Source organism: Candoia aspera, chromosome 2, assembly GCF_035149785.1.
Source record: "Candoia aspera isolate rCanAsp1 chromosome 2, rCanAsp1.hap2, whole genome shotgun sequence".
NCBI lineage: Eukaryota > Metazoa > Chordata > Lepidosauria > Squamata > Boidae > Candoia > Candoia aspera.
The window spans coordinates 144,903,642-144,975,016 of record NC_086154.1 but is presented as its reverse complement, the minus strand read 5'-3'; the positions used below and the strand labels follow the sequence as shown (position 1 = coordinate 144,975,016).

The following is a 71,375-nucleotide window of genomic DNA, read 5'->3' as shown; positions in this document are numbered from 1 at the left end:
GGGGTGGCTGGACTTAATGTTCCTTTAAGGCTGCAGCATGGCCCAGCCTCCTGGCGAACTCTTACCTGTCGATCGCAAATGCTGTTTATGATCTTCTGGATGCAATTTGCCATCTGGAGGACAAATGGGTCAATTCTGAGTGTTTTCCTTAATCTGGAAAAACTCTCTTGGACTGCAGGAGAAACCAACCTGAGCCCCCAAAAAACTGCCACGATGCCAGTTCCATGGAGCTTGTGGGCACAGCTGTTCAGCCTGCCATGTCCCCACCGGAAGTCTACCCCAGCCTTTTTCAGACTTTTGACCCTGGAGGAACCCTTGAAATATTTGTCAGGACTTAGGGAACCTCTGCACATTCAGGCTCAAATATAGGCCAGAAGGTACAAAATTATTATATTTGTTTCATGGGTAGGCTGTTATATATGCATTAACAGTGTTCCTAAACTAAAAATAAAGAATGAAACTTACCTCTTTAATATGAAGTTGCCCAAATTTGAAATAATTTTTAAAATAAATTGTGATCTCCCAGGGAACCCTGAGTGATCTCTCACAGAACCCCAGGGTTCTGTGGAACCCTGGTTGAGAAACCCTGCTCTATCCTGTCAAATTATTTATCCTTCTTAATTTGTCTGATTAATCAGTTCCTTTCTTTCACATCTACATTCATGGTTAACCACAAGACTCTGTTCCAGTAATTTCCTTTACCATGGTTTACACACCAGAGTATAAGATTACTAACCCCTTCCTCATATATGGTGTTTGCATAACTCCTCTTGTTAGAGGGAAGAATAAGAAGGAAATGAAAGCTGTAGAGTAAGGCTGGGCTGAATATTTTTCCTATTTCAGTTTGGGGGCTAACCAATATATGCAAGGGCGGGGGTACAAACATACTTCTTGAAAAATTGCTAAATATTTTAGGGCTATTATTTTACTCAGTCTCATGATGCTGCATCAGCGTCCGGCTAAAGTTTTCTGCTTTGTATTTTTCTCCTTTTTCTCGGATTAACTACTTATACGCAGTCCCCAATAATCATAGATGATGTGGTTTTGCTACATAGCCAGTCGCTTTTGGCTGGGTGATTCTCTGTCTAGAAATGATGAAAGATGTTGCCTGATTTCTGACAAAGAACCGCTTTCTTGACTGAACAGGACACTAGATTTATTGCTCCTATTTTATTGCTATGTTCTATAGGGCAGACACAAATACTTCATTCGGTTTAAAAAGGCAACTTTCCTCTTGCAGGCAAAAGCATTCAGGGAAAAAATTAAAATAAAAAAAGTATTTACCTTTCAATCACTTCACAGCATTGATCCAAAGGCAACTTTCAGAAAAAGAGAAAACCTGATTAGCTAACATTTAGGCCTACATTTCTGGGTAGGAATCTTCCTTTCCTGTGAACATCCCAATATAAATGATCATGCTGGCTAGGCCATTAGGGAAGGGAGATCAGCAATCTGATGCAGGTCTTGAACTGGGAGACTCCTGTGGCCAAATTGCTAGGGGCCTTGGCCTCCAGCTTCCATGGTAAATGCCAGGTCTGTACAAAATAATATGGTGCCCATTTATAATATGCTTATGGACAAGCGTGCAGACCTGGTGTGTATTACTGAGACATTGTAGGGAAGTGACAGGGCTATAGCCCTGTGGGAGTTTCCTCTCTGGTGTTTCAAGTCCTGCCTCAGCTGTGATGTCATAATCACGGAGGTGGCATAGCCATGGTGATTCCTTAGACTCCAGCAATTGCAAGGGATGCTGACCCAGAGGTGGTTGGTTGAAAATGCCATTGGGTGGGACAGGTTGGGGCTCCTGCTGGTGTACCATCTACCTATCTAGGTACTCTTCCATGAATGGCTCCTGTGAGCCTGGAGTGAACCTGGCATTGGCTCTAATTAAAGTATTCTTCTTCAGATGAATGTGATGGTGGAGACTAGGATAACAGGAACGGAGTTAAGCTGCATTCTCCATACGTGATTGTCCTGATTCTCACCCCTATACCACCTTCTTTTTTATATGGAAAACTAAAACTAGCCCTTTGTATCAATGTCACAGGGACCTTGTATGCTGGGAAAAAATGATTTTCCCTGTAATTCTTAAATGAAAATGCCTCACCCATCACCCCCAGCAGCATTGTGATTTGCAGTGATTTGGTAGGACTCTAATTTCTTTATCTGGGGTAAAACTTGGGAACTAGAAATTAAAGGGTAAGGATGAGAATTTGAACTGATGTTGGAATGTGGTGCTCTGAACCTTGGCATGCTGGGTCTCTCCTGAGGGAAGGATGGTTCAACTAGCAATGGTTAAAAGAAAAAGTATTTTACCACAAATTTATGGGGTTTTTTTGTGAACCAATTTCTAGAACAATTTTTAGACATGTCTTGGAATAGGCAGAAGAGCTGCCCAAAGCCCTTGGATTGGTGGTACAAGGAGCTGCAAGGCCATCTGAAAGTATCCTGAAATATCTGTTAAATAATATATAAACAAGAAAGATTTGACATGAAGTGCTCCTGTTTATTGTTCAAGGTAGACATGCCTTCATCCAGTCATCCCATTTCCTTGTGATTCAGCTTTCTTGATTTCTATTTCTTCTCCCAAGCCATATACAGGCTCAAGGTTTTGTGGCTACTGAACCTACTCAATTTTCATAGTATATCAACAAAAGCATCCACATTTAGACACATTTAAGATAAATCTGTTTTTTAGAGGAGAGGAAAAGCAAAATGTATTATTATACAGCTCAAATCTTAAAAGTTTATATTAGAACTTATTTTAGTTGCATAACAGCTTTCCCCATCAAGAAAGTCCAAGATATACAAATTATACAGTAATGTCTGAACTGAGGATTCTCAAACACTGCATTTTATTTAGGCTACAAAATATTGTCTGAGTCTTAACACCCTTTTTACAATTTGATTGTTGGTATAAAGGTAAAGGTAAAGGTTTCCCTTGACGTAAAGTCCAGTCGTGTCCGACTCTAGGGGGCAGTGCTCATCTCCGTTTCTAAGCCTTGGAGCCGGCGTTGTCCATAGGACACTTCCGGGTCATGTGGCCAGCATGACTCACGGAACGCCGTTACCTTCCCGCCGAAGTGGTACCTATTGATCTACTCACATTTGCATGTTTTCGAACTGCTTGGTGTGCAGAAGCTGGGACGAGCAACGGGAGCTCACCCCGCCGCGCGGTTTCGAACCGCCGACCTTCCGATCGACAGCTCAGCGGTTTAACCCGCAGTGCCACCGCGTCCCGATTGTTGGTATAAAGACCCATTAATACCATTCCTATGATATTGCTCTACCTGCTTTCTTTTTACATAGGAGATTCCTTCATGAGAGAGGACATTGACTGTGAGATTTGGAAGGTGAACATTTTTCTCCAAATATTGGAGAGGGAAGAGGAATAGACTGATTAATCCTCACTTCCCCAACTGATTACCTTTGAATTATGTCAAACTAGAACTCTCATCATTCCTAGCCTTTGTGTCTGAAGATGATTCTCTGGACTGGAGAATGGTGAACTAGAGACTGAAAATGGGGCAGACAGAAAAGAGAAAATGCAGTAACCAGGAGCTTCAGACAGAAAGAACCATGCATGACTTTGGCCAAGGAGAGCTCACAAAATAAACAGGATGGCATTAGTGTGTTCCATAATTCCAATTCCATTTTTCTTTGTTTGCTCTAATACCTTAAAACCATGAGATAATTTACAGGGATTGTTCCCCAATTATGTATAATTCAAACCAAAATGTTGCAACAGTAGTACAAGCCTACTAGCAGATGAAAAACAGAATGTGGTCAAAGGATTAGGTTCCCTGCTTCATCACTGCTCTTTGGCCTGAATTTTTGCCCACCCTTCTCATTTCTCTGAAATTGTGTGATGAATTCCAAATATGCAGGGCCACACATTGGTAGATATTGAAGGCTTTAAAATAAAAGCTCACATAAATCAGCTGCTCTAAAGTTGGAATGTTTTCATAATGCATTAGAAATAAAACTTGGAGAGGAACTCTGAAGACATTTCTGCTGGTGCAGTTTTAGGCAAAAATATCACTAACATGCCAGAATGTATGCTTATCTAATTGGCTGGCCTACAAATAATGACATCCTGGAACAGGAAGGTGGAAATAAATTGAATTAAAAGAACAGACCATTGCAATTTTACTATAATCTACCTGTTTTTCACAAAACCATCATCACCAAATTTGGTGAACTCTGTTTTAAAACCCTTTTTAAGGTTGCCCCCCAAGCTGACCAGCTGTAGTACACTGAGACTGCAATCCTGTGTTTCCAGCATCAGAAGATTCTCTTTTCCTCTTTGAGGGTGAAGACCACACACCTTAAAGTCACCCAGGTTGAGAAACACTGCTTTAGAGGGAAAGCGAAAGAGGAGACAAGATGGATGGTAAGCATCATCCTCAGGTGCCTGTTGCCTCTCTGTATCTCTGAACAGGTCAAAGAACTACAGTAAGCTTGTTTTCTTCCAACTAAGTATATTTAAATACTAACACACACAGCAAAACTGCAGGTGTGCAAGAAACTTTGATGGTGGGCTCTGAAAGTAAGAGGTGAGATGTACTTTTAGTTTTAATTCAGCAAAGAAGTACTGGAGTAACACTGCTCCAAACACTGCTATTTGGGAAAGGGACATGACTTGTGTGTTTATCGTGGAATATAGGGGAAAGGGTTTTTAACTCTGCTGTCCTGAGAATTTTGGATACTGTCAGGGCACACTTGGACATGTTATCCAGCATAAACCTGATGTTATTCCCTAAATTCCCTTACATTTTTTTATACATTACCATTTCAGGTAACTGAGAAACATGGAACGTGAGTGTGTGTGTAGCAAAAAAAAAAGGTTTATCTTCCAGGAAAAAAATCCCGAATGAGTTAAAAAAAAACCCTCTTCTTTATTCCCATATATCAGTGGTTCTTAACTGGCAGTAATTCCCCCCAAGGGGGTTATTTGGGCATATCCTGGAGGTAATGGAGCAATTTGTAATTGCTTGTTTGTGAGTCAAGGTTCCATTCTGGGACTGCCGCTACCGAGACGCTTGTATAAAACAACACATTCTTGTTGTTTGTGTGTGAGTAATGAAATTATACAAGACTGGGAAAAGGGGGAACTGAGTCAGATGATTTAAGAACCGCTGCCATACTGAGGGTGGATACTAAATATGAATTCTTACTGTGAGGCATATCAGTTACAACTTTTGATCTCATTAAATAAAGAAAAACGTAAGTCTCTCAGGACTCAACGTTTTCCATAGGAAAATAGTTGAATGAGCCCAGTAGAATTTCTGGCCTTCCGCATATAAAGGCTTTAACCCTCTAGTAAAAATCCAAACAAGATTTTTGAGATCCATCTTTGGTGTACCCAAGGCAGTCCTCCATTTAGAGCCTGGCTGTGTCTCCCTGGAGGTGAGCATCTGACTAATCAAAATCAAATACTGGCTAAAACTATTTTTGCCTTGGAGGGTCGGCTCCCCTTACACTTGCCAACAATTTTCAAGCTGGGTAAAAATGCTAAAAAGAGAGTTTGACACTAGTCAAACAAAAGAGAGTATATTCAATAAACTGAGATCCCAAAATAAAAAATTAAAATTAAAAATAGACCCCCTCCCTCAATTATGAATATCAAAAAAGAAATAAACATTTCCAAAAGTTAAAACAACAACACTTAAAATAAGCTACAACTACATGGACTCCCTGAAGGGACAATACAAAAGCTTCCCTGCAGGCTGAGTTCATTTGCGATAAAAATGATTATGTTTCTATGAGTAGACTGTTATTCTTTTCCTGATGCTTTTTCTGAAAACATATTGGCAACGTCTTCCAGATCAGGTAAGTTTTTCAGCCCCGAATCTGATATGCCTCAGAAAAAAGACCCTAGGAAAATGCTAGGCATGCCCACTCCCAACTTAGTATCTGAATTCCATCGTCATCATAATCATAACCCCTACTCAACTGCAGACGGGGTGCAGTGGGAACAGGACACTTCATCTTAGTCTGAAGATAAGCAAGCAGAAATAACCAATCAGCCCAGCAACCGTGCAGCTGAACCTAAGAACTACTGGGAAAACAGATTAATTCCTGAGATTGCTTCAAATCTTCAGTTAGAGTTTAGGTCACCTGACTCTTGGGAATTCTGCTGGCACCATGTCAAAAATGAATGACCGCAAGGTGGAGGAGTGGCTGCTTGCAACAAAACCCCCCTGACTGAAGCCAAGGCTTTGCTGAGCCTGAATCAATAAATCAGGCTGTCCAGCTTCAGCTGTGCCTGGGTGGGAAGTTAAAGAATCTCAGGTATTTATGACCCTCTCAGAGTAAGTTTCAGTGCTGGAATGACTTTGTATCCTTTCGTATCTTTATGTTGTGCAGAATACATACCTACTTCTTGTATTTGTAACCCTAGGGCCAGATATTTGCAACCATCTTGCTTCTTCAATCTGATCCCTTTATTCTGATTGCTCGCTACGATTTTGACTCTTAGCTCAATTCTGTTGAGCTAAGAGTCAAAATCTGTTGACTTTTCTGTTGTCCCTGTTACTACTTGGCCCTTGAAACTCGGATGAATGAATGGGATTCAGTTTACAGCTTGACAAATGATTATAACCATGAATGACTCTGTGATTTACGAGGTAGCCTGTTTACATTCTGCTGAAGCTGAGTTAGACTGTAAGAGATGCTAACGTTGTATCCCCTTGCTTTGGGTCTGTTTACAGAACTCCCTCTGGCAGATTTATTTATTTAATGATTTACTGAAGTATGCATTTAATCATCCATTGAATGATTGATATGCCTGCCCAACTTCTAATTGTAACTCTGGGTGGCTAACATCAGGTTAAAAACAAGCAGAATAAAAATAACTGAAACAGTTACACACACACACACACACACACACACTTTCTGCCTTTCATAGGTGAGCATGGAATGGGATGTTGTTGGAAATGAGAGTGACATCAGAGGCAGGCAGCCAGGGTGATTCAGAGTTGTAAGTTTTTGCCTGAATCTGGCTACCAGTTTTCCTTTTGTTTTTCTCCCTTTTCTCTCCCATATCCACTGCTGCCTTCCTCACAAGGTTGTTATTGGGATAAAATGAGCAGAGGTCCTCCTATGACTCTCCCTGAGCTCCTAGAGGAAAGGCAGGATAGCAATCTGACAAACCAACAAGCAGATAAACTGCAGGCAGCCACTTTGCTGTTGTGCCCTTTTCAGTCCAAAGTGATTGCGTCCATCCCCAGTTTATATTATTCCTGCTGGTGATGTGAATCCTGGAGGTTGAAGCATTCTGGGTGAGTGTGCTGGGCAGCAGGACTCTCACCTATGCCATGATTGGTGAAGCAGGTCTCATAAAAGGAAGGAGATTTATTTAGATTTATTTACAGGAAATACATTACAGGTTGGCAAAGCCTATCGGCAGGCTACCAGGAGAAGAATCTGAAAGCAGGTGCCCTCAACAAGTAGGTCTAGGAAGAAAGGCAGGAGATGCCCACAAATTAGCAATCCCTTAGACAAAAGGCAGCTCGGTGATGGACAAAGAGGGGAGACAGAGTAAATCCTTAATTCTCTACACTCAACCACCCCTCTTGTGGTCAGTAGGTCACAAAGTGCTGAAGGGTCAATGCCCATTGGATATGGACCACTATTGTAAACAGAGTTGGAGGGTTTCAGCGTTCAGTACAGAAGTAAGCAGACGTCTAAACAACAGGCAGAGTTAATGGCACGTAGTCACTCTCCTTTCGCTCCAGCTTGTCCAAATCACTCCTCCTTTGTGGTCTGTCCAGTTCTGGCCCTTACATATGTTCCTCAAACACTTTAATGAAGGAACTGGCAGCTAGAGAATGGGAGCTGTATTGAATAGTGCTTTCAGGGGAGTAAGTGTGGAAATATTTCTTGAAAAATGATTATTTTGCTTTTTATCATTTTGCAATGCCATTGTTTCCCCTACTTCTTGCTGCTGCATCACCATTTTTCTCCTTCTTTCTGTTTATTTCTTTTTTTTTTCCTGGATTGGTTGCCTAGGCAGGCCCAAACAATCAGGAATGAAGGGGTGAATTTCTTTTTCTTTTTTACTCATCTGAAAAAACCAAGCTCTTTACTGCACCCCCACTTTAAGGAAAAGTTTTCAGAGGAAAATTATTATAGGTCATACGTTTATAAATTTGTAACTTTATTGCCAGGGTGATATTCTCAAAACAGAAGAAGGATTAAAACCAGCTTCCTCCCTTCCTCCATTGTCTTGACTCTTATCACACATAGTCCTTCCTCCCTAATTGGAGAAGAAGAATTAGACATGGCAGCAAAGCTCAAGAGAAGGCCAGCCACTTTGCCAACCATGACTGGCATGCTCACCATCAGGATAACCCTATTTGGCATGTTGAGGAAGCCAAGTCAAAATCACAGAACTACTAAGCAGTGGGACTTTGTTTTTTTGCTGTTCAATCATGTCTGATTCTCAGTGAATGCCTGGACTAACCCCTGCAGTCTTCTTGGCAAGATTTCAGAAGTTGTTTGCCATTGCCTCCTTCCTAGGGCTGAGAGAGAGTGACTGGCTCAAGGTCACCCAGCTGGCTTCATGCCCAAGGTGGGACTAGAGCCAACGGTCTCCCGGTTTCTAGCCTGATGCCTTAACCACTACACCAAGCTGGCTCTCTTACTAAGCAGTTAATGTGAAAGGTGAAAGGTGAAAGGTCCCCTGTGCAAGCACCGAGTCATGTCTGATCCTTTGGGGGGACGCTGCTTTTGTGACATTTTCTTGGCAGACTATAGTGGGGTGGTTTGTGTTAATGGTTTTCCTACTAACAGATTAAGGTGCTATTGTATCTAATCATTTGGGCCGGGTGCAGAGGTTGAATTCAACTGCCCCCTTTTCGAATGTTAATTATTGCACCTGGGGGGAGGAACCTGCCCGGACTTGTTTCAGTTCCTTTTTCTTTTCTGTGCTGGCATGTAGCAAGCCAGGTAGCTCTCAATGAGAGCTAAGTCCTTTAAATATGTTTTGCTTTTGTTTTGCTTTCTGTAAATAAATTATTTTTATAGATATGCCTGGTGTGTGTGACTTTTCTGATCTCTCCTGGGCTAAAGGCTTTCCCAGCAATCTGCCAACAGTTTGCCATTGCCTTCCCCAGTCGTCACCTTCCCCAGCAAACTGGGTGCTCATTTTACCAACCTCGGAAGGATGGAAGGCTGAGTTGACCTTAGCCGGCTACCCAAGAATCCAGCTTCCACTGGGATCGAACTCGGGTCGTGGGAAGAGTTTCGGTTGCAATACTGCCGCCTACCACTCTGCGCCACACGAGACTCACTAAGCAGTTAGGAGGGTCTAATTTGCAGAGAAGCAATTGGTAGGAGAGAAATGTGACTAGGGTTACTGTATCTGGGTTTCAAAAATGGACATCCATTGGATGGCAGCAAAGGCTAAGTCATCTGATGGTTGCTCAGATTTTTGCAGTCCAGGTACACTAGCCCCAGTAAGCATCTTCTCCATTTCCACTTACATTCTCTAGCTGCTTTTTCTAGTGAATGTGGCAATGATAGCTTTGGGATTCCTTCAGGAAAAAGCATCTGAATGAGGCAAGGCTACCTGCCATTTCTCAGTTGAAAATTCTGTAAGTTCTTGCTTGGTTGCATGGTATGGCTGTTCCATTTGTGTATTGCTGAACGGAGGATTTACAGATGAAACGGGTGAATTTTGAACACTTGGTTTAGAAGGTCAGCTTCTAGAGATACTCCTAATGAGAACTTTGATGCTATGATGTTCAATAACTTGCTTTTTATAAGAAGGAATAGATCTGTCCAATATCAAAGACATGTGACATCCTTATTCCCTACATTGGGAAGACTACACCTGGAACACCATATATGATTCTGGGCACCACATTTCCACAAAGACATTGATGGGTTTGAGCAGGTTCAGAAGACAACAAAGATGACACTGGGACTTAAGGACATGCCATATGAGGGCAAGCTGAAAGAGGCTTGTGTGTTCAGTCTGGAGAAAGGAAAACTGAGGGGAGACAGGATACAGAATCAGTGTTCAGGCACATATAAGGGTGCCATAGGGAAGATGGTCAGGAACTATTTTCCATTACCACAGAACTGAGGACCAGAAGTAATGAGTATTAGACTGCATCTAACTAGATTACACACACACACACACACGCACACGCACACACACTTACTTCCTGACAGTAAAACCTGTTCAACAGTGCAACTGTCTACCTACAGAGGATGGAGGTTTTTAAGGAAAGGTTGGACAGCCATGATTTGAAGGTTGTGTAATTGTTTTTTTCCTGCACATTGAAGAGTTGAACTAAATGATCTTTGTAATCCTTTCCCACTTCGCAATTCCAACAATATGAAGGATATGGTTTTCCTTTTTTTAACAGCCCCAGTTATTGGTGATACTGGATATATATTAGCTAAGTTAGAAAATTAGTTTTCATTTTTATTCATTTAATATTATCAGCTTTCTCCACAAGGGATGGAGGAAAATTCATTTGGTCTGGGTTTTTGTATGAACTTATCCTCTTCACATCCCCTGCCCTTTTATGTAATGTGAAGCATACACTGACATCTTTGCTGTCCAGAATGTGATTTGCCATTAAAAGAATAACTATAAATGCATCTCTGAGCTTACACATATAAAGGAAATGTGTGCATCACCATTAGCTTATTTGAGGAAAGCACAGGTACACTCACATGAAGAAAAGGTGTCTAAATGTGTCAGCCCTCTCAGATAAACCAGGCAGGAAATGACTAGATGAGCTAATTCTATTTTATTATTAGGCTACATTAACAGAAACTTGCAAGCCTGAAAGTACAATTCTCCCACCCTTCCTTTTTACCACCTGCCAAGTTAGGGCAGATCCTTTCTAAGTTCTTTCTCTGTCCATTACTCAGTTGCAGGCTCCTCCTCGTTTTATCTGACTGTTTCCAAGCAGCATCCCTTCCCACCATCTTCCAAGGTCATTCTTACATTCCATCACAAAATATAAGTTTATTAGGAGGCATGCGTACAGCTTTGCAAAGTGTCTTGGAAAAGACGGGTAAGAAAATGACAAAGATTGAAATGGACAGACTTTGCCTGTCCCTCACACTTGAACAAGCATGATCTGTTTAGTGCCAACTGAGACAACCATTTCTAAGGTGATGTGCTGATTTCAAATGAAGATTTAAATACAATGAAGATCTGTTGTCGCTTAGGCAAGGATGTTGCTGCACTCTTAGTATTATTTTTTAAATTAAACAAGATCACCATAACTAATATGTGCTAAAATATTTTGTTGGCTCACAGGACTTTATCTGCTTCTTGATTTATCCCTGCTGGCACCAGTTTTCACAGCCCAGGTTCAGCCTTGGAACAGGATAAACAAACATAGATTCAAAGGCTTCTGAGCAGGTTCAGGGTGTATTTCCCTCACAATTATTACAGAGAATTTTAGATATTCCAGTGGTTAGACCAGTGTTTCTCAACCTTGGCAACTTTAAGACGTGTGGACTTCAACTCCCAGAATTCCCCAGCCAGCCAAGATTGAGAAACATTGGATTAGACTGAGAAATGGTCTCAAGTCACAGGTAATATTTCTAGATTAATGTGAGCCTTTTTATGGTTTGTGTGGCTGTGTGTGATCATGTGTAAATTAAGCCCTGCCATCCATCTGTTCAGAGAACCCTGGGATGTGAACAGTTATTTAACCACCATTACAAAGGTGGCTCCATCAAGAGACAGTTTAGATTACAGGCATAGCTGAGCATAGTTCTGTTCTGTTCTCTGTTGTGCTTGCTTTTTTTAAAATGGTTGTTAATATATAGCTGCATTTCAGCTCTCCAGAATCCTTGTGATTCCAAAGTAGGTGATTTCTCCCCCCCTCAATTTTTTTTCTCACGATTCTTCAGGAAGGCAAAGGTTTCTTGCACACATAAAAGCTTTTCAGGTTACAGGGTACATCATTCCATTCACCAGCCTCGTGAATCTGGGCGCAATCTTCTCCACCGCCATGGTCATTGGGTTCACCTTTTTTCCAATTCCTAAATAAGGAAGAGAGTCAAATTAGTCTGAGAGAAATTCAGAAAGAGATGTCCTTACTCTTCACCCACATCATCTTCTGCCCACCAAGTATAACCAACCTCAGAAGGTCTGAACTTTTCCAGTGGTGGCCGTGGGTCAGTTATGACATGTATATCGCACTGTTTTCCAGTATGAAACTTGAGGAAGTATAGACAGGCCTCTGAGGCTCAACAGAGTATCTGCCAGGTTGGGATTGGTTTAACCTTAGCATGGTAGTTACGTTATATATCTTTAGGCCATGCCCTGCATCTTATATCGTTGCCTTCTCCTCTATAGAGAAGGCTGTACCTTCATCCTACTCTTAGTATCTATGGCAGAGTAGGGAATTAGTGCTCTTTTGGATTGACAAATGTCAGCAGCACTAGCCATCATAATCAATGGTGAGGGATACTAGGAATTATAATTCAGTGACATCTGGAGGCTATTGCCTAAAGTCTTTTTCACACATAATCCCAATCTTGACCAGCTGCTTCTTGGGGATTAAATGCAAGTTATCCCATTAAAAATTATTTTGGGTGGCCACTGTCTCCCACAGTTGCCACCTTTATCACTTTCTCCACAGTACGTCTCACCCATGAACAGGTATGTCCCTAATGGTTGACATTATTGACCTCTTGTCAATGGCCAAGGCTCAGTAGAAGTCCACTGCCAACTACCTGAGTCTCCATGTTCTTCTTGTTAACACTGCTTGTTCAATTATCCTTTTAGGCGAGCTAGCAGTGAAAGGGAAGGTGGTTGACAAAGCAATGAATGCGCAACAAGGACAGTAGTGATGAATGAGTGGGTGGGTTCCAGATTTCGTAGGACTTTTAGACATGCCTCCATGCTTATTGAGCTCCATCCTGAAACAGGCTCAGTAGTTCTTCCTCACTGTTACTTATGCATCTGCATTCTTTCTGATCCCAAACTGAACAACTGCTTGAAAGGAGAGAACAAGTCAAGCGGAAGAAACATCTTTCCAAGCCCAATGCATCTGGGCTGCTTTGGCTATTTTCAGACATTAGGCCACTATAAGCATGGGCATGTTTACATATTTGCAAGTCTCTAGAGCTCACAGAGGACTTCCATCCACTCAGTGCTTGCCGTTACTGATCACTTTCCATTGCCTTCTAAACTCCTACTGGTAGCATGCTGGCAATTCTATATTTGGGCTACTTTATGTTATTGTGCCAAGCACTGCCCTGATGTGATCTCAGGAGCTGAGAGAGAGGCCAAAGAGCACAGGCTGAAGTAGCTATGCTGCCTAAATGGCTCATAATTGCAAGGACTGAGTTATGAAGCCATGTGACCAACAGGCTCACCTTGCATGAGTACATGGATGATGCCTTCATTTGGAAGAACTCATTGAATTGTCACTTCAAGCAGATCAACTACAGTATATATTGTTTATAGATTAGAGGATGATTGTGTTTTTTTCCAGTAGCTCTATAATGCATTGTTGATTAAGACTATGGTTAAAAAATAATTACTATCTTTGTCCCTTGATTCTGCCTGTTATTTGTCAATATTGTATTTGGCAGTGACAACATTACCATAAGTAACAGGAGTCAGATACTCATCTGAATACTTCATGGAAAAGTTCTGTGCAGGTGAAGTTCTCTCCTGATGTGTGTGGGTGTTAAATGGAGGGTATGAGGAAGACAACAGGAACATGGATTGAAAAATGTCCAGTGCAGCATAGAATTGTGTAGTATACAGAATGGCTAGGCAATACGAACAGAGGCAATTCTCCTTTGTGCAAACAGAGTCTCAGCAGTTCTTCAAAGCAGATTCCTCCCTATTCTTCTAACTTTAGAATAGCTTCTCTGCTGTTCTATCTGCAGTTCCTTTCCTTCTGGCCAGTGCAATGCCAACATTTTGGGACAGCAGACTTTTGGACTGCCAGGGGATGCTGCACTTCAGTTTCTGGCACCCACCACTGTCATCTTTATGGTTGGGGTTGCTGGGAGTTGTAGTTTAGCAACATTATGGGGAACAGATTCTCTACTCCTGCATCATAGTATAACAAGTGAACAAAAAATATAGAGATGCTTGGCTAAGAAGAACAGGAATGCTTAAGATATCGGTGCAGCCCTATATTAATCTTTTCTCCCAAGGATTATGGAAATTTTTGGTTTGGTGGCAGAGTTCATGTCTGTGTATCTGTTAGTTAGGGTGCCAAATATATATTTTTTTATATGGAAGGAGCTACATTAAACTCCTGTTTCTGCCTTTTCAGGATGGAAAAATCAGGAAATTTGTCAAGACACCTGGCTAATGGTACGATATGAGAAATGCACTGCATAGGCTTGTCTTACTTGAAGCTGGTTCTGTAGTCTGTGTTATCAACCCATCTCCACTGCCCTTCAACATTGTCATCACTGAGTCCAATCCAGTAACGCTCGCCCCTGGTTCGAGACTGAAGAAAATTCTAGGTTGCCAAAAGGTGGGGAGGGAAGATGGAATCAAAGTTATAACAGCAGCAGCAGCAGCAACAGTGTGTCAGAATGCTTAGGATGAACTGATCTGTTATACTTTTGTCCCGTATTCATAATGACTAACTAAAGTAGTATATTACAGGACCATCCTAAAGTGTTTATTCAAAAATATGTCTGGGTTAATTCAATGGCTGAGACTTTGATATGTGTGTGTAAGAGACCATCCTGGTAAGGCTTTGATTATGAAACTGCTCTGCCTCGTTTGTAGCATTTAACAAGGTCACTTGACAAACACCATCTTCCATCTGCAGCTTTCCTGTCTTTTTCCACCGCTAGTTCTATGTATCTTTCCTACCAAAAAACAACATGGAAGATAAATACCTCCCCCTGCCTTTTTTGGTAGGGAGGAGCCATTTCTCTGGAAATGTTCTAGCATAGCAGCCTTAATTATAGATGGTGAGCTGGAATACATTAGTGTGCTTTGAGAAACAAATCAAAATGTAAGGGTCGATATCAACAAATAATCTTCTCCCAGAGACCTGGAGCTCTATCACATTTCTTTACATCACACATCATTTACAAATGGGTATTTGTGGGTGTCCAGATGTTGTGAACTATAATTCCCAGCATCCTTCACCATGGGCCACATTGGCTGGGTTGCTGAGAGTTGTAGTTCAGCCAGACCTGGAGGAATGTGTGTTCCCATTCTTGCCACTGAGGTAGCTGCCTATTGCACCTCTGCATGAATCACAGCTTGGGGTTAGTAGGCATGCTTGAGCCAGCAGGGCCATTAAATGGATATTTCTATACCACCACTCTTTTTACTCCCTAAGCCATCAAAAGTAGTTGGAAGGCAATCTACGATTGTCTTTACTTCCACCAAATGTTATGAGCAAGGAAATCTCTGCCCCTCCTGATAATCTCAGCCTCACACCACACAAACAGAGAGACAGAAAACAACCCACCCACCCAAAAATCTTGGGCAATTTTTTTGTTTGTTTTAATTGTACTGAATTATTATCTTTGCTGTATGCTGCCCAGTCCTTATGGCGCTGGGTGGCCTTATATAATTTTGAAATAAATAAAAATAAATAAACCGAGCTGCTTGGTAGTTCCCAAGCCAGTCTGATAGTATAGGGAAGTGGGAAACTGGCAAAATTGTTTCACCCCTGCTTGTTTCTCTAGCTAGTGGCAACTGAGGGAGAACTGCAAAACTCTCAGATTAGCCTTCCTTTTACAGGATTTAAAGGACAGGATCTGAAAGGAGGTAAAAAGGAAGAGTTCCCTTTAATAGGGAAGTGGAGCCACAGTGGTTTGAAAATACCAACACAAACCCTAGGTTCTCAGTGGGTTTCTTTACAGTGCAGCTGAGCCAGAAATAAATCAGTTCAGTTCTCCAAGACTGAGGTCTAGCGTGGTTTCAAAATGGCACAGAAACCATATATGCAAGTACCGACTATCTACTAAATTTTCTGTTTGGAAGAAACAGACAGAACTGAGTTCAATGAGAATTGAAACAGGATATGTTCCTCGATGCTTCCAATGCAATGTTTAGAAGGATTGACAAATAGCATCCATACATATGCTGAAAGCATTGCTCATCTCTGCAGAGCCTTATTAAAACTGCAACTTTGTATGAGCTTTGGATCTTATTAAGTGCCCTGGCTTCCCCTAAGAATCTTGGGAAATGTAATTTGTAGTGGAATAGAGGACTTTCTGTCCCTTATTTAGATCAAGGAAACAGGTCAAAATAGCTTTCTCTTGTGAAGACAGTTGCCCCAAGTGGACATACCCAATTTCCTTTTGGGACTGAAGGGCAATTCTAGATGGGGAAAAGGTGGTCCCCCTTCTATCTTGTCTGATATCCTTCTTTTTTGGTTAGGATTACCCGGCATTTTCATTTAGTCTCAAATTATCCCCATCTTGCCTGTTTTAGCTTCTGATGAATCTTAGTTCCATCAGACTTGCAACATCACTCTGCATCATTATGGTGGGCTCTGACTGTATCTCTCTGCATAGACAGGCAGTAGATACACATAAAAGTATGGTCTCTCTTGTCACAGAAATAAATCATGATGAGTTGATTTGCCATGTCCCATGCCTATACCCTTGACTGGAATCCACAGAGAAAAAAGAAAATCACGTTTTCCTGACATTTCTTGGTGGAGAATCCAGTTTTAGAGCATCTACCCAAAGATTCATATTGATGGTTATGGTTGTTCATCACAGAGGCCAGCAACCTTTTGGTTATTCTTCTTGGACTATTTATTTATCTATGGATAGACCAGTATCATGGAGGGCAAGGCAGAGGTTTCATGCTATCACTCAAGGGGCAGGTCTGGAATTTCCAAGAAGTGTGTATCTTTGGGGGGAAAGGCTGTGTTTGGGCAGCTTTTTATTTATTTTATTTGTCATATTTACTATATGTAGCCACCCATCTCACATAAAAGTGACTCTAGGTGGTGTACAACACTTAATTAAAAACAGTAAACACATAAAAAGTAATCACAATTAAAAAACAACTATAAAAAGTTAGCTTTTGGTAAGGAAGGGTTGATGAGCTTTAAAGCTGGAGTATACCCTTTTCATTTATTTGTTGTTTTGCTTTGTTTATCTGCTCTCCAAATGATGCAAGCCATGTTGCTTTTTTTTTTTTTTTGGTGACATGCTACTGAAATTCAGTAGTGCAATATCTAACTTCTGGAATCTGCTTTCCAAAAATTAAAAAAAAAAATGTCTGGCTTTAATTAGCATGCTGATGTATCAAAATAATGATGAGTACTTAATACAGATCATCTTGCTTTGTTTGTAGATGCATGAGAGGACATATTGAAGCATATTTTACCTGCTTTATGTCTTCAGTGGGAATCAACTCCTAACTGTTTTTTCACCCAAGGGCAAAACAGCTAGGTTGTCCTTGAAAAAATCAAGGAATAAAAAAAGGCAGTGTGGGAAAAGTCCCTCACGGAATAAATTTGACAAAGTCTTGAGAAGCAGCAAAAAGATTTTATTAACCTTCTTGCAAGGACGGGTGCCCAGCCAAAATAGGCACACCCCTTCACACAAAGCATGCAGTTTTACTCCCTACCCCCGGCCGGTGAAATCCCTCCTCCTGTTCCCCATTGGACAGGTACTTAGGAGTTCACAGCCTGAGACGCCTTAGATTTTGCAGGAAGTCCCGCCTTTGTTTATATCTCCCATTCCTCACTTTTTACCTCCCCCAGTCCCCTATTTATTCTTTTCCTGATAAAGCGCTAGCCCCCTTGGAGTAAGTAGGTCAGGGTCTTGTCTGACCACAAAGTTCGCTAGAACTGGTTTTGAGCATATTTTCAGCATTGGTTAGGCAGCTTATTTCCTTTATACCTGCCCTTATGGAGATACAGTCTCCTGTTTCCCCTAACCACATATCCCGCATCCTCAATATACTGACAAGCAAGCCTAGCTACTAGAAAGCAAGCTTCAGTTGGCAAGTTACTGAAAAAGCAAGTTCTGTTCTGTTGTAGGCCTTGCAAAAACAACATCGCTATCCCACCTTTCTCACAGCAGTAATTTGTAACAGAGAAGTAGTAGGCAGGGAAATGTCCCCTCCCAACATTGCTATGGGTAGTCAGGGGTTGGTAACAACTTTTCTATGGGATATTTAAACTTACACCTTCCCCCACAAAAACACCAGCATCCTTACCTGTTCATATTGATTGGTAATGACCACCAATTCTGAATGCTGCTCTTCACAATGACCCTTAGCTGTGTGCCAAATGAGTTGTTGGTAAGAGAAGAAGTAACATCCACCATCAAAATATTCCCATTCTCTGCTTCTGGCTCCACATGGGTACACTGGCAAAGAGGAAAAGACTCAGAGTGAACCACTCTGTTTGTCACTGCAAAGGCTGTTCTTCAGGTTCAGAGCATTTTTTTTCAGACTTGATGGCTTTGTTTGCCAGAGGTTTTGTTCCAGATGTTTGCTACACTGCAGTGGCATTTTGGAAGCATGTAGTTAGTCTTCAGTAGGAAAGCAGAAAGCTAACTTTGTTGTAAGGTATGATCAGCTGGGGACTGGAAGGGTACTGCAGCTAACACCAGAAGCATTGTGAGTGAATAGAAAATAAAAGAATGTTCCCCTCTGAAAAAACTCATAGGAATAAACTTACTCTCAGTGAATTCGTTAGTACATTGAAAAGAGGAAGAAGGCACGCTAGGAATTTAGAAGTGAGGGAAACGTCATTGCCTTAGAGATGTCTGAACCACAATTTTAGAGGAAATAAATTATTGCCCTGGGCAGGGAGTTGGACTAAAAGACCTCTTCCACACCTAAACAACAGCTCACTGTGAAAAGCAGATTTTATGGAGGAATTTGATTCTCAAGGCAGTGACTGTGTTTACTCAATGGACTCACGTACAGAGGCTTAGAATGCTTACTCAATTTGCCAAGTTTTCTGGGATCACATGGTATGCAAAGAAATTAATTTTATTGTTAACCACCCAGAGTCCCTCCTTGGGAGGGAGATGAGTGGTGAAAAAGTTTGATAGATAGATAGATAGATAGATAGATAGATAGATAGATAGATAGATAGATGATAGATAGGAAAATGCAGCCTTCCATGGACCAGAAGACTTTCCTAATCAGTCAGACAATGATTATGGATATTTATTCTCCTCTCATTGTAGGAGGCTCCATTGTGAACTCTGATGGGATCTAATTCAATGAATATCCCACACAAACAACAGTTAGGGCCTGGAGCCCCTGGACTTCTTGAAAATGACTTACTGTCTTTGCTTCCTTGGCCTTGTTGCTGCAATTTGCTCCTTCCTTAAGAATAGAAATGTACACAATAATATTACTAGTTGAGAAGCAATAAAAACACCATACAGTATTCAAAAGAGATCTTAAGCACTCTGAAATAATCCAGGCCTGGAGCTAGCTTTGTAAGAAGTTTACAGTTCTACATCATATGTCTCAAGCCTCAAAGAAAAGTATCCTGCACGGATTACAGTCTCTCTGTCTCTCTCCACTCCCCCCACTTAATATATTTGTGCTTTGAAAAGCACATGGCTTTCAGAGTCGAATCCACTTAAATTGGGTTCTTTCATCCTCCTTGCTCTACAGAGCTAAAAGAAACACCATCTGTGGGAGACATGGAGTCAGTTAAAACACATACAGATGAATTTTGGGGTTTGTTACTGTGGGCTGATTTGCAGGTGTTTTGATGGCATTTACCAAAACCATAACTCTCTTCTGGGCAGAATATACTTTAAATAGCGGGTGGGAAAGTGAACTTGTTTTACAACTCTGTGACAGAAGCTGTGGTTCAAGGGTGCTGCTCAGATGGCCGCCCATGATATCTCAATGCAATTAATCTACCTCTTAATCTACCTCTTAAAATCCTCCTTGTCCTCCTTGCTTGGCCTAATTTATGTGTAATTTTAATCAGGATTTGCCTTGCCTAATTTATTTTATTTATTTATTTAATTTTTATCCCGCCTTTTTATTTATTTATTTGTTTGTTTGTTTTATAACTCAAGGTGGAGAACATACCTAATACAATTGTGGTTTCTTTGAATGTCCAAACCCATCCTATATTGTAACAATCCACAGTTTATTTTTTTCAGCAAATCACAATTTAAAATAATATGATTTTCTTGTGGTAAGCCATAGTATAACATACATGCACACAGATATATTGATATTTTCCATATATATATTCAAACACACACACACATATACACATACATGCATGCATGCATACATACAATATACTTGCATCACTTGCCACTGTGAGAATCGTACTCACTGAATAAATTTGACAAAGTCTTGAGAAGCAGCAAAAAGATTTTATTAACGTTCTTGCAAGGACGGGTGCCCAGCCAAGAATTCCAGGATAGAGTCACCCATCTCAAATGGACTGACTCTTAGTCTTTTCTTAGGAGCAATCCAGAGACAGTATTGTCACTAAAAGGGCTTGTGCCCATGTTAATCCTGCCTTTGGTCCTAGCCTCTCCAAGTGTCTTTTCAGCCTATAAAGAAAGGCTTTCACCCATTCTAAGAAACAGTTCACCCTAGGGCAACCCCCCTTCGGAGGTTCCCCTGGAGTTGAACTTGGTTGGTCTTTGGGTTGTCCTTTTGGCATACCACACATCTCTCACACACACCTGTTTGGCTTTCAAAAAGATTCCAGGACAAATAAATATTCTAGACACACAATCCCCTAAAGCATTTGTCCCATGTGACTAGATTGGTAGGTGTAGTTTTGGATTTATCTCCTGCCCTAGCAAAATACCACCCTAAGTAAGCAGGCTGGCCATCTCTTTGCCACCTGACCCAATTGCTTAAACAACAAGTCTTTTTCAAAATCCCAAAAATTGGATCAAGACTTTTACAGCCAAACCTCTAATTTTAATATATATATATAATGACTTAAAGTCATTTTTTTCCAATAAAAACAATATTATATACTTCAATTGCCAATATTTAATTCCCCAATAACTTCCCTAAAATCAAAACTTGTAAAACTAGAAAAAAAAGAAAGCATTGACATAAGAGTTTATCTAGTGTTTGGACTGTTTCCATAACCAAAATTGCTAAAACAAAAACAAAAAAACAAAATTCAGATAGATCATACCAGTCCATGGAAGCTCTACTCAAACCATACATTGTCCAAAATTTTTCCTCTCTCTCTCTTCTGTTTTTATCATCATGTGCCATGTTGAGGAGTGATTAAAATTTAACAAATTTCATCCATATAATCCATATAGAATTTATAAAAACACACACACTTTTTCTAAAACTGGAATGCCAGGGCAGGGCAGAGTGGAGCTGTGAGAGCTAAGGGGTGCCCCCCTTTCTCTGAGTCATTGCTTCTCTGAAACTGCCCAGATTCCCCCCCCCCCCGTTTCACAAGAGGAGTAATCATTTCCTTCTACAGCAGCAGCTGCAGAAAGAGACATCTCTGAAACTTAAAAGATTGTCCCTGATGTGTGTAAAGGTATTGTAAAAGGAAGAATCCTAAAAAAGATGGGGGAGTAAAGGATCTTCTGTAAAAGCACTGCCCCTCCTCTCTGTCGCCCTTGTCTCCCTCATCTCGATCCTCAAGCCTGTAACAAGCAGGCAAGAGGCAGACTGAAGGGCGGAGTTTGGGTGAGACTGGGCAAATAATGAAACACACATACACCTCAACAATAAAAAAAAAACAAATGGGAAAGGATCAACAAAAGCCTTTCAACTTTCCCATAATATGCATTCAAATTACACAAATCACAACACACACACTCACAAGACCAGAATAAATGGTGGATGCAGGCATGGCCAGAACCTGCAGCCTCCTAAGGAATAGACTCACACAGTCTCTAAACTCTCTTTTCACAACTCAAAACAGTTTCTCAACCTTACATGTACACGCACATTCAGACAGACAAATGGTCTCAAAAGGAAAACACCAACGTCTCAACAGGCTGTTGCCACATACAATCCATCACAGCCCTGCAGGAACACAGAAGCTCTTCCTCCCTACCTCTCAGCTGGGAGAAAGGAATGCTTTATTAAAAGGGCGATAGCTCCCATCAAGATGAATCTAGCCACTCCCATGCCTATTGGAGACGATCCACACTCAACTCCCCTATTGTGATTCAACTCAACTCCCCTCCCCAGAGAGCCTGCGTCTCTCCAGGTCCTTTCCACGGTGACTTCTCTAATGTCTCTTTTTTTGATCAGGGTCCAGCCTGCACCTTGCCTGTTGCCGTTGTTTCCCTAGCCCTCCATTCCATGGAATACCTCCTCGATCCAATATTCCAAGAACTCCCCCTGCCTCCCCCTCTTTGGGGCCACAAACCTAGAGCTAAAAACAAGGCATTTCATCTTTCTTTCTTTTTTTTCTCTCTCTCTCCTTCCTCTCTTCCTCCTGGGGTTGCCCTGCAAACACCTGTCATGTCCCCCGTATACATACATCGCAACGGGGAACATGCCTTTCCGGTGAAGGGGAGGGGGGAGGAAAGAATCAGTGCTAATCCCATAAGCACTGAAAGACAATGCAGATAAAGGACAAAGGAGCCATACCTTTGCCCTGACCTGGGAAGCCATCACCCTATCTCCCTGACATCTCTGCATTACCACGGGGGACACACCTGCTCCGGACACAGGAAGAGGACAGAGGTAATCAGTGCTAATCCCCCTGATAAAATGAGACTCCGGAATCGCCCCCTGATCGCCCATCGAGACTCCGGGTTCACCGTCGGTCAGGACTTTGGGACAATGGGGGGTGGGGAAGGATCAGGTCCGCACCGCGGGTATTTACCGGCTACCTCGCACGCCATGTGCTCATTCCCGTCTTTCTCCGTGTCTGATTTCTACTTTCTATTCTTAATAAACCAGATATCCTTAGCCCTGGCTGGTGAGTCTGTGTTTTTTCTGAATAAGGCAACCATCACAACACCCTGTTCATTTATGGGCTCTGCCAGCACCCCCCCCAACTTTTGTAGTTTTCTTTCAATATCCTCCCAACGTTTCCCTTTTCTGTCCTATTTCAATAACCATCCTCTATTCCTCCAATGTCAGGAAGACTGATAACAAAGTCTGAATAACTTGCCACCTTGGATTGTGGATTTGCATCAATCCAATCCACAGACTCTCAACTAAATCACAATCTTTGACACTTCATCCAACCTTCGATCCACATACAGTTGCCAATCCTCAGCTCTCTCGCAAACAAGACATACACGGTTATAAAATTCAAACATACTTATAAACATGGCAATTGTTTTTGGTTGCTTTCCCATCAACAAAACAAACTTGGGGCCAATGTGCACCTATGGCAGCCCAAAATATCTTCCGAAAAGACAATAAAAATCAAAACACACACACAAACGAACGACATGTGCATGCACAAACACACTCAAAAATAAACAAAATAAAATAAAAACTACTACTTTTCAATTCTAATTACTAGGTCTCCCCACAGGTCTCACCCTTTTTTTTTTCCCACAACCCCCACATCCTTCCCTACCTCTCCCATGGCTTGGATTGTAGGGTGGTGGTGACACTTCAACTTCCTCTTCTCTCAATCCTCTAATTTTGTAATTTCTTCCTAAAGTTCCTAACATCCACTGCATGCAAGGGAACCCTCACCAGACCCACACCACCAGGAGCCAAGGGCACCTGTTTAAATGGTGCAATGATTTCTGGCTGCGTGAACCTTCGGCCGATAGGTGAAAAGGTCCCTTCTCTACAACAACTTTCCATTTTCTTTATTAACTCTTCATTTTCTCCTGTGAGATTTCTGGTTTCCTTTGGAATTCCATTATCCTTTTCAGACCAGGGTTCCATTGGAGGAGCTGTCGCCACTACATTGTAGGGCGGCAAGTCAACCAAGGGGTCCCATTTTGTCAATTTCATGATTGAGTTGGTTTGTTTTCCTAACCATGCTGCAGCATATCTAAACTCCTCACTTCTCACTTTAGTCTCATTTATAGTAATTAAATCTTCACAAATAGCCAAATCATCAGTTCCATATGGTGGCCAAACAAAACCCCTAATCAATTTATACGTAGGCCATACTTTTACAGAATAATTCACCATGGTTTTCTTTTGTAAATTTCACTTTCTGACTTCCTTTAGTTTCTTTGGCCCTGAGAGGCATCATTAGGCTGGCAGATTTTACCCAACACAAAGCATATTTTGATCCCTCCTCTGTCCAAGGCTCCTTATTGTTAACATAGATGTTTAGGGCTTGTTTCACCCAGTCCTCCCAAGATCCAAACTTGGGCCACCAAACAGCTGTCCCTTTTATAGGTTCTTTGGTCCACACAAAACAACAGTACTGTATCATTTTCTTCTTATCCTTATCCCTTGTGCAAGACACGTGTTTCCAATTTTTCAACGTTACTCCTAAAGGACTATCTGGAGGAATGTTTCCCGGACTACCTTTCCTGGAGTCCTTATTTCCTGGAGACCCCGTCTCCCCACTAGGCCTAGATTTCCTATTCCCCATTCTGTCTGTCCCGAGACTTTGACTTTCACCCGTTAACCAACGCTTTGTCCTTCTCTGTTTCCCTCGCAGGAGAGCAGAACTGCAGATCCAGACTCCACAATCACTTCGTACACCCTTCTACATCTTATCCATTCACTTTCAAAGTCTCATAGAGGGTCTCACCCTCACAGAATGTCCAACCAGGGAAGTACTTAAGTCCAATTTTCCTGCTCTGGTCCCAACCACCAAGGTAAGTACTTATAGTCCCACTTTTCCTTGCCTTTGGCTCATGCACAAGGTCTGACTGGTCGCTGCGGTTATAGGTCTGGTTATCTTTTTCTCAGTGTCCTTTTGCTACTTCTCAAATAGGTTGAGTTTCCCTGGGATCCTTTGTCATTCAGAGACTCCAGACCACTGCTCTGGGGCAGGACCACTCATGCCTTCCCAGCCGTCAGGGCAGTGCCCAGAAGTCCGAAGACTTTTGAATCCCGGATGAGCCCCCAGTTGTGAGAATCGTACTCACTGAATAAATTTGACAAAGTCTTGAGAAGCAGCAAAAAGATTTTATTAACCTTCTTGCAAGGACGGGTGCCCAGCCAAAATAGGCACACCCCTTCACACAAAGCATGCAGTTTTATTCTCTACCCTGGGCTGGTGGAATCCCTCCTCCTGTTCCCCATTGGACAGGTACTTAGGAGTTCACAGCCTGAGACACCTTAGATTTTGCAGGAAGTCCCGCCTTTGTTTATATCTCCCATTCCTCATTTTTTACCTCCCCCAGTCCCCTATTTATTCTTTTCCTTATAAGGCAGCTAGCCCCCTTGGAGTAAGTAGGTCAGGGTCTTGTCTGACCACAAAGTTCGCTAGAACTGGTTTTGAGCATATTTTCAGCATTGGTTAGGCAGCTTATTTCCTTAACACCTGTTAATATGGAGATATAATCTTCTGTTCCCCTGACCGCATATTCCGCATCCTTAATATACTGTCAAGCAAGTCTAGCTACTAGAAAGCAAGCTTCAGTTGCCAAGTTACTGAAAAAGCTAGTTCTTTTCTATTGTAGAAATAACTTTTTTTTGCAAAAACAACATTGCTATCCCCCTTTCTCACACCAGAATATAGAAAAAGCCAGAAGCAGTAGAAATAGAGGTCTTATATTGTAAGTTTAGTTTTCCCTTTTTGATTTTTAAAGCAAACCTCACTGTATTAAATGAACAATACAGGGGCAAGTGAACTCCTCAACTCATTATGAACTTTTCAACTTGCCTCTGGCAGTTAGCCAAAAGCAGCTGGAATATGTTTGACTCAGTTCCAAATAATCTGTGTGGGCCTTTGCACATGCATATGGAATGCTTAATGAAGCAGTTAGGGGGTGAATCACATACTTAATGGAGTAGCTAAGGGGCCGAATGGGAAATAGCATGGAAGAGCCGTTTCCTAATCCGTTTTGTAAAAGAGTGATTTCACCCTTGATCAAATAAATCCATCTGCAGACCAATTCTTTGCATTGTATTTTATTCTGGTCAGGAAATAAAATGTCCACAACAATTGATTTATAAGTTCTGTATCTGAACCCAGAATCTTGGCTTATCTCTGGTTTATTTTTATGTCCCATTTGAGTTCTGACAGAATAGATGAAGGCAAAACTGACTGAATGAGCCTGATTATTTTACTTACCTGCATGATATTCTCTGCTTGTTCAGCAAACCATGATTAAAACAATTTCTAACTTAACCTTAAAGACAGTGCTGAGTTGTAAAATACAGTGATTAACTATAAAGCAGATACTTATATTTTGTCTCCTGGTGCAGATGGCACTGTATTGTACCAGGTCAGCTGGAAATTAATGTAGGTTTTGTGGGTTCAGTAACTTGATTCTTATAGAATACTAAGAATTTGAGAGAGTGCTAAAGCCACTTTCTACAACAGTTTTCCTGAAGCCCACAAAGTATTTCAGAACTCATAATAACTGATTTACCCTGGGACGCCACAAGCCCAAACAATATGATGATCAGCAGGTAAGAGAGGGCCAGAAGCACATAAACCACAGAAGAGGATGTCCATTTCCACCGTGTGATGTACTTGTCTTTCAAAAGAGAGAGAGAGAGAGGGAGGGGGAATGGGGAAGAAAAAGGAGAAGTTAGAATCTTGCATGAAAATTCTCTCCAGTATTTGTGTTTTGAAAACTGGCTTACATAATAAAGCCATTGCATAGATAATGCTTTGAACAGTGTTCCAGTAGTATTTCTATAATGTTAGGAACATGTGCACACCTATGTAGTCTTGGTGTTTTTTCCATAGTAAGAAGAGCCAATAATGTAGTCTTGTATATAGTAGATTGCTATGAGATATAAATAACCCAGCAATAATGAGAGAAAATATCAGTATTTATTCAGAGCTCTTAAAAAAAAATCAGACATAGCTCTGTGCTGAGCAGTGATGTCACCAAAGTAATATTTTCTGGCTGACAAGCTTGACTCATGGGGAATCATGTTACTAGTCTCAAATACAAGGTGTTTGTTATGATCTTATAATTTTTCTCTGGCTCAGAAAGTTAATCCAAATCAGAGGCAGATTGATACTCCTTGCTACAAATTAATAAAAACAAAAAGGAAACATGTCAAAAATACCATGGATGCCATATTTTAACAGCCATTTGCTATGTGTAAAAAAGTATTGAAATCATAGGCATTGGATGCTTTAATATAGACAGAATAATTCTGGTTTCACTACTGTTTGTTAATCTTTTACATTTAAATTCATCGTTTGTTAAAATTTCCAGAGTTTCATCAAAAACCTCTCAGTGATCTGGAAGCCATTAAATAGTATATTTCTCTTCAACAGACCCAGTAGGAATGCAATTAATTCTGCCTCCCTAGGAATATATCGGGACAGATATTACACCAGCCAAAGAAATCTAAGGACAACTTGTTTATCTTGAGGTGGTATCATGTCCCTTATAGCTTTAATTTTAGCCTTTTCAGGTCTCACCTCCTCAGCAATCTCTACATGGCCCATATACTTAACGGAGTCCACCTTAAATTGGGTTTTATTTTTGATTAAACTTAACATTTTTAGCACATGCTATCTCCAAACCCTCAAAAAGAGCAGAATTAATAGCAGTTAATTGGTCCTGAGTTAAAGGTTCAGCTGTATTTCTCGTATCTGCCCTCTGAACCAGTTGTAAAAATTCTCAAGCTTCCTGCCACAGTATTGGAAATGAGGATATATTTTTTACATGCAACAGCAATTTTGCCATTTTCCTTATGGCTTGACATTCTAAAACAATGGTTCCTAAACACTGCATAGGAATTTCCTCATATGCTCCCAGAGATTCATTGCTTTTAACTAATATATTCTTGCCTGGAAATTCACAAAACATTGTTCTAATGGCATGACATTGACCTGTGTCCCAGTATCTAATTTAAACTTCATCTGCAGCTCTTTTATAATCGCACTAGCATACCATCCGGTCTCCTGTCCTCTAGTATAAAAAGGGGTTTGTCCCACCACTTCCCCGGGTAACGAACTGTCATGGCACATTTGTGACAAACCTTCCCAAATGCATGACCATGCCAAAGCTGATGTCCTGCTCTATAATAAGGGCACATTTTATTTTTAAACCTTAATTTCTCAATTTCAGGTACCTTTTCTGGAGCTTTATCACATCATTTTTGTTGTAGCATATACTCTACACAAGTCCTTAGTAGATGCTGACATAACTTCTGCAGTTTGCAACTGTGCTTTACCATAGTGTATCTCAATAGTCTTTTCCAAAGTAAGGTCAGGCTGTCTTAAAAGTCTGTCCTTTATTTGCTTAAATGGTTCACTAAATACAGTCTTATCTCTTACCACATCATTAGTCATAGAACCAAACTCATCGCTCCTGGATTTTAATTTAAGTTTTATAACAAAATTCTCCCTAAGTTTGGGAATAATCCCAAAAGGAATAATTTTCAAACACAACATTTTGACGGTGAGTGCAGTATGTCCTAAACTTCGAAAGAATTTCTTCAATATCTTCTGGGCTTGCAATGTCTGAGTAGCCAAAAGTATTATAGACAGCTAAGGTTTGTCTCCCCCTGCCCCCCAAAAGTCTTGCCAAATAGCAACTTGTCATTTCTTAGAAGTATCTTCTGCCCCAATTGCAGAAAATTCTGTTCCCACTGCTTCCAGTTCTGAGATAAATTCCCTTGTAACATCAGTAGAATGGGAGGCCTAAGAAAATCCATACTCCCAAAGCCAATATTAAATTTCCAGTAGATGAGCAGAAGGTCCAACTTGTGATATCAGGTCACGTCTATCTGGAGCAAGGCATGGCACAAACCAAATCTTGTGAAGAAGATGTTATTAAAGAGAGATATGAGGCCAAGCAGCAAGGGAAGATGGGATATGGGAACTCCAGCCCCAGCAATACTTAGCAAATCGGCTAAATCATGGTACACTGAGGTCCATTAAAGGAAGGGACAACATACCACACTCACTATTTTCTAGTGGAAAACAGTATTAAGTGTATAGGCTTTTGTTTAAGATTAACATCTGCCCCTCCTGGGAAAAATATTTTTCCTGGAAGTCCTGGTCCTCTCCTCTCAGTCTTTCAAAAGTTCTATCCACCTTTTTTTTTTTTTTTAAAGTGCTATATGAAACACTTTACCTGTTCTTTTACCTGTTCATTTCTTGGCTTGTCAATTTAAACTAATTTACTTGGAAGAAATATTAAAAATGCAAATCTGCTCTGTTCATTAGGGAAAAGGGAAAGGGTCTTGGCAACATCACTTTTTAAATTAATGTTATTATGGTCAACTAATTAACAGAAGAAAAAGTGCTAGATACATGTAAGAGCATTAATAATGTAACTCAATGTAACTTCAAAGTTAATGAACTTATAATAAAAAGAAATGTAAGAAAAGATTTTTTTTTCTGCAGAGCCTCTTACTCTGGGAGAGAAAGATATTTTGAGATTAAAAGACTATGCACCCAGATCCTGAGAGTAAAGACCCCTGTCAGCTGAAGGCAGGCAACCAGGAATGCCTTGATCCAAGCAGGAGAAGCTATCTTCTCAGAATGTCTTGCCATTCAGAAAAACCACTTGGAATTAAATTGAGGATGAAGCCATTGCAGAACTGGGGGAGGCTAGCAGTAACCTTTAGATCATCCCAGATGATCCTGGAGCTCTTTCAATTAAAGCAAGCCTTCTCTAACCCTAGCGCTGACTGAGTTTTATGGTAAACATGCCATGGTACCTCTCCGTAGCCCAGGCAAACACAGCTAATATGGAGCAAATCTGCTATTCTAAACAAATTATTCAGTCTTCCCCCTACCATTGAGCTGAATCTATAGCAAGTATTTACCAATTGTTCTTGCTGGTATGTGTGTTCCAGTTTCTGTTAAATATTCTTGATCTTTGAATTCCAGCTCACAGTCATTAGTGGGAATCATTGTGCAACTGAGCTCATATTCTTGATGGGTTTTTATAGCTTGACCTGCAAATTGGGGAACTTAAATATAATATGTAAACTCCTTTTATTGCTGCTTTTTAGAAATGACAAATGAAATTTCCTTAGAATTGGGCTCTGACTGGGAAGGTTCTGTCAAGGAGCCTGAAGCACATTCTTGAGGGTTTAGCTGGGATGAGTTTGTGCATTTAACTCACAAGGAAGTAGAGAAGGTCCTTTGGACTGCAAGCCAGATTATCTCTTTATTAGATCCATGCCTCTCCTGGCTTAGTAGGGCCACTTGGGAAATGACTTGGGGTTAGGCCCATGATTGGGGTTAGCTTTCTTGAGGGACAGGGTGGTCCTACTGGCCTTAAAGGAGGCAGTGGTGTGCCCCTCCTCGGGAGGGCATCAGGGGATCCAACAGTCCTGGACAACTTTCATCTAGGCTTCAACTTTCCCTCAGAGAATTATGTTAGTTTGAATGTATCTCTTGTGGACATATATTGCTCTTCCTTATTTTACTGTTCTTACTGGTTTTAATGCTTATGTCACCCAGAGCATTTGGGGAGTTGGGTAGCCTTCTAAATTTGACAAATAAATACATAAATAAATCTATCCACATCACTGCCTAAAGAGCTTCAGGATTTAAGTTTCATCAGAACAAACCTTTAATCCTTTTTGAGGCCCTGCCCCACTTGCATTTAATCATGACACAGTCATGCCCTACAAATACAATTTTTCTGCCTTATTCCCATGATATTGCCCTTACCTTGTCCCTAGGCCATGGCTGATTGATTATGTGCAATCAAGTCAGTGTCAACTCTTAGCTGAAAACAAACAATGGATCATCAAACAAATCAACCCAGAGTTCTCACGTGAGGCACAAATGACAAGGCTCAAATTATCCTACTTTGGACACATGATGTGAAGACCCAGCTCTCTGGAAAAGGCTCTAATGCTGGGAAAGGTGGAAGGAAAGAGAAGAAGAGGATGACCAGCAGCAAGGTGGATGGACTCGGTTACAGTGGTAGTGAGTCCACTGTTGGGAGACCTGAAAGAACAGATTTGGGACAGATAGTCATGTGACTGCTAGGAGCTGAAAATGACTTGATGGCACATAATCAATCAGGTCTCCCCAAAATCACAGCTAGTTACTTTCGTGATCCCCTTTTCTCATACACATTTCATATGACTTGTGAGGGGCACACAAAGCAACATAGAGAAGCCCAGGCAGAACAGCCCAATTTGGTCAGACCCCTCCCCATTTCTGCTGGAGAGCCATAATTGGTGGTCTCCCCACCTCCACCCCCTGGTGATGGTCTGAAGAGGGCAGGCAGCAAAACCAGAGAAGTAAACTAATTGCTTTGGCCTTCAAAAATGACCAACACAAAAAATAACTTCATTCAGCAATGAACTGGAAGAGCTGCAGTGGAAGCAGGATAGCCATTGGCAATGGAGGCAGCAAGTAGTATTTTTTGCAAACTCAAGGATAGCATTTTAATTCAGTAGGAAAGGTCCTTAGAATTGCACCTTACCAAGATGATCACTTTGAGATCTTTGTCTGGCAGCTAAAGGCAGAAAATTAACTCCTCTTTTCCATGGACCTACTCTGGAATCTCCCTTCCTCCTGAAAGAAAGATCAACTATGCACATCCCAAGTATTACAGAGATGTCATATCAAGTGTTTAAATTCCAAGCAATTTTAGATACTGTCCCAAAGACATCCAATGTTTATGCTTACTTTTATGCTTACTTCCTCCTTAAAATTGTTGTGCAACAAATTATTTAAAACTGAACCAGTATGTTTTCAACGCAAATGAATAAGAAATCATTACCCATCTGTGCTTCTAGGAAATGTGATGCTACTCCATCAGCAGTTTTTCTAACTTGGGGTCTTCCGGATGCTTGAGTCTGCAGTTATCATCATCCCAGCCAGCACGCTAGGATTTGAGGTCTAACTCAGATAGAAGATAGGAGGAAGCCTATATCAAGCCAGTAGTATTTCCATACATCTTACTAGATGATGGTCAGGGGACAAGAAACCAAAACAATGTCCTGGAAGTAAAAAAATTACCTAAGAAGATACTATTTATAAGGTTTGGCTTCCTAAACCATGACCTACAACACTATTACAATGGACCTTTTGACAAAGATGTGCTGCACCTCATTAGGAGGAGGAAACATGTTTTTGGAAAGGGAATTACTAAGCCTTTTAAGAGGGTTTTAAACTGAATGTGGGAGTTGAGAGAGACATAGACGATGGACTTTGATCAGGCTAAGTTAGTTAGTATGAAGACAACAGACTGTGGACATGGAATAGCAATTAGACCAACTCTGACTTCTAAGAGATGTATTTTGAGGATGCCACCTTTACAGTATCAGGACAATTAGATACTTAAATAAACTTTTAGTGCAAAAACTATAAGAGTCTTGTCATCCCACAAATGAGGGACCTTGAGCTTTACCTTTCCCCCTCATCAACACTGACAGAAACCATCTGCAAAGAAAAGAGGAGAACCACTGTCTTGTCCCAGGCCTGACACACACACACAGAAGAACAGTCAAGGCTTTGCTTTGAAAAAGGCATACAGCAGCAGCAGGCAGAGCATGTATGCAGACATGCACACTCAGTCCCAATAAAGAAGGTTCCAAGGAATGGGCAGAAGCATAGTCAGGGCACAGCCCAGAGGTCATAGAATTGTTGTAGGTAGGCAGCAGGGCTGGGTTCAAGGCACGGGGTTTTCCAAGACGAGAGTTCCAGGCTCAATGGGCAGAGAATCCAGCAAGTGGGGCAGTTGTTCCCAGCAAAGGTTTGCCTGCTAGTGGTGGCTCTGAAATAGAGCCCCACCAGATGTAAGCAATCACTGGCGGAAACGCCCTTGCCTTTCAAGGAGCAGACCTCTTCTGTACAGCCATTTGCTCACCCCTACGTGCCTTAGGGCTGGGAGGAGGTCCTGGATCTGACCCCTCATCCTTGCTGCTCCCAGCTGCTCCACAGGCTCTGCGGCCAAATCAGTCTCAGGTATCTCCCTGCTGCTCTCTAAGGCAGGCTGCTGTTCCACAGGGTCCTCCTCCTCAGAGCCAGAGCTGGCCATAACAACCACAGCAACATAGTGCTTTCCACTCTCAATCCCCATCGGTTGTGCAGAAGGATACCATATCTGATGATATTGAAAGCCATCAAGGAGAATTAGGGTGGCAACCCCTGCCCCATACCAGTGCATATGGTATGGACAACAAATAGAAGGAACAGAAATCCTAACATGGGAAAGCAAATATGCTCTGCCTCTGCTGTCTAATGGGAACTTTAAATTATTTTATCCATTGTATGAAAGCAGTGTTGACAAAACCAGTAAAACTGATGTTCTCCAGGCAGAACCACAAAGCTCAAGTTCCCTAGTCTTTGTCCTTGAGGAGTAGAATCAGCCAAGAGCTATGAAGAGAGAGTCCCAATCAAGTTACACCATGCACACCAGGAATTCTGGGAATTGTGTACTCTACCCATCATGCCTGGTGAGACTTTGGTTGGAGAAGTGAAGCAGTCCTGTCAAAGTTGTTCAGTTCATTTCTATTGCTGACCACAGAAGGCAACTCTGCACAGAACCAACATTCCTGGTTTCAACCTAGCAGCATTTGAAAACCCAGTCCTGCTTAGTGTGCAACAAGACCCTATCCATTTTGTTCTCCTTGTTCCCTCAAAAATGTAAGGCTCTTCAGTCAGCCAAAAGTTGCCCATCCCTAAACAAATGATTAGGAATCTAATAAGTGTAATGATTGCCTATCCCAACAGACTCAGTCTCACCAGCGGTTTCTGAATAAAACTGATTTATTGAAAGAATAGTATGCATATACGAAGAAAGCTGAGAATAGGCAAAAGCGCGCCAAATACAAACTAAAAACCCGTGCCTCTAACCCGATCCCGCCCCTCGCCCCAGCATCGCCACCACCCCCTCCCGGGCATTGGCAAGCGTCACACATCGGCCTGGGAAAGCAACCTTGAATACATGTCATAACCCAAACACACATTCCTTCGGGGCAGCACAGAGATAACAGCCTGGCAGGGCTGAAATTCCCCACCCCGCGGAGGATAGGCACGGATCAGAAACACGACATGCGAAACGTTACGATGTATGTAAACCATTGGAACGATGAACATGACATAAGTGTTGCAGAGAAAACCAGAGGAATTGGCTCAAAAGCTGGCAATTGTAACTGGAATTATTATAATGCTTTATATTAACACATTTTATTTAAGACTTAAATATAAGATTGCTTATGTGTTTCTCAGAAAACGGGATGTGTGACTCTTTGTGTATGTGTGTGTGCACGTGCCTTTGAGTCAGTGTTGACTCCTGACGACTGCCTGCACTAGTCTCTGCAGTTTTCTTGGCAAGACTTCAGAAGTGGTTTGCCCTTGCTGACTTCCTAGGACAGAGGGAGAGTGACTGGCTCAAGGTCACCCAGCTGGCTTCATGCCTAAGGCAGGACTAGAACTCACACTCTCCAATCTGGTGCCTCGACCACCACACCAGACTGGCTCTCTTAGAATTCTACTCTGAAAAGAATTCACATTCTAAGAGCAAGCCACTTGGAAATCAGGGTGAAAGCCAGACTTTCTGCAGTAGTGATCTTTTCACAGAAAAGCCTTGTGAACTGAAGAAGACTGCTTCACCTGTCTCTGAACAAGGTACGATTGCTTGCTTTTGGCTTGTGATTCAGCCCATTGCAGCATTGCTCAATTTTTCTCTTAAGGATGCACAATAAGAGGAAGTCAGTATTGCCGAACCAGCAGTTATGACTCAGCCGTTTTCTTCCTGATGCTGCTTACTTGGAATAACCTAAACAAAAAAAGGGGAAGTAAAAATCTGGGATGACCCTCTTGGCCAGATGGAGAGTTAAACTACACATTACTTTAAAACTAGGAATCCTTTTAAATTCTCCTGTTTCTGCATGACCTAGCTAGTTGCAATATCACTGCAGGGATTGTTTCCTTTCTCTTCGGGACTGTTTCTGCCTTACAGTCATTCCTTTCTTTCTTTTATATTATTTGAACTTGGGAGATCTCAAAATGGGCTGGCAGGCAGGTGGAGGTGGTGGAAGAGAGCAAAAAGCCAAGCTAGAAAAGATAAGCGGAGTCCCAAAATCAGATTCACCCCATTCCTGTTTCAGGGATCTGATTAAATTTTCCCTGCTGATATCACCCCTTAGAGGTAGTCCAGACAAGAAGCACCAAACATGAGTACTAACACTACCTTTACTGTAAGGTTACATTAACAGAATCTTGCAAGTATGACAGTACATCTCTCCCCTCTCGCCTTTACAGTCCAAGAAACTAGGGAGGGTCCCTTCTGAGACATTTGCCATGCCCCCATTGCTTCTGCGAGCTTGGCTGCCTCTTATCTGACCGTTGCCTAGTCTGTAGCTCTCCATTTGTCTCCCAAGGTCATAGCCACATACTGTTACAGCTGGTTAATGCCTGTCAGGATGGAGGCTGAGTCTGAGTCTGAGTCTGAGTCGGATCAGCCGATTGCAGAAAAAACGAGAGAGGGCCTTGAGCAGCAAGATCCAGAGCCACCAATTGAAGATAGACATGAGGCAGATTCAACGCCACCTATCGGTGTGTGAGAAAGGAGGCTGGAAAGGTTGGCTGAGCAGCGAGAGAAGCAGTTGGCTCCTGAGCGAAAAAGGCAGGAAAGCTGAAGATATAAAGAGCGCCAGAAGCCAGAGCCAGTTGTTGGAGACAGCTGTTCTCTTCTCCCTGCCTTGTTTTCAGAATGCGCCGCCTCAGCTGACCTCCTTACCTTGTCCGCTGACTCTGAGCCTCCTGCCTCTGCTGCCTGCCCTGCTTGCCTCAGAGCCCTGCCTTGCTACCGAGCTCCGCCCTGCCTCAGATCCTTGCCTTGCTACTCAGTGGTTCTAGCCTTCCAGTCCAGCCTGTTTTTGCCTTGCCTTGCTGCTCTCTGATTCTAGCCTTCCAGTTCAGCCTTGCTTGTCTTGTCCTGCTGCTATGTGATTTCCAGCTTCCCAGTCCAGCCCTGCTTCGCCTTGCCTTCCACCTTACTGACTTGGGAAATAGCCTATTCCCTATTGCCTTTGAGTTAATGTGTTTAACAAACTGCAAATAAAGAACTTTATTGCACCTCTTCCGCGTCTAGTCGAGTTAGCCAGGACGGTGCCTTGCTGAAGGAGGATGGCAGGAGAAAGCCAGCTACTTGGCCAAACATGACTGGCATGATCACCATCAGAACAACCCCGTTTGGCAGTGATTTGGAATAGACACAAAGGGGACAGGAACTTTTATGCCAACATTGGCACAAAAATGGGTGGATAACACTTAAACTCAGAAACGGGAAAAGGTCCAGAAATACAGCAGAAGTGCTTGCTTATTGTGTCCCTGCCTGAGTCACCGTGGACTTATTTTTTAAAAAAATGGTATTTATATTTAAATGCTGCTTTTCATATCTCTGCCTGAATCATTGGCTGGGGCTTGACTCTGGCAGCATGTAAAAATTAAGAGTGTGGTGGGTCATTTTTGTTCCTTATAGATTTTAAAAGTAAAGCTGTTTGGGTGTCTATTTTTAATTCAGAAAATAAGCAGATATTAGTGACTAGAAATCTGAAAAAATACTTCCAAAAACTGTGAGAACAAAACTACTTCTAACTAGAATGCAATTCAGAAACATCGCCCTGTGGTATAAAAGCCATAGTTGAAAACGTGTGGGTTGTGAGGGTATTTGTCAAACATTTCCTGGACATGTAGATTATATACAGTAGATTCCTTGGTGTTCTCTGAGCTTGATTGTTTGTTTGCAGACGTTTCATTACCCAACTAGGGAACATCATCAGTGCTAGTGAGTGTGGGGTTTGCTTCCTGTTTATATATAATGGCTTGCCCTGCCAGTGTTGGTGGGGGTGCTGTTCTCTCCCTGGTAATTCCTTGATTAGGGTATTGTTTTCTGCTTGTTTGTCTGGTGTTAATCCCTGCTTATCTGGGTGTTGGCTGCTGGAGAGGATCTGTTCTGGTCTTTTTGTTTCCTTCTTAGCTTTTTTATTGTCTCTTTTGAATGGTGTGTAAATGTGGTTTATCTCTAGGTATCTGTTGATGGCTGATTTATCTGAACGCCAAACTTCCAGTAATTCCCTAGCATTTTTGGATTTTGCTTGGTCTAAGATGCTCAGTTTCCTAGTTGAAACTGTGGTTGAGTCTGTCCATGTGTTGTGAGATTAAGGAGTTTTCATCATGTCTTCTGATGGCTAGTTGGTGTTCGTGCATGCACTCTGCTAGTCTTCTGCCTGTCTATCCTATATAGTGGCTGTTACGGTCCTTACACTGTATGTTGTAGATAACTCCTGTTTTTTCTTCTTGGGCTACTGGGTCTTTTGGGTTACTTAAGATGTTCTGCAGAGTTTTGGTTGGTTTATGTGCTACGGTGATTCCGTGTGGTTGTAACAGTCTATTGGTTGTTTCTAAGATATTTTTGATGTATGGCAGTGTTAATCTACCATGGTTTATCTCTATGTGTCTACCCTTTCCCCCTGCCATGGACTGATTTTATGACCAAGGCACATGGTTGTGCGCTTATGCTCTTAGTGAATGTCACACAATCACAAGGCTTTTCTGGGAAGCATTTTATACAAGCAGAGACCCCTGTACTACTATCACTACACAAAGACTTTTCAAAGGAAGGAAGGAAGGGAGCTGTTTTGCATATTTTCTTCAACTTTTTACATTAAAAAAGCAAACCAAGCAAAGAAAATACTGTTGGAATGCAAAGTAAGAGAGATGGGATTTTGCTCGATGACTACATTTCTGGATCAGTTACATTGTTTAAAACATGAAAAGGAAGTTTGAATCTACATGTCCCACGAGGCATCCAAGTATATAAAAAGCCAGACTATGAAATTCATTGATTCAGCTGCAGAATTACAGAATAACTAAATGTTGGCAATAAAAATCATTTGGGATTTAAAACAGTATAACAACAACAACAACAACAACAGAATTGTCTTTAAAAGTGAGATATAAGACGTCTCTTTGGTAAAATCTGCACTTTTTGGCAGTTAGGCCCTCAGTTCCCCTGTGCCGTGAGGCTGTTTAGAAGACTCTTGGCAAGGATTTTTCACAGATATAGTAACATAAGTATGTGCAGTAAACATCATTCCATTCTCCATTGCCCCAGAGATGCGCACAGTCCTCATTCGAGAGATCGTTATTAGGTTCTCCTCGCTTCCAGTACCTGAGAGTAAAATAAAAGAGTGTTTTAAACAATAGTCCACCAAGGCTTGAAGAGTAATTAATTTTTTAGTCTTTAATGTGCCAGAAGATTTTTTTTTTTTTTGCATTTTTGGAAAGAAATCTAGTATGATCAGACAACTCCTAACAACCGTCATGTGATTAAAAAGCAGCTAAACAGATGTGGAAATGGAGATCCAGACTAGGATTGTGATGGAAGAAGTGTGTGTTGAATATTTGATTTATTTATTTATTTATTTTTCAAATTTCTGTTACCGCCCATCTCTCCCAAAAGGGGTACTCTGGGCGGTTTACAATAAAATCAAAATTAAAAGCATATAAATGACAATAAAATAAATAAAGATAAACCAGAGATAAAATCCAAAGAGGTGAAGATCTTATTTGTTGGGGAGAGATCTATGGTACTAGCCACCCCCAAGAGGAACTGGTGCCCCTCCCACCCCAAGCGAGGCGGCAGAACCAGGTCTTCAAGTTCTTCTGGAAGGCTGGGAGCGAAGGAGCCTGCCTCACCTCTGGGGGCAGAATGTTCCAGAGGGTGGGCACCACTGCAGAGAAGGCCCATTTCCTGGACCCCGCCAGATGAAATTCTCTTACAGACGGGGTCCGCAACATGCCCTCTCTGGATGATTGGGTAGGGCAGGTCGATGTTATGGGGATGAGACGGTCCCTCAGGTAGCCTGGCCCCATGCCACGTAAGGCTTTAAAGGTAGTAACCAACACCTTGAATTGGACCCGGAAGCAAACTGGCACCCAGTGCAGCTCACGCAGCAATGGTGTTGTATGTGCCAACCTAGGGGCACCAATAACTGCTTGCGTGGCTGCATTCTGGACGAAATAGCTTTTTCCTCCATTGCCTCCCTTTCTTGTTGCAGAGGCAGAATCTTATTGTTTTGTCCCTATGTTTGATCAGGATAGCAGTGCAGGAAAAAAGAAATTCGCGTATGTCACGTGTTGTTTTTCTGCTGAAAATTTTGCCCCTGAAATTCTTCTCTTATGCATTATCAGCCCCTCTGCAGGAAATGTTCAGCCAGACAACTACAGAGAAAGAAGAGGTAACTTCTCACGTGGATCCTGTCTGGATCGGTGTACCAACTGCTGTTTTGATTTTTTTTAATGAAATGTTCCAGATATATATTTAAAATAATATAGAATTGGATCTTTTAGAACAGAGGAGCATAATCTGAAGCTCCAGAGCTGCATGTACCCTCTCCAGAAAGGTTTTGGTACAGTTCCAGAGACCTATCACTAAACTGTAATTGTTATTTGAAAGAAAGGAAGAATTACTAATCTTAGCAATGGCTGATTGTTTTCTTTTAACAAAATGAAATCAGATCAAATCTAGTTTTTTTCCCCCTGCCTTATCTGCTCTTCCTAGCAATATTTAGAACGGGAGAACAGCCAAGTAACAATTCTGAGTTCAGCTTAATAACATTTTCTGGATAAAGGTTGAAGTGAGTACACAAGAATTCCAGCAAGCAACTTTGCTTTGAAATGTGGAACCTACATATGGGCAGTTCAAAACGTTAGATTCCGCCTTGGTTCTTCCTGTGTTTTGGTGTAACAAGCAGATCTTCTCAAGACATTTGCACCTGGGGTTTGTTTCTGTAATAGTTACTAGCCACATTATGAGGGCGAGAAGCCTCTCTTACATGACCTGATCCACTCTTGGGGAGGGCAGCCCACTAACAGGCCGTTCAAAGCAATGTGTGGCTCTGGCATGGAAAAAGTACATTCTTGCTTTAGAAGGAGCTTTTGAGAGATTATATCTGGGGAAATATTCTGATTGCCACTTAGGATCTGGAGATAGGCAGAATGAAATTCAACACTGTTCAGTGCTTACCTGAAGCCATTTCTGTAACTGCTGCCATCCACCCATTTCCATTCTCCTTCTACATCTATGTCTGTAAGTCCTATCCAATGACGTTCATTCCTGGCTCGCGTCTGGAGGAAATTCTGCAAAAGAAAAGGACAGAGAAATACAGCAAAAGTTGTGAAGGTTGAGATCATGTGGAATCTGTGTCTTGGGCCACTGCTATTTTGTTATCAGGGGTGCACAAACATGGATCTGTTTGTAATCAAAATGGCACTGTCCATGGACATGAGTTAGGTGTCAGCAGTCTTTGGGAGGACCCCCATTTTGCACAAGTACACAAAATCTGAGAGGGGGAAAATGGGGATGGGGGGAATGGCCTGGAGAACAAGAATTTCCAAAGTAGCCTGATGAAGAGTAAATATCCTCGGAGGCTTAGGAATACAAACTGACTGGGGGAGGATGGGGAGGAGGAGAATGGAATGGTGAGTCCTGGGAGAGGATGTAGCACTTCATAGAACAAAATAGGGCTAGAGAAACTGTGGCTTGATTGGCATTGCTGAACTACAACTCCCAATAGTCCCAGGCAGGTTGTCAATAGTGAGGGATGGTGGGAATCATAGTTTGGCAACAGCTGGCTGTCCATAAGCTGCTGCTTTGAGGAGAACAGATAAAGCAAAGGGAGCCAGAGTAGGAATCTGCAGTTGAAAGGGTGGAGTATAGAGACAGGTTGTCCTCATTTAGTGACCACAATTGGGACCAGCAACTCAGTCATTAAGCAAAGCAGTTGCTAAGTGAAACTGAGACTGTGCTTATGATCTTATTTCAGCTTTCCTTTTCTTTATAGACCTGCAAAGGTCATAAATACGAGGATTGGTCGTAAAGTTACTTTTTCATCACCGTCATAACTGTGAATGGTTGCTAAATGAGGCAGTCACTAAAGGAGGACTACCTGTGAGTCTCTCTGGTTCCTAGCACTCAGGTGAGGTGATCACCTCCTGAGAGCACAGGCAACGCCAGTGATTGGTAACAGCAAACATTTGTGCTGGAATTACCTAGGGAATTTGTTGACATAGGAAGAGAGCCGTGTTATAGTCTATGGTGGCAAAAAATCAGGAATCTGGTAGCACCTTTTCTAACTAACACATTTTATTAAAAGACAGCAGTTCACTTCATGAGATGCATATGTGAGCCTAGTTTAGACCAACTTGGGTAGAATACAGAGCTTTGGATAGAAGATGCTAGGTTGTAATGGCTCATATTGTGCTGGATCAGTTTCCTAAAATGAATTCATCTGGAAGCTCAAAGGCGATCAGAGGCAGCTGCATCTGTGAAATGCTTTTAGGACTGTAGTTTCTAAGATCAATCTAGGAGATATCTATATAAAGGGAATCATGGCGAATGGTAAAGGACAGCCTTTCAAGAAAGTCCATCCATATTTTATAATTTATTTACTTACAGAGCTTATAATACACTCCAATCAGCTGATACTATGCAATGTATAACTTCCCAAATATGTACTTTGGGATTAATAACAAACATATCACCTTTCCTCATGGAGGATACTTTTATGCAGGGTTTTTGCACATTCCAGAATCAAATTTGGGGGCCCCCGTTTTCATACCATTGTTAGCTAAATTGATTTATTTCTGAGTCAGCTACAGTGAAACCAAAAACTGGGGGAAAAAAGTGATCTTCCTGTTTACAAGGATGAAGCTCTTATGGGCAGTATGTTTTTCTAGGCAGGATTTCTCAAGCTTGGCAACTTGAAGATGTGTGGACCTCAACTCCCAGAATTCCCCAGTCAGCATTGACTGGCTGAGGAATTCTGGGAGTTGGAGTCCACACATCTTCGAGTTGCTAAGCTTGAGAAGCACTGTTCTAGGGAAAGGAATTCTTGCTTTTCCCCACCCGCTTGAATCCTGTGCTTGATAAATGATTCTGTTCACACTACCTTAAAGAGAAAAAAAATAGCTGGCCAGTTTCACTTCCCAGCACATTCACTCTCTCTTTTTGCATAGAAACAAACACATACGCTGCTGACTCCACTGTAAACTGCAGCTGGAATTGATCTCTACCAACTGTTTGCCCAGCCTTGGCCTTGCTCTTAGGTGAAGCAAGCAGGGCTGAACTTGGCAAGAATTTTATTTCCTCCTGCAGGGGCAGGGGATGAGAACTGAAGGGGACAAGGTGGGAAGGAAAGAGCCACAGATCAGACCAGACAGGGTGCATTCCAGTACGCAAAAAGAGCAGCAAACAGACCAATCCCATGGAGGGTAGGAGAAAGCGAACCAGGATTTAAACCTTGTAGCTGACACACTCATTCGTATGTATGGGGAGGGGGAAGGGGGGCTGGATTCCTTATTCTGTAGTCACAGATCTCTGCTATGGATGTGATCAGAGGTGTCCACAGGATCCATCACTGTCATCCAATGACAAAAGCCGCGTGGTGCCATTGCAATGTAAGTCCTTCCCCTCTTGTACACAGTGCGCACATAAAAGGGGTGAAGTTTGCATCATGTCAGCCCAACACAGCTTTTGTTATTTGTCTCCCTCCCACCCCTCCTGGGGATGCTGCTACTTATAATTTCCCAGCTTGCAATAAACCACACCAAGTCCTTGAGGGTCCTGCTGTTACCTGGTTACTGAGATGTGTGTGGTGATGGTGGTAAGGTGCCTGAAGACTTAAGAGTCCAGCCATATCTGCATAGGAGATCTTGGTGTATAAAGTGCCAAGGTGCTTGTTGTCGCTTCAGTACTGTTTTTACTCTCTCTAGATCAGTGGCACCTTTAAGCTGTGTGGACTTCAACTCCCAGAATTCCCCAGCCAGCCATGAAGTCCACACAGCTTAAAGGTGCCGAGGTTGAGAAACACTGAACTAGATAAAGTATCCTTTTTCTTCTGCTTTCCTATAGGCATAACTTAGAATGCAATTCCCCCTTTCTCTAATGCTAATGTTGACCTTAATCCTAATCTCATCATGTAGGTAAAGGTAAAGGTAAAGATTTCCCTTGACATTAAGTCCAGTCGTGTCCAACTCTAGGGGGCGGTGCTCATCTCCGTTTCAAAGCCAAAGAGCCGGCGTTTGTCCGTAGACACTTCCGTGGTCATGTGGCCGGCATGACTACACGGAACGCCGTTGCCTGCCCACCAAAGTGGTACCTATTAATCTACTCACATTTGCATGTTTTTGAACTGCTAGGTTGGCAGGAGCTGGGACTAGCAACGGGAGCTCACCCCGTCATGTGGATTCGAACCGCCGACCTTTCAATCGGCAAGCTCAGCAGCTCAGCGGTTTAACCCGCAGCGCCACCGCGTCCCTTAATCTCATCATGTAGCCATGTTTAAAGCCACTCAAAAAAGTTCACAAATGCAGAACTGCCAGCATCCTATTCTTTTACCATCACAGCTAGTAAGAGGCTTTTAAGTACAGCAAAGAGATGGTGCCTGGGCATCTTTGCAGTTACCCCTTACAGTAACTGCTTAGACTTTTTCCCCCAAAGAAATGCATGCATCATATTCTAAAAACTTGGATGAAGAAGATGTGCTAGCAATTTATTTACTTTGTTGCATGGAATGGGGGCAGTGTGAAGGGATTTTAGTACTCCAGGATGTGTGGTAGCTTGTGGCAGGGCATGGATTGAATTGTATTTTTTGAACTCTCCTATTGGTCAACTAGAGAGGGACCAATGGTGTTCAGTCCCTGTTCTCTGTGTTTTGAAGTTGGAGAAGTGAAGGTATAGCACGTCCATTTTAAACTGGTTCATGAGACACTGAGGAGTGGAAATGGGATGATGTGGAGATAACCTGCAGAAAACATTGATTGAATTCATCTATGGTGTTAGACAGGATGTAGCTTATTTGGTTTTAGCTTAGCCTGCTATGTCAGTCCAGCCACTGGTTTGTAAACCATAGTTTGTTAGTAAGCCTGTGGTGCAAATCCAGACTATTGTGTCTGACCTAATAAATTAAATAAATTCAACCGTATTTTACACAATTTGCCAGCCAAGTCATAGGGTTCTTTGGAACATGCTTAGAGATCTCTTAGGTCGCATGTGAGCAACTTGTGTTACGAGGGCCACGTGCAACACAGAGCCCTTCAGTATTGCCCAAGAGGCAAATCTCCCCCCCCACCCCCCAGTAAATCAAGCTGATTGACAGGTTGGGGAGAGCAGTGTTTCCTTGAGGAGGATGGCATGTGAGGATAACATTTCTGAGTGCCACCTTCCTTGCCCTATAGTTCTGCCCAATACAGTTTTGTGGGAAGGATGGTGGGTAGGAACTCCATCTTCTCCATGAAAATAACTCCCACTAGCCTGACCAACAGTTATTTCATAGGCCTGGAGGGTAGTAAGGAGGGCATGCAGGGACAGTTAATCCTCCATTTCCAAATACCAGCCCATCCACTCTGAACACATCTAAGTGAGAGCCTACGTGTGAATAAGGAAATAGTACTATTTTTCAAAGTGTGTATGTGTGATTGGGGGAAAAGACATGTGATTTTAATTTCATGTAGGAGAAAAGGGAGATGACAGTTCTGGCCATATTCACAACTGATGCACATTACTGATTCTACCTTGCCAAACATGTGCTCCCTGGGAGCAAAAAATTTTGCCTATCCATGCAACCTTTACCCTGTATGAAATATGAATGTGATTTTATGCCACGACTTTCGTATGCTTTTAAGTGCCCACCCATCCATCCACAGGCCCCTTGAGCCATATGTCTGACACAGATACACTGGCTGCCACTAGTTTTGTCTTATTTATTCCATCATTTATTTAGTATAAAATTTGCCCCCCCCCATTTTTTTTTCTGCTGGGAACTCAAGATGGTATATATGGTTCTCTTGCTTTCTCTCCCCCCACCCCCTCTCATTTTATTCTTGCAGGCAGGTTGATTAGGCTGAGAGAATATGTTTGGATCAAGGCGCTCCCTAAGATTCATGGCTGAGTGGGGATTTATTCCTGTGTCTCCCTAGTCCAAGTCCACCTTGCAAATAGACATGGCAGATGGGTGAGTCCCTCTGAATGTAGCAAACTCCTCAACCTTTCATGCTCTCCCCACCTCATAGTTATGCTCTCCAAGGAAGCAACCACAGTCCCCTCTTTTTACCTGTTCAGCCATATCATTGATGGCAACCAGTTGTGCACGATTGTCCCTACATTGATCGTTGGCCCATCTCCAGGTAACCCTCTTCAGAGAGAAGTAATAACATTTTCCATCAAAGTACTCCCACTGTGTGTGGTTAGGGCCACACGGGAACACTGGTTAAATGAAGAGAGATGATGTTAGCCCAAACTGGAAAGTTAGTTCTCTGATTTGCTTAACATATGATCCCTGTGACTTTTAGTTAAGTTAATTGCAATCTCTATAAACTAAAGTTGTCAGAATCCTTCCCCTCTCCATTTTTGAGTCAGAATTCCAGGTTCATTGGGCAGATCCAACCAACCACTTAATGCCAGAACTGGGCTGAAACCTTTGGGGCAGAAGGGCAGAAGATCTATAATATGAAGGGAAAAAGTGAAGGAAGCACAGCTTGGTGGATGTGCCTGCTTGGGATGTTGCCAAGCAATGAAAGATCTGGGGACATCTGAGTTGTTAGCCTTTTAATTAGGCTGCCAGTTTCTGAGGGTCATGGCAAAATAAATTTTATCTATCTATCTATCTATCTATCTATCTATCTATCTATCTATCTATCTATCTATCTATCTATCTATCTATCTATCAAATTTGTCACCGCCCATCTCCTCCGACCTAACATGCCACAAGCTGAAATCTCAAACTGCTGACCGATCAGAAACAAGCCAAGTTTGTTTAATCCACTAGGTGGCCGACTGGCACTGCATTGAAAGAAAGCGTTGATTAATTTCATAAAATCTTTCTACAGTATGTGAGAAAATCCCCTTGCAAGTAATCCACAAAATCTCACATCCTCCTTCAGGAATGATTCTTTTGTTTTTAATAAAAATCACCAATGGTTCAACCTTGTAAGTATAGAATGGATGAGAAAGATGATAAGTTGCCCATGACTACCTAAGATCCTTGGGGCTGATGGCCCAACCCATTTTATATTAATATACATTTTAAGCATGCTTAATCTGACTAATTTCTTTTCTGATCAGAACCATGCCTCTGTCTCAATGTACATCGTGGACTGTATGCCACTTTCCTATGAAAAATCCTTCTCTATGGAAAATCTACCCTGCCCCTGTTGTTTTGACCAATAGCATCTTCAGGGACAGAGATTGACTTTGTGGGTCAGGATTTTGGCAGAAAACAGCACAGGGTCTAGATCTGGGCCTAAGGTGCCTTTTCCTGCAAATCATAGTAATCAAGGTGTGCAATTTGGCTCACAAGATTTAAAGTCCAGATTGCTGCTCATTCTCCATTTGTTGATCTGCACTGGGCGGTCTGTGAATTAGTGGCTTTTAGAAATGAACAACAGACTCATGGAAGATAGGCCTATTAAAGATTATTGGTCTTGAAAACTGTGTTATCTCTGCTATGGAGTCAGCATGCCTCCAAAGTACCAGTTGCAAGGGAACCATGATGGGAGAGAGGTACCTCACTACCTCCTACTCTTGAACACCTCAGCTGGGGCAGCTGGTTGGCCATTGGGAGAAGCAGAATGCTGGACTAAGATGGGCCTTCACCTGGTTTAACAGTGCTCTTCTTATGTTCTTACCTTCATGCCTGTTGCACGAGAAGAGCCACTAGGTATTTTATATGAGATCTCTAGAGGCTGGTTTACACTACAGTAAGAAAGTCACTATATAACTATAGAAATGGAAGAGTCAGAGAGTTACCCTCTCTGCAAGACTGTGTCACCAAAATTTAGTAAGAGATGGCTGGAAAATGGAGGTTTAATTTTCCAGTGGGTTTCAAAAAGAAAGGTGGTATGTTAAGCATCAAAGTTTTAACACACCTAGAAAACCAAATACCTCCCTTGAGTTTCCCCTTCTTCTGAAGACATGACTATATCATCACTGTCCCCATTGCAGTCCTTGGCTAATGGGGAAAATATGTATTTTCTTTTTTTTAAGTTGCAGTTTTAACTCCATTCCTTTCCTATAGAGTAGGGGCAGAGGAAATACCCAATGCAGATGAAGTAACTAGGATGACAAGGCCTCAGTGGTTTGGCCTAGACTTTCAGAGGACCAGTCTGCTTCCCAGCTTTCTACAATTGCTTGTAAGAGAGAAAAACTATAAGGAAAGGAAAGGAGATCCCCTCCACCCAATTTTAGGAGTTAGCCATGGCCCTTCCAGTATCTACCAGTATATTCCCTTTTTCTTTCTGTGAAATAGTGCTAAGTATTGCAAAGGTATAAGCAGAAGTAACAAATACAGAAAACAGGAGAAAAGAATCTCACAGCTGTGATTATTTAGCAGTCTGAAAGCTTACTGAATAAATGCTGTCATTTTATAGCTGGAAACTCTAGGAAGATAACCAGGAAGGGTTACCATCAAGACTTACATTTGTTATCAAGGTCAGTCGTTGATACTGAAAAAATCATATTTATTTTGTTCACTTCTGACGAAAGAGTTGTGGCTGAAAAAACACAACAAAGGGAGGGAATGTCAGCATTTTTGAACCAGATTAACATTCCACATTTTAAAACTGATAATAAAGCATTAGCTTCTGCCAGCTGGGTTCACTTGTTCAGCTCGTTATGGTTTAATGCCATGCAAGATCCCAGCTATTGGGATTTGCAAACTATGATGTATGTCTTAGCATGATGAATGGACCCACTCCACACTGACTCATTCAACAAGCCTTGATGGTCTGTAGGACTTACTAGGGCCCCTGGGTCATTTTCTATGGCTTGCAACCATTAACTTTGTAGGAATAGAGGACATTTCCCAGCAAGACCACAGTGCTGAGTTCTGCATAGATGCCCAGGCTGATTTATGGGAAGCTTTCCAGGAAGATAAGCAGCCTGGCAGTGGCATATTGACAGCTCACTCCAGCCCAATGCAATGGGTCTCCTGGCAACAGCAGGGCCCGCTGGGCTAGGAACCAGGCGAATAACCAGCAGTCAGGACTGAAGGGGCCCACTGATCTAATCCATGGCATGACCACCCCAACTGGAGAGGTGAACGGTATACAAGGATAAGTCAATCAGCAAGTAACTGATCCTACAAACTGTGGCATCAAAGTAATACACATAAGCAGACCGTGCCCAGACTCATAGACATCAGCAGAGGGAAATAAACCCCAGAGACAGGCATCGAGAATTTCACTCCAGTGCATAAGACTGCCCAGCCTCAAAAACAAGGCTTCATCTCTGGTTCTGGCAACTTGCAGAACCTCCTGAGTAACAACTGCCACCCCTTCTTCTCCCCTACCCTGGGAACACAGCTGATGCCGGGCTTGATTCCCAGATGGGCATATATATGAGACAGGCATTTGCTCCCACTTCCCCCCTCCAGTTTTCAGTGTTACAAACCACGTCTGACCTCTCATCCACCATCAAGGCCTGGATGAGGAAAGAGAGATTGCAGGCATTGCAATACATTGATAAAGAGGTTTGACACAAGGCTATCCTGTGATTGGGAAAGAAGATGGTGTTAACTCAGGTATCTGCTTATAAATAGATGAACAATTAAGTAAATATAAATTTAGGAAAAGGGAAACACGCTGAAGCTATTTGAAATGGGCAGCTCAGATCCTTCTTAGTCGGGTAAGGTTCAGATAGATGTTAAGCCATCTTTACAAGCCTTGATACAGAAATGTGCTTGTTACTTGATTGTGTGAAAGCTGTGACACACTAAACGAACTCTGTAATCTTCTGATACAGCTTTTATCTCTTTTAATCTGTAATAGAATTTTGCTTCAGTAAAAACAAGGAAAATGGTTTTTGCCTCAGAGAGAATGATTTAAAGCTAAATACTGCATCTAAGTTCTCCAGAGACTAGTCTCAGAAAATGTTTGACAGTATACGCCACCCAGTTAGATTGCTGGTTCACCTAGTCCAGTGCTATCAATACTGAAAGTTAGGAGTCCCTCTTCTGGGGGAGATGGGCGGTGGCTAAATTTGAGTAATAAATAAAATAAATAGGAGTTCTCCAGAATTTCAGATATGAGTTTTTCCAGGCTCCACATGGAGACGCTAAGGATCTGGGAACTGATCCACGTAAAAAATATTCTGTTATTGAGTTACAGCCATGATGCTTTCAGTTGCTCTGATGTTTTCAGTCTGCTCACAGATTAATTGCGATTTGCCCAGTGATGGTGTTGGAAGAAAGGGACCATAGGGGCAGAGCACAGTCTCTGGCTAAATGGCTGGAAGAAGCTCCTCTTCAAAACTCTGGTTTGGCCTATCAGTGTACACCACCCTTGTCCTGTTTGTCCTCCAGATGAGCCAACTCTTATTTCAGCCTCAGCCTGCATGGTTGTTAGTTGTCTAGGAACTATGCAGCCTCACTTTTTTTTTTGATGAAGCCTCCCTCACAAAGCTCTTTTTGTGCAGGCTCTGGCAGTTTTGTCAGGACTTGGGAATTGAGATTTATTCTCATCTACTATCTCAAAAGAACTGTTTCACTTCAGGATCCCAAGGGTTTCCATCTCAGAAAGCCCAGAAGAGGAACATGATCAGGAATAGGTAGAATCCCTAGTGGATCCTCAGCTGTTTTGGCTTTCTGCCACATCAGCTCAAAGATGATGATGATGATGATACCAGGGAAGAGCAGCAAATGCTGTTTATAGTGTACAAAGCTTTATGTCATGTCTGAGGTCTTTGACTTGGGAGTGTGTCAGTAAAAGTTTAAGATTGCCCTGTAAATAATAACAGCATATACCTCTCCACCCAGCTGAAAGAGCCCAGCCAAGGATTACTCAATAAAGAAACAAATTATGAAACACGTACCTTTGGAAAGAACAGCAATGTAGAAAATAACTGTCAGGAGAAAAGAGACTGCCAGCAGAACATAGATATGGAAGTCGGATCTCTGGGTATAGGAAAGGCAATTTCTTTCTTTTTTTAAAAAAAGAGAGAGAGAGAGAGAGGTGAAAGAAATAGCAGAAAATTTATTCCATTGCCATTGGGAATCCAGAAAGAAAGTTATTTTCTCATCAGTGAGATCACATATGGATTCTTATTTTTGCTGGATGCCCATAGTATGAACTGAGCAGAGATAGCCAATATGTTATTGTATGTAATGTAGCAAGGCTTGATCACCTGTTGGCTGAGCTTGCATGATGTCATGAAATATTTATGGTTCATTTTCTGGAGATACTGACTGTGGTTGCATATTATTTCCTTGATCTTTATAGATTGGTGAGGTGAGGACTGCCAATATCTATAAATAGTATTATATGGTGACCAAAGAAGTGTGAGGAGAGTGAGTTTGGTGTAGTGGTTAAGGCACCAGGCTATAAACTGGGAGACTGGGAGTTCTAGTTCCACCTTAGGCACAAAGCCAGCTGGGTGACCTTGGGCCAATTACTGCTCTCAGGAAGGAGGCAAGGACAAACCACTTGCCCACTTGCAGGGACTGCTATAGTCTAGTCAGTCACCAGGAGTCAAAAAGGACTTGAAGGCAAGGGTCTTTTGGATTTGGTAGAAACCCCACAATTTCAGCAGAAATCCACATACACCATCAGCACGATGGAAATAAGGGATGCCCATTGATCCACTCAATACATCAATGGAACGTCCCACCAAAGAAATTATGCCTTCAGAGCAACCAAATCAGGGCAGCAATGGCTTTTGTTGTTTATTCGTTTAGTTGCTTCCGACTCTTCATGACTTCATGGACCAGCCCACGCCAGAGCTTCCTGTCAGTCGTCAACACCCCCAGCTCCCCCAGGGACGAATCCATCACCTCTAGAATATCATCCATCCACCTTGCCCTTGGTCAGCCCCTCTTCTTTTTGCCCTCCACTCTCCCTAGCATCAGCATCTTCTCCAGGGTGTCCTGTCTTCTCATTATGTGGCCAAAGTATTTCAGTCTTGCCTTTAATATCGTTCCCTCAAGTGAGCAGTCTGGCTTTATTTCCTGGAGGATGGACTGGTTTGATCTTCTTGCAGTCCAAGGCACTCTCAGAATTTTCCTCCAACACCACATTTCCAAAGCATTGATCTTCCTTCTCTCAGCCTTCCTTATGGCCCAGCTCTTGCAGCCATATGTTACTACGGGGAACACCATTGCTTTAACTATGCGGACCTTTGTTGTCAGTGTGATGTCTCTGCTCTTAACTATTTTATCGAGATTTGTCATTGCTCTTCTCCCAAGGATTAAGCGTCTTCTGATTTCCTGACTGCAGACAGCATCTGCAGTAATCTTCGCACCTAGAAATACAAAGTCTTTCACTGCTTCTACATTTTCTCCCTCTATTTGCCAGTTATCAATCAGGCTGGTTGCCATAATCTTGGTTTTTTTGAGGTTTAGCTGCAAGCCAGCTTTTGCACTTTCTTCTTTCACCTTCATCATAAGGCTCCTCAGTTCCTCTTCGCTTTCAGCCATCAAAGTGGTATCATCTGCATATCTGAGATTGTTAATGTTTCTTCCAGCAATTTTAACTCCAGCCTTGGATTCCTCAAGCCCAGCATGTCGCATGATGTGTTCTGCATACAAGTTGAATAGGTAGGGTGAGAGTATACAGCCCTGCCGTACTCCTTTCCCAATCTTAAACCAGTCCGTTGTTCCGTGGTCTGTTCTTACTGTTGCTACTTGGTCATTATACAGATTTTTCAGGAGGCAGACAAGATGACTTGGTATCCCCATACCACTAAGAACTTGCCACAATTAGTTATGGTCCACACAGTCAAAGGCTTTAGCATAGTCAATAAAACAGAAATAGATGTTTTTCTGAAACTCCCTGGCTTTTTCCATTATCCATCGGATATTGGCAATTTGGTCCCTAGTTCCTCTGCCTTTTCTAAACCCAGCTTGTACATCTGGCAATTCTCGCTCCATGAATTGCTGAAGTCTACCTTGCAGGATCTTGAGCATTACCTTACTGGCATGTGAAATGAGTGCCACTGTTCGATAGTTTGAACATTCTTTAGTGTTTCCCTTTTTTGATATGGGGATATAAGTTGATTTTTTCCAGTCTGATGGCCATTCTTGTGTTTTCCAAATTTGCTGGCATATAGCATGCATTACCTTGACAGCATCATCTCGCAAGATTTTGAACAGTTCAGCTGGGATGCCATCGTCTCCTACTGCCTTGTTATTAGCAATGCTTCTTAAGGCCCACTCAACCTCACTCTTCAGGATGTTTGGCTCTAGCTCACTGACCACACCGTCAAAGCTATCCCTGATATTGTTATCCTTCCTATACAGGTCTTCCGTATATTCTTGCCACCTTTTCTTGATCTCTTCTTCTTCTGTTAGGTGCTTGCCATCTTTGTTTTTGATCATACCCATTTTGGCCTGGAATTTACCTCCGATGTTTCTAATTTTCTGGAAGAGGTATCTTGTCCTTCCTATTCTATTGTCTTCTTCCACTTCCACGCATTGCTTGTTTAAAAATAATTCCTTATCTCTTCTGGCTAACCTCTGGAATTGTGCATTTAATTGGGCATATCTCCCCCTATCACTGTTGCCTTTTGCTTTCCTTCTTTCTTGGGCTACTTCTAGTGTCTCAGCAGACAGCCATTTTGCCTTCTTGGTTTTCTCTTTCTTTGGGATGTATTTTGTTGCCACCTCCTGAACAATGTTGCAAACTTCTGTCCATAGTTCTTCCGGGACCCTATCTACTAAGTCCAGTCCCTGAAATCTATTCTTCACCTCCACCGCATATTCCTTAGGAATATTAGTGAGCTCATATCTTGCTGATCTGTGGGTCTTCCCTAATCTCTTTAGTCTGATCCTAAATTGTGCAAGAAGAAGTTCGTGATTGGAACTACAGTCAGCTCCAGGTCTTGTTTTTACCGACTGTATAGATGTCCGCCACCTTTGGCTGCAAAGAACGTAGTCAATCTGATTTCGGTGTTGTCCATCTGGTGAAGTCCATGTATAAAGCTGTCTCTTAGGTTGTTGGAAGAGAGTGTTTGTTATGCAGAGTGAGTTGTCTTGGCAAAATTCTATCAGCCTATGTCCTGCTTAGTTTTGTTCTCCCAGGCCATGCTTACCTGTAATTCCAGGTGTCATTTGACTGCCCACCTTAGCATTCCAGTCTCCCGTGATGAAAATAACATCTGTTTTAGGCGTGTTGTCCAGTAGGTGCTGCAGATCCTCATAGAACTGCTCTACTTCAGCTTCTTCAGCATCTGTGGTTGGGGCGTATATTTGGATCACTGTGATGTTAGATGGCTTGCCCTGAATTCAAATTGAGATCATTCTATCGTTTTTGGGATTGTATCCAAGCACTGCTTTAGCTACTTTACTATTAATTATGAAGGCTACTCCATTTCTTCTGTGGTCCTCTTGTCCACAGTAATAGATCTGGTGGTCATTTGATGTGAAGTGGCCCATTCCAGTCCATTTCAGTTCACTGATGCCAAAATGTCTATCTTTAATCTTGACATCTCACCAATAACCACATCCAATTTGCCCTGGCTCATAGGTCTTACATTCCAGGTTCCAATGGTGCATTGATCCTTAGAACATCGGCTTCGCTGTTCACCACCAGCACCGTCGGCCGCTAGCCGTCCTTTCAGCTTTGAGCTAGCTGCGTCATTACATCTGGGGCTAGTTGAACTCATCCTCTGTTCCTCCCCAGTAGCATTTTGACCATCTTCCGACCTGGGGGTCTCATCTTCCGATGGTATACCAACATATCTCTGGTTGTACTGATCCATTTAGTTTTCACGGCAAGAATACTGGGGTGAGTTGCCATTACCTTCCCCAGGGATCGCATTTAGTCTGACCTCTCTGTCATGACCTTCCTGTCTTAGGTGGTGTAATGATTGCCTATCCTAAAACACCACCTGACTCATGAACAGGTTCATAAAGATATCTGACAGGGCTCTTAGCATGTACTCCATCGATTCCAATTTGGCCTCTACCACTCTTAGCCTTTCAGGGGTTTGAGATTCCTCTCCCTCCGGGCTGGAACTCAAATGCTTCCGTGAAGCTGAAGGTTCTGGGGTAAGGCTCCATTCTTCGCTCCTGACCGTTGACTCGGGCATCAAGCTAGTCGGCTCCTCGAGTCTCCCGGTCGTGGGGTTGGCTTTGGCCATCGTTAACTGTTTTCCCTCACAAGAAACTAATCTTGGCAGGAGCTAACGGTACAACTTTGGGTATTCTCAGCTTTATGTAATGATTGCCTATCCTAAAACACCACCAGACTCATGAACAGGTTCATAAAGATATCTGATTTATTAAAGAATAGTATGCAGGATCACAAAGAAAGCTGAGAATAGAAAAAGCACGCCAAATGCAAATTAAAAAACCCTCAGTACAAACGAGATCCCTCCCCCCGTAGAATCTTCCCAGGCTCACAATCCCAGGTGCTCCTAACGGCTCCTGATGGTCCGTGGGAAAAGTCCTTGAGTAGACCACATAACCCAAACACATTCCCCAGATACAGAGCTTGGCACAATGTTTCACAGCAGCTCCCTCCCACCATAAACGCACGTCAGCACCATGGCATGTGAAACGTTACAATGTACAGTGCACATTGAAACAGTGAACATGACAGGTGGCCCTTCACGGTTTAGCTCATGGCATCGTTGAGGTGCTCAAGCTCCAGCACCACGACAAGGTAACGATCCTTTGCTGAAAAGCGATGGCTTAAAACCTGCTTAAAACAGCCTTATCCATCTGTTACTCTCTAGCTGTATTGGAGCTCAACTTGCATAATGAGAAACATTCTAAATTAGATTTATTTTCTTAATCTTTAACTTTGGCCATTTATACATTATGAAAGAAAATGAAAGAAGAGCTGCAATGGAGGATTGTCCTCTGGCATCTTTTCTGCCTCTGAAAAATATGATATATAGCTATGCTGCTAATTGCTACTTAATTACATTAACTCTACTATTTCAAATATAAATTTTAAATCCCAATTTCAGATGAAATCTGACTCTTTATCTGCTGATTACTTATTGCCAAGAAGGAAAAAAAAATATTTACTTTTATGAGTTTGAAGATCATCTTGAAATGTTCCATCCTCCATTTGATTGAAGTCCTTCTTTGCAGATTTTGATTTTCCAAAAGAAGGACACTGTGGTTCACCTTGTCAATTCTACTGAAAGATCGGGCTATAACTACTAGTGGCAGAACAGTTTATGTCCCAGCTCCGGTGCCCTCTGGCCACAATTTTTTTTCTTTTTCTTTTTTCTTTTTAATATGGCCACCTCCTCCAACCTCATTGATTGAACTCTACAGTATTCCAAAGACAGCTCTTGGGCAATATGCTAATAACTTTCTTTTTTTCTGTTCAAAATGTTCTTGGCCAGAAATCAATGGTTTCGCCTCCTTGCATGCAGGAGTTGCTTTCCAGGTGAGCAGTATTGAAAATTGTCCTTTTTTGTTTTTTTTACAATATTTTAATTGCAGGAAAAAAGACCATCACATCATCTCAGTTATGGAAACCAGTAGCTTAAGTAGTGATGGGGGAGGGCTCTTTTCAAGTTATTGTTTGGCATGTATAGCCCAAACTCTAAAAGGCTTGGGTGCTTGATATCTGAAGGATCACTTCTTTGCCCATGTTGGGCTAAGCAAAGCCCAAACTTGGCCTATTGCCAAAATGTTGGCAATTGATTTATTTACTTAATTGTCTAATTTATATCCTGCCATAATCATTTGGTGGTTCACAAAAAAGAAGATAGCTGAATCACAAACAATAAAAGATACACTATAGACAGACCCTAAATAGTACTTGGCATCAAAACCGAAACCTCCTCCAGAAAATCTCCATCTTCAGCTTCTTCTGGGAGATGGATAGCATTGGAGCCAACTGGACTTCCTGTGGGAGGCTATTCCAGAGGGCTGGCCCCATTACAGAAAAACAGTGCCTCCAGGCTCTGGCCCCTGATCTCCCCAAAATGAGAGAGAGCCGGCTGCTTCTCCCAGCATGATCAAAGAGGTTGGGCTGGCTCAGGTGGAGAGCTGGGGTCTTGTATATCCATTTGATGTTGCCTTAAACTGTCCTAAACTCTATTAACTCTACAGTGGCCCATACTGTAATAGGTCTGGTTACTCTATTCCAGCACCAGTTATTTCCATCACCTCCAGTCCTACCCTACCTGTCTGATGAAACCCAGGGAAAATCAGGCTTCCAGTTTCTCATAGTGTGAGACAGATGGTGGAGGTATCTGTCATGGTTCCATCTGCCTGCAGCTGTCCTATTTGGTGGACTGTAAGGGTCTGTTTTGGAAGTGGATCCACTACAGTACCCAGACTGGCCGTGCTTCTGGGAAGTGTGGTGGTATCAGGTACCTCCCCCTCTACACACACATACAGTATGCGAGCTGCATTCACCAACAACCACATTTATTTATTTATTTATTTATTGCTCACAAGTTGACTCTGGGCGGCGTACAACAATTAAAGAAAAACAGTGAATGAGTAAAAAACGACCATTGCAAAAAGACAAAAGTAATTATTAAAAGAAGAATATTATCAAAAAATTTTACCATATACCAACTCTGCAGAGAGAGCAAGGAAGTCAGTCATAGTGGAGCCATCTAAGAAGGTCTCCTGTTCCCAAAGACCCGCAGGCCTGACAACATAACCAGGTCTTGAGGGACTTCCTAAATGATAGCAGGGAAGGAGGAAGCCTAACTTCAGGGGGGAGAATGTTTCACAAGGAGGGAGCCACAGCAGAGAAGTCCACCTCCTGGGACCCACTAAATGCAAGTCCCTGGAGGATGGAACCCGTAGCATGCCTTCCCTGCTTGATCTAATGGGAAAGGCTGATGTAATCGGGGAGAGGCGATAGATAACCCAATAAAATATCTCCCTCCCACCCCCACCCCCCAAAAATACATGTATAAAACATTCACAGCAAGCTGAATTGACCTTGAGTGAAAACAGGGGGAGATCATGACTCAAAGACAGCATAAGAGGGCCAGTTTTTCTGGAGTAACAAGTTCTTCCTGAGCTCAGAAGTATTCTTGTGTGTTTGGATATTGCATATCATCATCTTTAAAGTGTCATGTACCCCCTCCAAGTTAAATTAAACTTATTAAGCATGGTTGAAATGGCAGAAATCTTACGAGAGTTCAGTGATCTCATAGAAGATTTTAACAGGCTCACGTGATGGGAGTATCTGGATGATACTGCTTTGCATCCAAAGCCTGAAAAAGTTGGCAATTGCTGATCCAGATGCTTTTGGCTCGCTCCTTGCTTCTGCGTCCAAAATGGCCCCTTCAGTCCTGATTGCTGGTTTCCCACCCCCCATGCCCGTTTCCTTGCTGACCTCAATTGTTGACAAAGGCCCTAGTGTGACTTGGGCTTGATGACATTGAAGGCAAGGCCAGATTATCTCATTGGGTTGTCAATTCTTGAGAGTTAAGAAGTTGGCATATGGGTTAGAAATGGGATGACCCAGCAAAAATCTGAAATCTCTTATCAGTGATGAGTATAGTCCTTTTTAAAGTATTTTCCTTAATACCATATTTTTCTGCAGGACTAATCCATTGGGCAATGAAACTACATCATTCTAGCACTATTATTGTGCCCTGCTTATTTAGTACCACAGACAGGCATATGGTCACTACTTTGCCATGCCTGCAGTCTTAGAAGAAGCTGCCGTGTTTGGCTGATACTCTTTTCATTGGTCATTGTAACGTCCCACAAAAGCTCCAAAGTCTGAGGGGGCCAGAGAATGTTAAGCCTACATGAACATAAGGTTAGCCATGTCCATTTAACTTTATAAATAATGCTCCATAATTAATGAAACAAAGCACCTTATTTCCACCTAACATCATTTTTATGTATTAGGTCTCCAAGTCACAAAGAAAAGGGAGCACAAGAGTATCTATGGGGGGTGAGGTGGTAAAAAAAAAAGGTCAAGATGGGAACAACTGTGTGAACAAAACTCTCCCCCTTTTTCACATGCATGCAATACATATGAAAAAGGGGCAAGGCTTCAGTGCATTTTTGACCTCCCCCCAAAATGTCCCTGAAGGAACACCCAACATCTGCCAGACAACAGAGGTGATATTTTCGAAACTTTCAGGATCAGACCCATATTTGCCTTAATTTATACTTTTCATATCATCTTGCTGTCAAGGACCCAATGTGGTATACAATAATTGTATATAAACACTAATACCATAAACACATTTTTAAAAAAACCCTTTACTCACCTCAACAGTAAAACCATTAAAAAGTAACGCACAAGGCCAGATTAAGAGAAGTTTTTATCTGCCTTTTTAAAAAACTGTGCTTGCAAGCCCATTGTAGCTCTGAAAGGAATGCTCCATAGATAGAAGAGCATGATGTTACTGCAACAATTGATCACATTTTTCAAGAAAATGTATTTTAAAGGTTGCCTAGTAACAGCAGGGACTGAAAACGCCCTTCCCCATTGATTGCGCTGTTTCTCCTAATATCAGGCGAGATGCTTGTATCTTACTCAGTTGTCTATTCACTTTCTTCTTGCCCATGGTGTTGGCTCTACTGTCCCTTTGAGCCACTCTCCCTTCTTAGTTGTCATCTGGTTCTTCAGATAGGTTTCCAGACCAGTGGAAGGAGGGGATTTTGGACTTTTCCAGCAGAGCTTTTAAGGATGAGTTACACCTTATGGCTTGAGAAAAGGAATGGGGCCTTGGGAACTCCTTTCCTTTTCCACTCTCTAGGAATCGTAGGAGGGGTGTGTGGAATGGTGGAAAGTAAAAAGCTGGAAAAAGCTAGATCCAAGCAGAAGGAGAGCTCAAGGCTTAGAAACCTTTCAGCAGTGTTTACTGTAACTTCAAAAGGTCAGCCATTGCGATAAAACACAGGGAAGGTCTGCATTACCTCCCAAATGATTCTTTGCTTCATTGCGAGAATTATCTCACCGGGAATGGTTATGACCCTGGAAGGTAGGGCACGCTTGTTATTATTATATTACTTGGAACAGCAGGAGGAGGAGCTTCCTCTGTTTTTCAGGCATCCAGCAGTTGGCAAAGATCACTGCTGGCAGGTAAGCCAGTCAGAATCAATAGTTCTTGTTGGTTTAGGCTCCTTGTAAATATTGTGATGCCTCCTATTCTTGGCAGCAGATAAAACCAAAACTGTAATATTGGTTGTTGCTTTTATTGGTATGTTGTTTTGCTCAGGTTTTATTTTTTTCCCAATTACAAGATGCCTGAAATAATTGATAGGAAAGTGGGGAATATATTAAAATTAAAATATTACAAGTATTCAGTGGAAGAGTTCAGTTTTCCTCAGTATATCCAGACTGAGGAAATTTAGAATGTGTCAGCAGAAATCCTTAACTCAGAAATCAGCAATGTGTTCTCTTGCATTTATTTGGACTACAACTTCCACGTTCTCCTGTCATGTGTGGTGTGATAGGAGATAAGATTAAGCATTTTTGGAGGGTAGTGCTGTTGCTGTACTTATCTTCCTGGAACTCCTTGGCCATTTTGGCTAAAGTGCTGGGCTAGAAACCAAGAGAATGTGACTTCTGGTCTTCCCTCATGAAAGGTGGTTGAGTGACTCAGGGCCAACTGTGAGCTCTATTACATTTCTACCTCCTGCCTTGATCCAGTGGCAGGAGCATATGTTCCATGGCACTGATCTCTCAAGCAGAAAAACTTTGTTGTGAAAGGGCACCCTTACCATTCCAGCCACTCCCAGCCAAATACCTATGAGCCCTTTTCCCTTGCAGGATCCCATTCCAAACACCATGGATCTAAACCACCAGCCCTTGCGTGTAGAGTGTTCCAATAGAACAGTTCAGAGAATAGAATAGCTCAGTGTGACCTCAGCTCCTTATTGTCTCCCTGAGAATTGTTGCAGATTGCATAATCTCCTTGCACCTATGAGCTGTTTTGTCCACCAGGACAAATGATGAGGGATAGGTAAGGGGAAGAGTCTTAATCTACTTCCCTTATGTCTGTTTCTCCCCTGGTCTAGTCTTAATTAAATGGATCTCTGTGTTTAAGAGACCCTACAGTCCTGGAATTTCCTGTGGTCTCCCTTCCAAATACTTCCCTTAGCTATTTCCGATTAGCTAAGCTCAGCTAAATGCACCCAAACAATCCTTTCTGAAGCTGAGTAGCCTTTGTAAATTAAAACTGACAATACTATACTGATGGATCAGACTGTGACTCAATAAAGGCAATTTCTTTTGAACGCACCTCACACAGAAGGAAGTTGTCCATAGGCTCTGTGTGGCTCTCAAACCTTTTGGGGCTTCCAGAATTACAGGAGCAAAACTGAGATGGAGGCATTTAAAAATATATATATATGATCCTTTAAGTTTCCTTTTTTCTAATTCATGTGTCTGTGTCTCTGTGTGAAAGGTAACAGCTTTTCTCTTTTCTACTAAAGGTGCTCAAATTACCCTCCCTTGATTTTTAACCCTTATCCAATACATTTGGTGAGATATCCTCCCCTCCTTGTGTGTCCTGGTCTCTCCCTCAGCAGTGTGGTTAAAAAACAGGAAAAGTTTCCTTCCGCAGAGTGCAGCCCCTGATGTGGCATCTTGCCCTAAGAGCTAAAAGGGTGCTGTCCGTAATCCTTTTCCATGCTAAGATTCAAAGCAGTGATTGTTGGGAAACAAAGAGTGTCCCAACTCTTGTCTGTATAGGCAGATGGAGATGGCTGCTTGGACTGGTGCTTGTGTGTTGTAGCATCTTGTGTATTTCATGCATGGTGAATATGTGTGCTGGAAATGTGTCCCATCCTGATGAATTCCTTGACTTGCTTAATGTGTGAGAGTAGCATGGAGATGCTGTTACCCACACATCTCCTAAGGGGTTGGCACTGAGATTATTTCCAGAGATGATATGACCTTGTCTTTCCTGCATGTATGGTTTTGATCCCCACCACCACTCCATAGCATATATAGTAGGTAAAGGTAAAGGTTTCCCTTGACATTAAGTCCAGTCATGTCCAACTCTAGGGGGCGGTGCTCATCTCCATTTCAAAGCCGAAGAGCCGGCGTTTGTCCATAGACACTTCCATGGTCATGTGGCCAGCATGACTACACGGAACGCCGTTACCTGCCCGCCGAAGCGGTACCTATTAATCTACTCACATTTGCATGTTTTTGAACTGCTAGGTTGGCAGGAGCTGGGACTAGCAACGGGAGCTCACCCCGTCACGTGGATTCGAACCGCCGACCTTCCGATCGGCAATCTCAGCAGCTCAGCGGTTTAACCTGCAGCGCCATGTCCCCTTAGCATATATAGTATGGAGACACAATCGTGGGGAATTTCTTATAGGCCCAGCCACAGGTGCCCTTTATGCAGTCTCAGTCCTCCTGTAACAACACCAAAATCTACTTTTGGTGGGCTGTCATTCCAGAGAAGAATTGTGTATGTGTATACATCCAAAGCCACCAACTAGCACTCCACGAAATCCTCAGAACCAAAACGCTAACTCATCCTTGATACATACCTTGGCCTTTTGCAGCCCAGGAAGCAATGTGTTTCCTCCACTTCCAATTATATCATTGGAGTGAGGATTGCTGTGTCCAAAGAGGTATCTTCATATCTCTGATGAAATGTTGGTTGTGAAACGTACAGCCGCAACTGTAAGAGCGATGTCTTGTGAGAGTCCAGAGGGAGACTGAGCTAGCTTTTAACAGTTATAGGAAGCGACCAGGTTCACGAAACCATTATGTGCTGTGTTGGGTTTTGGGTTAGCATGTTGTGGAATCCCAGCTGTTACGGTTTATAAGTCATGGCTTAGGTCTTAGCCTGTTGTACAAACCTAGTCAATTGTGGCTTATTCAATAACCAACAATTTAGTAAACATGATTTAGCACAATGCTAGAATCCAGGTAATTTTAACATAGCATTGTCCTCCTCCCCTGTGGATGTAATTATTACTATACAAGTATAAGATGTAGCTAGTGATTTTTTTTTTTTTGCTAGCTTTTAGGTTTAGCATTTTCCCATTGTTCAGTGAATCATATAATGTCATGACAAATTGCCATTTAACAATTATATTTATATCATGCCTAATAACACTTATATCATGCCCAACATTTATATCATGCCTAATGGCATTAAAGTTATCTCCGATATATTATGATTTCAGAAACGCTTCCCCAGACTTTGGAAGGCAGATTAGCATTTTGTTCCTCCAGATTGCAGGAAACAATTGCTTAGGAAATTTACATGCTTAATTTAACTTAGCTACAGAATTGCCAGTTAATCCAGAGCTAACAATGTGGTACTGATTCAGTTTTAAAATGGGATCTTTGCCTAGCAAAAGTATAGTGCTGTTCCGCCAATCATGGTGTGAGGGCTGCTGTCTTTCCTTCCAAGTAGCTTTTGAGAAGTTCTGCTTCAGGGCTCAGGTCCTCTTTGATGCAGCTTTGGATTTGCTCGGCAAGGGCTTTTCACAGACATAAAAACTGTCAGATGTGCAGATGAAATCATTCCATTCCCCATTAATCCAAACTTGGCCACAGTCCTCGTCACGACCCTGGTAAGTGTTGGGTTCCCCTTCCTTCCAATTCCTGAGATGGACGCAAGAGACAGTGCATAATTTTACCAATAATCAAGAACAACCTAGAATTCAGTAAACCTGTTTCTGGAGCCATCAAGTTATTGTTTCCTAAACATTTTACAGATAAACACATATCCCTTTCTAAATGAAAGTGGAAACTCCTCATCAGTCTCATAGCCAAATGGATTTACTAACTGATGTAGACTTATATATCCTTGCTTGGAAATAAATGGTTTTATGTGGCTTATTCTAGGTCATGTGACTATAGGATTACAGGTCTAAAGGATGTAAGAGTCAAAAGTAGATTATCATCAGAGGGACTTTATGTTGCTATGAGTGATTGCTGGTTGACTTCATACATCATGTTAAGCCAACATAAAATCATATTATGGCTTGGTATGATGTTTGAAGCCAGCCTTTGACTTATTCTGCCTGTCAGAATTTCAAAGGCATGGGAAAAGCTGGAGTTGAAGGCAAGTTTCAGCTTCATGATGGGTAAGCAAGCAGTAGCCATTCAGTTGTTGTTGAACTATAGTTCCCAATATATCCCTCAAGCTTGACAGTGCTGGCTGGGCAGCTGGGAGTTGAAGTTCAGCAACAGTTAGAGAGCCACATGTTCCCCAACTCTGCTATAAAAAATATTTACTCAGTGCTCACTTAAAGCCAGTTCTGTAATTACTGCCATCCACCCATTTCCATTCTCCTTCTGTATGTTGGTCATGGAGACCGATCCAAAAACGTTCATTCCTGGTCCGAGTCTGTATGAAATTCTGCAAGAGAAAATTCCAAGAAATATGAATAAGGGCATTTGGACTGTGGCTATGTAAGGATAAAAATGCTGGAGAACATTTCCTTTGCAACCATAAAACAGAAAAAAGGAGAAAAATTGGGGTTGAATTACTTCTCACAAACTCTAGAAGTGAATGCTATCTGGACCAGAGCAACTAAGGCGCCCAAGATAGGAGACAAATGATACCTTGGCTTTATTCTTGCTTGCTATGTCCTGGGAGAAATTTCCCACCAAGGCTGTAGATGTCCCATCTTACCTGTTTCGCAAGGCTGTCAATGATGACCAACTGTGACTGTTTGCGTTCGCAGTATGCCTTGGCTTCATGCCAGGGAATTGACTTCAGGGAGAAGAAGTAACACTTTCCACCAAAATATTCCCATTGTCTAGTGTCAGCACCACATGGGAACACTGATCAACAGGCGGAAAAAAAAGAGAGAGTCAAGAGTTGATACTAGCTTGGCTTGTCAATTAATGCCAGATCAAGAAGTGCTGCTTAAAGACTGTGATGATCAGGGCTGATAAAAGAAGCTGCACAGACAAAGCTGGACATGTCCTGCAGACAGCATGCACTAAAGTAGTACTGTGTCTTGACTTGCAGCTGAATTGCCAAACAAGAACCTGGAGCAGAGTTGCCCCATGAAGTAGGGACCCGAAAGCCAATCCCTGCAAAGGGGAATAGAGAAACTTACAGTGGAAGTCAAAGCCAAAGGGATCCTGTGAAAAATTGAGTGTCAGCTTGTTGAGTTCCGATGAAATGGTTGAGACTAGGATTATAAAGGAAGGGAAAGAAACGTATATTAGAATCTTCCATCTTTCTGTGGTCTGCAATTTCACTCTATATTGTAAGAGCAGAACTGTAATAAGAAGAGGACGGCAGATGAAGCCCATCTCAGAAACTGCTCTTGCAGGACGATTCCCTTCCGGCCACTACAGAATTGTTGCTACTAATGGCTCTTTGAAGTATTCCAGGAAGGGAAGGCAAGCAGCTGATGCCCCCCTCAGAGTCTGCCCCAGCTGGATTGCCCAATACCACAGGAGCAATAGTCTCAACCGTTCTGTGGGAACAATCCCCAAAGTTTTACTTTACTGTGATTTTATTAACGATATTGGTGTAACTTATAAGCTATTTTTGATATGACGTTTTTTCCAGAAAGGTGGCATTTGCCCACAATAATAAATAAAAGTACGATTGCCAAATAACCAAGGGTAGAATCCAGGCCTGTGTTGTACAATGCTCATCAACATTCTGCAATAGATACTGTATGAAAATGTGCTAGCAAAGAGCAGAGGGAATGGGACTGGAGAGTGCAGAGGAAATGTCACCGTGCCAGCGGAACTCAGTTTTTGTATTATAAAATTCTACCCAAAGACAATAAAAAACTAAACAAGAAACCACCTTTGGCAGATTTTGAGTTGGTAGCTGGAATCTTGAGAATTTTTAATATCATCATCATCACCCCTAAATGTGCAGGATTAAAGCTGGACTTATGGTGTGGTTAGGTACCAACTTTTATATATAACCCAGACCTCCTGATCTGGCTGTGTTGGCTACAGCAACTGAGAATTAAAATCCAACACAACTGGAAGGCACAAGATTGAGGAACACTTATCTAACCTTAGCCAGAAACAGTAGATTCCATGTATGAGCTTCCTCAAGAGGCATGTCATCATTCCCATCTCAGTACCAGAGAGTTCTATAGAGCCTATAAAGGATGGTTGCTTATTAAGAAGCCTTAAGATCTATTGGCCTACAATTCCCAATATTCCAGGTTGGTTAGGAGTGATGGTAGTACGGAGTATCACACAGCTGGAAGGTTGGGTAAGGCTGTTCTAGCTCAATGCTGCAAATTTATCCAGAGTTCCTCTTACACACAATTTACTACAAAGATCCTGCATTTTGCTTTAAAGTCAATATCCTTCTGGCCATTTGAGCTGGAAGCAAAGGAAAAAGTGGAAAGTATTTGCTCTGAGTTTTTCAGCTTCCCTTAAGAAGCTCCCTCTTTTATAGATGAAATACTGCAAAACAGAAGGGAGGAAAACATACCTTTGGAGAAGGCCACCACAAAGCCAATGAGAATTAGCAAATAAGAGATACCCAGTAGTGCGTAAATGGGAAAGAATGGTCTCTGGATCAGGTTTCTTCCTCCTTTACATAAAAGGGAAAAATGAAAATGTAGAAATGTTATCCAATTATTTGCTAGGAAGCTCTGTGGATGTTCCTTATAGCAAAAAAAGAGAATTGGAGTAAACTTTGTGCTCTCTCAGTCTCCTTGTGTTTCTTTCAACAATTTGGGGGATGAAGCTTTCATTAATAAATGGTTCATGGACTTTTTTTGTAGGGTTATTACTGGATTCTATTCAGGTCTTCTCACTTGTTTTTAGAGTGGGCAACCCTTTTTAGGTCAAGAGGCTTATTTTTAAGAGTATGCGAGGAATTCCATTCCAAACCCTCGGTGTGCAGGAAAAAGCAAGTGGAAAATAAGTGTGAGTTAGTATATGTGTATGTTCTTGATTTTTTTAAAATCATCATCAACCAATCAAGGTAAGTGTTACACTTAAACCCTTCCCAGAAAAACCAGTTACTAAAACAGCATTTTCCCAACACATTTTGGCAGCAAAATGAGGAAGAAGGACATCACAGAGGGATCTGTAAAGCCTGTGTTACCTACCCCTGCTTCAAAGAAAACTTTCTGTCTGAATTACCTTCTTCCTTCCTTTTTCATCTTGTCTTTTGATTTGTATCTGGTTGCTGAAAGTTCTAAGAGAATGGAAGGCTCTCTCTCTCTCTCTCTCTCTCTCTCTATCTATCTATCTATCTATCTATCATATATCCTATCTTTCCTTCAAGAGTTTAAGGCAATGTTTTTCATTTTTTCCCACTGGGGTGAGAGAGAGTGACTGCCCCAGAATTGCCCACTGGACCTCTATGGCTGAGGATGGACTTGCAGATTATCTCTGGCAGGCCTGGGATCAGGCTAGTGTATCCATCCTGACTGTCCTTGAACCCTTACAGATTTTTGATATAATCAATCATGATATCCCTGATATATAATTAAAAACCATTTTGATCTGTAATATTATTGTAAATAAATACAAAATAATTTTAAAGCTGTCCCTCCCCCAGGATCACTAATTTATAGAGGAAAATTAAAAATATTTTTGCAAATCATGCTTCATATATTATATCATTTGAGGTTTTTTAATAAATTTGATTTTGTTTACCTCTTGTGAGATTGATTCATCTCCTAAGGTGGGGGGGGGGGAGGAGGAAGGGCTAAAATCCCCAGTCACACACTGCAAGACCAGGAAGTTGCATTATAGAAATTACTTTGTTATTTCCCTATCTACCTTTTATTTGCCTGAAGGGCAGGTTGTGCAAACCTTTTCTCTCACAGACTGAAGTTAAGGGAAATATGCCAAGTGAGGCACTGCCTAGAAGATGGGTGGTAGCAGCAGTAGTCATGAAATGGCTAAAAATTGGGTGTATGTGTATGTGTGTGTAATATTTTTCCTCTTTTTTCTTGTTTTTCTATTTTTTAAAATGACCATTATTCTGTGCCTGAGCTGGTACAAATAAATAGAAAAAGAAAGAAAAATTTCCTAAGTTCTTTTTAACAGAGAGAATAAAGTGATTGTCACCCAAGAAGTTATTTGTATTTTAGAGCTGATTATGTTTCATATATAATGTGAACGTTGTTACTTTAACTTTGTTAAGTTATATTTATTTATTTATTTATTATTCAAATTTTATTACCACCCATCTCCCCCAAAAGAGGGACTCTGGGTGGCTTAGAATAAAATCAAGCTACAACAATAAACGTTAAAATCCCATAAAAATCAAACACATTACAAATATAAAATGTAATAAATAAATATAAAATCCAAGAGGTTATAAAATTCCAAGCTGGTGGGAGGGGCTCTAGGGTGCGAGCTACCCCGAAGAATGGTTACCCATTTTCCCGCCCCAAGCGAGATGGCAGAACCAAGTCTTCAGGGCCTTCCGGAAGGTCAGGAGTGAGGGGGCCCGCCTCACCTCCAGGGGCAAGATGTTCCAGAGGGCGGAGACCACTGCAGAGAAGGCCTGTTTCCTGGACCCTGCCAGATGAAATTCTCTTATGGACGGGGTCTGCAACATGCCCTCTCTGGATGATTGAGTGGGGTGGGTCGATGTAACGGGGATGAGACTGTCCCTCAGGTAACCTGCCATGTAGGGCTTTAAAGGTGATAACCAACACCTTGAATTGGACCCGGAAGCAAACTGGCACCCAGTGCAGCTCGCACAGCAAAGGTGTTATATGTGCCGACCTATATACACACAAACATAAAATTATGTGTGTGTAGTAAGATCTGCACCCAGGAAGAAAGTGGCTGGCAATCACTTTCCTGGCACAGGAAGTTGGGAAGGCAGAGGGTCAAGGGAATTGTCTTTGGGGACCGTGGCAGCCTATAGTCTGAATTCCTAGCAACTTGCTGACAAAGCATCCCAATGTGGACATCATTTTCTTAAGCCATTTTAGAGTCCTGCTGGCATCAGGTCAGGATAGGAACAGCTTAAGTTATATGCAGTGTGTGTCTGTCTGAGAGAAATTGTGTTTGTGCGTGGGTGTTTAAAGAACTTTCTGTAGAACTTTATATCAAGTTCTTTTTGTAGCACTACCCTGAAAGGTGAGCCAGTTTGGTGCAGTGGTTAAGGCATCAGACTAGAAACCAGGAGACCGAGAGTTCTAGTCCCACCTTAGGCACAAAGCCAGCTGGGTGACCTTGGGCCAGATGCTCACTCTCAGGCCCCAGGAAGGAGGCAATGGCAAATCACTTCCAAAATCTTGCCAAGAAAACTGCAGGGACTAGTGCAGACAGTTACCGGCAGTCAAAACTGGCTCGAAGGCCTGCGAGCATGCGCACGCACAAAACCATCCTGAAAGGTAAACTAAAATGAAAGTAAACAGGCCATCTTTCCATGGCAAAACATAAAGGACACAGTCCAAAAGTTCAGCTTCCCATTCAGCAATACTGAATCCTGCAGCGATCTGGAAATGTTCATAAAGCTGCAATCTAATCAGTCTCATTTGTCCTAATGGGAAATGAATAAATGTCTTCTTAACTCTCCCGCTGGAATTTACATAGCGGGAGAAATGGGCTTCAGTGCAGAGTAGTACATGTTTAGCTAGCTAGCTAACTAGCTTTTGGGGGAGGTGGGGGGTGGGGATGGGGATAATCTACAAGCAAAGCCTTTCAAAGAATTAGCAATTGCCTGAATGCCTTTTTAAAAGCAAATAATAGTCCTGCTTTTCCAACTCAAGGTTGGGATATGGTGGATAATAATGGGGTTTTCGTTTTTATTTCCACTGCCTCACCTCTTTGGCTGTTATCTGCATTGGAAGAGCTCTTCACAGGCCTGAATGAAGTCTTTTTGGCCAATGTAAATATGTGCCACAGAACCCTTGATCTGCATCAGGACCACATAATTTATCATTGGTTTATTAAGGAGACTTCTATGCCACCGCAATTAAAAAAGACTCTTGGCAGCTAACATAGAACAACTACAAGTCATGTTACCTGCACGGTAACAATAGAACAGCTTTTAAAACAACAGAAAAATTGAAAACGCACAATACAAGCCTCAAATGACATAAATAGAAATAGAGATGACAATTTTCACATCAGGGGAAGGCTCTCTGAAACAGTTTGGCCTTCAAGGACTTCCGAAAGCCCAGCAGAGGGAGTCAGCCTGAGCTCTATGGGGAAGCTGTTCCTCAGTGTCAGCCTCACTAGGTAAACCAGACTCCACAGGCTAAAACTACTTTTAACCAGACTGGCTATAATAACAGAAACTTGCATGTCTGATTGTGCTGTGCCTCCTCCTCCTCCTTACAGTTCAGTGAATTATGGAGGTGCCTCTGAATGTTACCTCATAGTCTGGGACTCACAAAATGCTTCAGCCTCCTTTGCCTAGGTAATGGTTCCTACATATCTCTGTCAAGGTCATCTTCCTTACTCTATACGCACCATGTCCACACTGCTGCAGAAAAGCAGCACTGCCTCACTTCAGCCCCCTGAATCTCTCCAAGGTGTGGGATCTGCAGCAGCTTCTCCCTGGTAGAGCTAATTGATCAGGCCAGTATTGACTGGAGCAGGAAGTCCTGAAAATATCTGGGGACCAAATCATATTGGGTGGGGGTAGGGGTTGAGAGGAGCAAATAGTTAAAGTCCACCCTCCCCCCTCACCCCCCGGTTCTGATGCACTCTGGAACTGCTGTGCCTAAACATTTCTTCAAAAAAGTCCCTGCTAATGCTTGGATGCTGCAACCCCTCATTTTTCTTCAGGTATTTCTAGCTACAGCGCCTATTCTATGCATTTGTGATGTTTTGACAAACAGACAAATACTTTAGACAAGTGAGAATTTGGAACTCTCACATCAAGCAACTTGTTTATTGATTTGAAAATTGGTTGCCTTCAAATTAAAAAAAAGACATGGGATTGTGTGGAAAAACAAATTAGTGAAGGAACGATGATGTAAAATATGAAATACATATCAAGCATGAAAACCACCTGAAGAAAGTATTGAACGTAAGAGTATTTTAAAAGCTGGAGGTGGGAACATCTTTGTCCAGTGCTGAAAAGGTAGCTGGACAGGCATCAGACAAACTTCAGTTGGTTACCCTCACCAAAAAGTCTTACTCCCTGGTTGCCACTTACCACACCTCTGAGTCATCTGGAAAAGAGGCTTCAAAAAGTTGATCTCAGAGAAGGAGCCACCTTGATAAGAAGATAGGGGATCCTCCAGTATAAGTCTATATCACTGTTAGCAAGACACCACATCCTGAACGTGAAGATAGATTACCTTTATATTTCCGGAAATCGTCTGAAAAATTTTCTTCATCCATCTTGGAAAGCTGTGTGCCTTTTGTGTTATTTGGAAACACTTACCCAAACAGGGACTTTGTGGTTCCACTGACATTGCTGTAGAAAAAAAAACAGATAATGGTTAAATATTAGTTCAGAATTATTCTTAACTCTTCTGCCCTTCTGCCCACCTCTTTCTGGAATACCGCCACCTTTCAAAACTCACTCACTGTACCCAGATCAGCTTGGTTTGTGGACAATGTCCCCATATATGATGACCAGAATCCTGCTACTGTCATCAGGTTCTTCTTAATTACAGAAAAGGGCTATTCTTTGTTCTCATCCACCTAATTATAACCTCATAATAGAAATAGGGAGGCATCTGAGCAAGACCAGTGAAGAAGACCTTACTGATTGCAAAGATCTGTAAACAAGCAAACAATCCCACAGATTTCCTGGTCTCAAACTGTACTAAGACTAGCAGAGAGAACTCTGGGAACAAAATAGATGTCAATGTAATACTGACAAATGTATTCGCTGTTATTAAGTACAGTAAGCAGCTCATTACTATAATTTGCATTATAGTAATTTCTGAACAGTTTGTAAAGGCAGACACACATAGGTACGAAGACATGGTTTGCTTAGGGTAAAGGTAAAGGTTTCCCTTGACGTAAAGTCCAGTCGTGTCCGACTCTAGGGGGCGGTGCTCATCTCCGTTTCTAAGCCTTGGAGCCGGCGTTGTCATAGACACTTCCGGGTCATGTGGCCAGCATGACGACTCGGAACGCCGTTACCTTCCCGCCGAAGCGGTACCTATTGATCTACTCACATTTGCATGTTTTCGAACTGCTAGGTGAGCAGGAGCTGGGACTAGCAACGGGAGCTCACCCCACCACGCGGTTTTCGAACCGCCGACCTTCCGATCAGCAGCTCAGCGGTTTAACCCGCAGCGCCACCGCGTCCCTCTATGGTTTGCTTAAGCATGGTTTATTGAAAAAAGAACATAATTGACTGGGTTTCCTCAAACCAAAAAAACATAGATCACATTATGGCTTAGGATGTCGAGTGAACAGAAGCATAGCATGCTTTGCAGTGATAAAGTCTGGAGGTGATTGGTGTATTTATGAGAGGCCAGTTCTCATTCTTCCAGGAAAATGAGAACTGGCTGAGTTTAGCAAAGGATTCAGCCTAGAACAAAGAAAACTCTTTCAGATATATTCAAAATAAAAAGAAAATATGTTTAGTGGAGATGGCAGAAAGCTAAAAAAGAACGAAGAAGAGGTAGAATGATTCAG

General features: G+C 42.1%; 3 protein-coding genes across 4 annotated transcripts; all 3 read right to left on the bottom strand.

Annotated features, from left to right (window-relative positions):
* Positions 1–11,858: 11,858 nt before the first annotated feature.
* LOC134490752 (hepatic lectin-like) lies at positions 11,859–29,930 on the bottom strand. The gene is made up of 6 exons (XM_063294002.1): positions 29,783–29,930; positions 26,410–26,517; positions 19,244–19,285; positions 18,161–18,312; positions 14,359–14,471; positions 11,859–12,021 (listed from the first exon to the last, which is right to left on the bottom strand). The coding sequence occupies exons 1-6, from the start codon at positions 29,868–29,870 to the stop codon at positions 11,886–11,888; spliced, it is 639 nt and encodes a 212-aa protein (XP_063150072.1). The 5' UTR covers positions 29,871–29,930; the 3' UTR covers positions 11,859–11,885.
* A 7,627-nt stretch (positions 29,931–37,557) lies between these two features.
* LOC134490745 (hepatic lectin-like) lies at positions 37,558–55,127 on the bottom strand. The gene is made up of 6 exons (XM_063293993.1): positions 54,962–55,127; positions 49,804–49,911; positions 47,412–47,486; positions 45,050–45,201; positions 39,964–40,076; positions 37,558–38,106 (listed from the first exon to the last, which is right to left on the bottom strand). Exons 1-6 carry the CDS (start codon positions 55,002–55,004, stop codon positions 37,965–37,967), a joined length of 633 nt encoding a protein of 210 aa, XP_063150063.1. The 5' UTR covers positions 55,005–55,127; the 3' UTR covers positions 37,558–37,964.
* Positions 55,128–61,921: 6,794 nt separating this feature from the next.
* On the bottom strand, positions 61,922–70,202 carry LOC134490743 (hepatic lectin-like). Of its 2 annotated transcripts, none has more exons than XM_063293991.1 (6): positions 70,079–70,202; positions 65,281–65,382; positions 63,926–64,000; positions 63,493–63,644; positions 63,104–63,216; positions 61,922–62,456 (listed from the first exon to the last, which is right to left on the bottom strand). In XM_063293991.1, exons 1-6 carry the CDS (start codon positions 70,119–70,121, stop codon positions 62,291–62,293), a joined length of 651 nt encoding a protein of 216 aa, XP_063150061.1. In that variant the 5' UTR covers positions 70,122–70,202; the 3' UTR covers positions 61,922–62,290. The 2 variants fall into 2 exon arrangements, with proteins under 2 accessions (XP_063150061.1, XP_063150062.1); XM_063293992.1 differs by lacking the exon at positions 70,079–70,202 and adding an exon at positions 69,934–70,047.
* Between the last annotated feature and the right edge of the window lie 1,173 nt (positions 70,203–71,375).

Excerpts from the sequence above, each read along its gene's own strand:
- LOC134490752 (XM_063294002.1), bottom strand. The coding sequence starts at position 29,870 with ATGATTCCCACTAATGACTGTGAGCTGGAATTCAAAGATCAAGAATAT. Across the intron at positions 26,518-29,782 it reads CATACCAGCAAGAACAATTG|ACAAGTACATCACACGGTGG; the intron begins GTAAATACTTGC and ends CTCTTTTGAAAG. Across the intron at positions 18,313-19,243 it reads AGGCCAAGGAAGCAAAGACA|TGTACCCATGTGGAGCCAGA; the intron begins GTAAGTCATTTT and ends CCTCTTTGCCAG.
- LOC134490745 (XM_063293993.1), bottom strand. The coding sequence starts at position 55,004 with ATGGAGGATGGAACATTTCAAGATGATCTTCAAACTCATAAAA. Across the intron at positions 45,202-47,411 it reads GACTGACCTTGATAACAAAT|TGTTCCCGTGTGGCCCTAAC; the intron begins GTAAGTCTTGAT and ends TCATTTAACCAG. Across the intron at positions 38,107-39,963 it reads AGTTACAGAAATGGCTTCAG|GTACTGGAAGCGAGGAGAAC; the intron begins GTAAGCACTGAA and ends TTTTACTCTCAG.
- LOC134490743 (XM_063293991.1), bottom strand. The coding sequence starts at position 70,121 with ATGGATGAAGAAAATTTTTCAGACGATTTCCGGAAATATAAAG. Across the intron at positions 65,383-70,078 it reads CGATTTCCGGAAATATAAAG|GAGGAAGAAACCTGATCCAG; the intron begins GTAATCTATCTT and ends TTTTATGTAAAG. Across the intron at positions 63,217-63,492 it reads TTGACAGCCTTGCGAAACAG|AATTTCATACAGACTCGGAC; the intron begins GTAAGATGGGAC and ends TTTCTCTTGCAG.